Consider the following 52,026-nt stretch of genomic DNA (forward strand, 5'->3'; position numbering starts at 1 on the left):
GATTACTTGTTGGTTATTACTGCATTGTCGGAACTAGAAGCACAAGCATTTCGCTACACTCGCATTAACATCTGCTAACCATGTGTATGTGACAAATAAAATTGGATTTGATTTGATATACTGTATTCTATACACATTTTCAATTAACATACGCACCATTCTCATACATGCAGTATATACACTGCTCAAAAAAATAAAGGGAACACTAAAATAACACATCCTAGATCTGAATGAATGAAATATTCTTATTAAATACTTTTTTCTTTACATAGTTGAATGTGCTGACATCAAAATCACACAAAAATGATCAATGGAAATCAAATGTATCAACCCATGGAGGTCTGGATTTGGAGTCACACTCAAAATTAAAGTGGAAAACCACACTACAGGCTGATCCAACTTTAATGTAATGTCCTTAAAACAAGTCAAAATGAGGCTCAGTAGTGTGTATGGCCTCCACGTGCCTGTATGACCTCCCTACAATGCCTGGGCATGCTCCTGATGAGGTGGCGGATGGTCTCCTGAGGGATCTCCTCTCAGACCTGGACTAAAGCATCCGCCAACTCCTGGACAGTCTGTGGTGCAACGTGGCGTTGGTGGATGGAGCGAGACATGATGTCCCATATGTGCTCAATTGGATTCAGGTCTGGGGAACGGGCGGGCCAGTCCATAGCATCAATGCCTTCCTCTTGCAGGAACTGCTGACCAGTATATTTTGCCATGAGGTTTTGCACTGTGTATTTAAATACTCTGTTCTTAACATAGCTCATTCTATCATTTCTACAATTGTACACTGCCTCGTAGTTACACTGTATATACACACCGCATGTTAATTTATATACTGGAGTCTTGACATAGCTCACTCTAATATAGCTACTGCTGTACATCATTCTTAGTATATATTGTGTAAATTAATCGGGTGTAGATACATATAGATAGCATTTAGAATACTGTTACATTGCTATTTGGGTTAATTGGATTCGTTCAGACATTTCGTTCATTGTTATTTTAAATATTTGTGTACCTGTTTGACATTTTACTGCATTGTTAGTAACTAGTAACAAACATTTCGCTTCACCCGCTATAACATCTGCTTAACTACGTGTGCGATCAATAAACTTTGATTCGATTTTGATAGCATGTCTCTCCAGGGAACACGCAGTACTCAACATTCCAACCACCTGCTTTATTCTGCTTTTTATTTGACTTCTCCTTTATTTAACCAGGTAGGCCAGTTGAGAACACCTTTATTTAACCAGGTAGGCCAGTTGAGAACACCTTTATTTAACCAGGTAGGCCAGTTGAGAACACCTTTATTTAACCAGGTAGGCCAGTTGAGAACACCTTTATTTAACCAGGTAGGCCAGTTGAGAACACCTTTATTTAACCAGGTAGGCCAGTTGAGAACAAGTTCTCATTTACAGCTGCGACCTGGGCCCTCCCACTGAATTTTAACATACTCCATCTCCCACACAGTGGGATGCTCAGACTCCCTCAAGGTAATTCATAGTTTGGTCTAGATCCTAAGTGATGTTTTGGCTCCGATAATTATCACAACAATCATTATGGGTACTCCAGCATCCCATGAGGTCATTAATGAGCCATTAGGTGATCTCTGTTTCAGGAGACCTGATTGGCCATCAGGCATTTGATGATATGACCTTTTCAATCTCAATCTAAACTGGCATACAAGGAGGACAGGAAACACCCTGAAGCCACACCTCTCCATCTGCTATGCCTCTTCCCTTCTCAGTCAGCACCTTAATCCCCCTCTTCTCACAGACAAAGGAAAGGCATCAGGGAGAAGACGGTGACTGTTGAGATACACTCGCAATGGCTAGGCCAGGGTTCAGGGGTTGATACTGAATTTGATGGGGCTTCCCTTACTGTTTATGTAATTGGGTAACATGTCCACGTCAACATTTATGACAAAAGAAAAGCTATTTTGGATATGTTGAATATGACCATTTATTAGAAAATATAGCATCCTGAGAAAAGCTACAAATCAGTCAACCCAGTTTCTATTAAACCAAGAAAAACAAAACCATTCATTTGTTCAGTTACCAACTCACTGCTAAAACCACTGAACAAGTAGAAGTTGATTAAAATAGCAATAAATACAAATTACCAAACATTTGTAAAAAAGTTGCCATTTCAGTGTTACTGGTAAAGCAGGAAAGCCTGGAGTCTGTAAGGGAGGAAGAGGGCTGATGTTCTGTCCAGACGAGTCTGTCCCAAACTCCTCCGAATGCAGAACCGACACAGCTGAGAAAGAGTGCAGGGACCTGGGGAGAAAGAGGTGAGGCAGTAAGGAGGTAGAACAAAGGGGAAGGAGATATGTCAGACATGGAAAATATGTTGATAGCCTTCCATCAGTAGACATGCACTAATAGCCCACTGGGCACAGATGTAAATTCAACGTCTATTCCATGTTGGTTCAAGTTAACTTCATTGAAATGAAGTGGGAACAACGTTGATTAAAACATTGTGTTCCCAGGGGGACGTTTGGGTAGAGTCATGTATGCGTGGATGTGCGTGTGAATGCATTAATAAAACAAGCATTTTCACCTCTTTTCTGTATTGTAGTTCTGACTGTACTGTCGCAAGCTGCCAGCTCTAGAGGAGTCTTCCCGTCTGAATTCCTACAACTCCCATCAGCCCCGTAGTCCATCAGAAGCTCCACCACCCTGACTTCTCCCCCTACAACTGCAGCATGTAATGGTGTGTCATGACCACACCCACCCTGGACATCAACACCTGATTGCAGCAGTCTCTCCACACAGTCGGTGGCCTGGGCCAGACAGGCTGTGTACAAAGGGGTTCCCACACCAGGCAGCTCCAGGTCTATGTGGAATCCATGGGACAGCAACACCTCTAGACACTCCCTGTGACCTGGGGAGGGAAACAACTTTTACTGAGTACAATGTTTACCATTATGCTGCATGAAATGGTCATTCTGAGTCACTGCACATAAAATAAATCCACATGCACACTTACCTCTCTTTGCAGCCTGGTGGATGGGTGATGCCAGGTGATGGACAGCATGAGTGTTGGGGCTGTACTGTAGAATCAGTCTGACACAGGCAACACTCCCACTGCTGCAGGCATTGAAGAGGGGTGTGGCTCCATCAGTCGATACCATCTCCACCTGCAGACACACAGAGAGCAATCACATGAAGCGGCTTTAGGTTAGACGCTACCTATATTGTTAAAAACAATCATTTATCACCTGTGATTATTCCTAGTTTGAGCGAGAGAAAAAACATGCTGTCCTTACATTGGCCCCATTCTCAAGTAGGAAAGTGGTGCAGGCGTAATGTCCTCCGAGGCAGGCCTCGTGGAGGGGAGAGACCCTGTCCATTGTCAGCATGTCCACAGGAAACCCCTGAGAGTGGAGAAGATGGAGGACTTCATGTCTATGTGATGTGTGTGTGTTTTGTTTAGTGTCAGTATGTCATTTTTATGGCAGCTTTATTACTGTAAGACATGGTTGGCTGTCTACCTGTGAGACCAGAGTCCTCAGGATCAGGAGTCTACCCTGGTAGGCGGCATCGTGAAGAGGAGTCCTGTCTGACCACAAGTCTGTGGAAACACACACACAAAATCATTCATACTGTAGCCTGTCCAAACACAGCACATCATTATCAGACAATCAACATCCTGGACCTCAGAGACACTGAAGCCCAGTTCCTGCCCCGGTATCACAGAAAACACTACCTGGGAGAACTAAACAACCACACTGACTTGCTCCCCCTCTCCCCCAAACTGGTTGTACTAACTGGCTCATCTCATCAACAGAAGTAAATGAATATGCATCAGACAAAGCTGTTGGAACAGCCAGGAGAGGTCATGTGCAAATGAGAGGCACTGTAAGGGAAATGTAGTCTCACATACTCAAGTACTACCAGTGGTGTAAATACTTAAGTACTTCAGGAGTTTTTTTGTGTGTGTGTGGGGGGGGGGGGTTATATAACATCACAAATATATCTTGTCAATTTCTACACCCCCTCATGCAAATAGGTTTGTCTCTCTGTGGGGGGAATGGTTAAACTGAAGATGGGAAATGGACTGAAATAAAAATGTGCACCGTGTGGTGCACATTAATGGTTTCAGAAGTGTGTGTATGTGTCTGTGGACGTGATTAACTATAACCCCCCCTCGATGATGTCACTACATGAGAAAAACAAGTTTCAAACGTTTCTAAAAACCTGTTTTTGCTTTGTCATTACGTGGTATTGTGTGTAGATTGACAAGGAACATTTGTAATTTAATAAATGTTCGAATAAGACTAATGTAACAAAATGTGAAAAAATTGAAGGGGTCTGAATACTTTCCAAATGCACTGTATCTTTACTTTTACTCAAGTATGGCAACTGGTTACTTTATCCATCACTGGGTATTACTAAACTAGACTTTGGTTCCCTTACTTTCACAAAAAAAATGATATGCAGTATATTTATTCAGGGCATACATCAGTCGGCTACCCACTGTGCACAGATATCAGTTTACTTTTCATTTACATTTGGTTGGATTTATCAACAGAAATATTTGACCATGTCATTGGATTGAAATGGTTTACTTTTGTTCTTCAAATCCAATCAGTTTTCCACGTTGATTCAACGTCATCACATTTATTTTTTGGGTTGAAATTACATGGAAACAACATTGAATCAACCAGTAGGTAGACAGTATTCTTCTAAAAACACACACCAATAAATCTTGACCTAACTGCTCTCTCTTTCCATTTTCTCTCTCTCATCGCCTCTACCAACTTTCTGAAATATCTGAACCAACTCTTGTTCTCAACTCTTAGGAAAACATACTGTATATATTTAGGACACCAACCTTCTCTGTTGAACAACACCAATACCACAGACAAAAGCACAGAACACACTGAAGATCTCTTGGCCTCTCTCAAATTGTAAGTGTAACTTTCTTGCTCTCACAGAACACAAACTTGCTAAACAGAATTTACTTTGACAAAGCAGCAGAAGAAAAAGAGAAAACCATACCAGCCATGAGTGAGTTGCATGCCAGTCCACCATAGATATGGAAGGGTCCCCTCCAAGGCCGACTGCACAGGGCAATCTCCGACTGCACACCAGCCATGGTCAAACAACAGCAGCCTCCTCCACAGTGAATGAACCAGCTATGGGTGGGATCCACAAACCTGTCCGTCCACTGCTGGCTTTCCCAGACCTCTTATCAGGCCCCAAGCTACCTCCTCCCCCAACCCTGAGGAAAGGAGTACCACCCCTACAACCCCCCTTTCCGTGGAATTGGGGAACCGTTGCATGACAATAGACATAAGCATAGGACGGATAGACACAGACACACAAATGGAACATCTGTGACTATTCTGATATCTAGGTGGTAAGGTGTGGTATTTCAACATGTGCAAAGGTCAACCTTATGGCGTAAGAAAAACAAAATTGGATAAGGTGTGATTGAATTTAAGAAATCTGTTTAGGGCTTTCTAAAAGCCAATTTTAAGAGGGGAGTTGTAAAGCTATCTCCATATCTGTGTCGTTACATCATTCAAGTCCGGTTCACTGTTTCCTTCAGGGACATCACTTCAAAACATGGTGCCTGTAGTACATCGACATTGGAAGGTGAATAGTTGGGTATTTTGAAAGTAAAAACTTGTTTTTACCAAACTGTGGTTCACTCTTCACAGTCTGAATGAGGGCTACATACATACAATATTGACTTTTCAGACTTGTTCTAAAACTGTTGAGCTAGATTAGTATGTTACATGTATAGGGGGGATGGGTGTGTCCAGCACCTCTGGAACCTTCCCTGCATACAGTACACTCTCTCCTGCATCTTTGAAACATTTGACCCTCATCAATACCCTTAACCACTTCAGGCAGAAAATGTTCCTATAGTGAGAACAATGATGCTATTTACCCAGACTTACAACCCTAATGATGTGTGAATGGTGCACTACCCTCAGCCTTGAAAAGATAGGAATGCCAATCCTACCTCCTCCCCTTTCATTGCTATGTGTTTAGTCTGGCAAGATGTTTACAGTGAAAACAGTGATGTTTTTATTCCAGGACGTACATGTTTGAGGCCCTAGCTATTGAAAATCCTTGATCAGAAAAAAGGGTGATAAAATAGGTCATCCTGAAACAGACTTTACTTTCCTTATTTCCATCATAGGTCAAGGTTCAGGAATCAGTGCATCATCAGGGTACACACAGCCTTAAGCATGAGCTCACAAACATTTGTAAAAAACAAACACAAAAAAAACCATTTCCATAGCAGAGGAACCACCCAACAAAGACATTGGCAAAGCATGATATAAGTAAAAAAGTTAAACAGCAGAGAACTACAAAAAATGAAATTCAACCATAAAAGGACAAGGAAGGGAACTTGGTTAGTGGGTGGGGTTGGAATACAAAACTATGCTATTACAGACTCCCCTTAACGTTTATACTGCCGTCTATGGCAACCAGTGGCATTCAATGTGGCATTTTTGTAATAACGGTGTACCCCCAACCTCCTTCCTTAATCAAATCATTCTCTATGAACCTATATCCTTCTTTATAAAATACAAAAACTATGAGTGGAACATTAATACAGGAGTACTTCAGTTTTGGGGTTCATTCCGGGGTTACAAAGAATAAAACGTACATCTATAACTGTCTTAACCTGAGCAAGAACACTCATCCTATTGTAAACATCAGGGTCCCCCTAAAAACATTCTGCAATGAGTGGTCAGTATCCACAGGTGATTAGGTAGTTGGGTCAGAGGTCAAGTTAAGATTTTTTTTAAGCAGTTATATTAAGGTTGAGGATAAGGAGTTGTGTTTGCTTGGAGTTATCATCATAGCTTGGTCTTTTGACCACCTGGCTCCTCCTTTGTCAACATGGCACTTTTAGAGTGAGTTCCTTTCCTATCGCCCAAGCCCTGCCTCCACAGCCCCTGGGGCCCCGTGGCATCCATGGCAACGTCTATGAGGCAGTCTGGGAGGAGCCAGCGGAGAAGGAGCAGGAAGAGGAAGTCGAGGACAGCGAAGAAGGAAAAGATAGAGCCTGCCACAGGGCCACAGTGGGTTCTCAGTCTGAGCAGCCGTCTGTCCAGAGGAAGAACCTTCTCCCCAGCCACACGGTCATACACCTGACAGAACAGAGAGCAGATACACACACACATAGTGTTAGTATCAATGAATTAAACCTCATCAATATCTCAGTCTGTGTCAATTAAAAGGTATCACAGTCTAGATTTAGGAAACATACAAAATATATTATGCATGTATGAGCCTACCTTCTCTGTCCTCTCTGCGACATTCCTCCAGGTGTAGAGGGTGCAGACGTGGGCGTGGATGGAAGCTGGGGAGGCGACGCTGCCCGATCGTTGTCTAGCAATGACACTGTCCAGGCCGGCACAAAGAGAACGCACGGTGGGCTCACACAGGGTGATCAGATCCTCAGGTAGAACCTCAGGGATCCCTCCAACACGCGTACTTACCACCTACACACACACACTTCCATGAACCTCATTAACCACACACACATACTCAATCCACCGATGTTAAGAATAACAAGCAGACACCCATCCAACCAGCCACATGCAGATACCAACCAGGGTTTCCGTTAGGAAAATGTGGTGCCGGACATTTGACAGGCAGAACTTAAATTTACTGGACATTTGAGAAAATTCCCAGACCCATATGCATTGGGTGCATAACCCGATTAGGGTGTCCACTCACGGAGCTTGTGGTAATATGGTAATTCATATTAAAAGTTAAAAGGTGCAACGATGTGCGGTCCTTTTTACTGAACTCTGATGTGCACTTTGAAGATGTTAGAATAACTGTCCACATTAACTTTTCCTCAGACAACAATACCAGTAACTAACAGCAAAATCACTAGCCTGTCAATCTACTATAGTATAAACGTTTCGTTCTGTAATGCAATTAGCGGGAAAACAGCATTGTCCAAAGCGCACCGCACATGAGTGACAGAGATGAAAATATCCATTAGAAATGTAGAAAGAGGGGAGATGTAATACGCAACAACTAACATGGGTTGCTAATAAGGATTGTGCTTTTGGCTAATGGACAATGAAAGAAAGTGGATTTTAAATAATTGCCTCTACGGATATGGTCTGATTTAAGCTACTTTGAAGCATGGTTAGACATGCCTCATAATATGTAGTAAAACATTCAGATTTCAAACAATAAAGTTTATGTTTTCAAAATGATACTGCCTCCAGCTCATTGCAAAGTGGTGTGTGTCACATTGATGTAGCCTGCCTTCCATTGCATATGCATTTGCTGATTGAGATATTTTAGCAGTAGCTCTTGCGCTGTCTGACAGATTTTCCGCTCAGACTCTGTATCTGTATATTCAGTCAGCAAACAGACCTGTAGTCCACAGCTGGCCCCCTCCACTATAGCCATGCAGAAGGCCTCGGTCAGGGAGGTGTTGAGGAAGATATGTCCCTGGACCAAGACCCCCCGCACATCCTTATGCTCAAGGGCCCCCAGGAGACGCACCCTGGGGAGAGAGAGAAGGAAATCAGACACACACCTACACCTGCAAATATATATCAACCCACACACATCACTGTTTAATTCTACCTGTCGTGTAGCTGGTATTTCTCTCTCACTTCCTCCAACACGATTCTCTTTGGTCCCTCTCCACCAATCAGGAAATGTAGATCGGGATGTTTGAGGCACAGCTCTGGGATGATCCCACTAAGAAGATCTATTCCTAAAAAAAGTGTATAAGCAGCAGTTGAGACTTCACATTCCTACAATCATATCTACAGGCTTTATTTATTGATAAACGACAAGCACACATAGTTCATCTTCTTGCTATGTGGGGTCTACATTTATCATTATATAGTCTCACCGCTCCTTACCTTTACGATAGACGAGGCGGCTGACCACTACGATGGTGATCCTGTCGTCACAGCGCTGGGAAGGGTCGGGGGTGAAGTCTGTGGGGTCGACAGCGTTGGGGATGACAGAAACAATCTCGGGGTCAAGTGCTGCCCTAAGCACGGTGTTCTCCTTACTGGTGTACGACACGCACACAATGTGATTGGTGTCGCACAAAGACACCGTCAGCAGCTTATTGGTCAGTACCGAGCTAACATCAGCAAAACCAAAGAGGGAGTGGTCAGTAAACACCTGTAAAAAGACAACAACTTTTAGATATTTATACTAAATGGACACACAAAAACTATTTTAAGAACTTTATATGCTCTCATCTTGCTCTAGGATGCGCCTGCAATGGCATCATCTTCCCTAAAGTGCACCACTTTCGGTCAAAATTGGCTTAGTTTCACCGCACACAACTCTGTTAGACTGCTACCCACAACTCTGTTAGACTGCTACCCACAACTCTGTTAGACTGCTACCCACAACTCTGTTAGACTGCTACCCACAACTCTGATTAGACTGCTACCCACAACTCTGATTAGACTGCTACCCACAACTCTGATTAGACTGCTACCCACAACTCTGATTAGACTGCTACCCACAACTCTGATTAGACTGCTACCCACAACTCTGATTAGACTGCTACCCACAACTCTGATTAGACTGCTACCCACAACTCTGATTAGACTGCTACCCACAACTCTGATTAGACTGCTACCCACAACTCTGATTAGACTGCTACCCACAACTCTGATTAGACTGCTACCCACAACTCTGATTAGACTGCTACCCACAACTCTGATTAGACTGCTACCCACAACTCTGATTAGACTGCTACCCACAACCCTGATTAGACTGCTACCCACAACTCTGATTAGACTGCTACCCACAACTCTGATTAGACTGCTACCCACAACTCTGATTAGACTGCTACCCACAACTCTGTTAGACTGCTACCCACCGTGTTGAGGCCCATGGTCTTGGCGTGGAACAATGCATCGTGGCCCATGGCGGAGAAGGAGCTGTGGGCGTGCACCACGGTGATACGCTCCCTGACAAACACGCAGCGCAGCAGCGGCAGGCTGTGGAAGCAGGTGGTAGCTGTGGACTGGTTGTACATCACCTGCAGGGGCAGGTAGTAGACCTTGAGCCCATTGGTCAGGTACCGGACCCCCTTCCTGCAGCCATAGGCGTGGGTGGCGATCACCACCTTGTGACCCTTCTCTATCAGACACTGAGACAGCTGGTAGATGTGGCTCTCCACCCCTCCCATGTTGGGGTAAAAAAAGTCTGACACCATGCAGATGTTGTGCTTCCTGGCAGGGGCATGGGGAGCCACTGTGAGCCCATCAGGGTGTCTGTTGGCTGGGGGAGCGTGGAAAGCTGCCCCCCTCCTTCGCTGGCCCATGGTGGTGTGCGTCACTCATACAGGCGTCTTACATTTAGAGGAACCATGCACCTGAGTAAACAATGAAATAAACATGTCAATGGATAGCTACAACTACACAATCTGCTCAGATTAACCTATGACTTGATCTAACTACAACATAACCTTTCCATAAGCGTCATTACCAAAGTGTATCTATGAATAAGCAGTTGCAAGTAAGCTAGCAAGTCGAGGAATTACCTTTGTAGTGGCTTGGACAACGATTCCCATAGATAACCGATTCATTTGTGGCTTGGAGGTAGCATGCTAACGTAGCTAGCAAGTTAGAAATGAGGCTAGGTAAGCCAGCTAGTATGTTGGCTGTAATGCTGCCGAGAACATTTAGATGACTGGGACTTGAGAGACTACGACCTTACCTTCAAAACAAAGCGAAATAGTTTTTTGTTTGATATAAACCTACATTTTGTCTGAGTCCCATCTTCATTCAAATTTCTGTCAATCAAAACAACCTCGTCGCTTCCTGGTCTGCTTCAGATTGTCTTCTTCATTTTCTTCTTCTTCTAGAATCTGGTGTTATTGCTGCCTCCTGCTGTAGTAGTCAGGAATAGCCTCACTGCGTCTTGTGCGTTCAACACCTGGGATGCGGTCCAAACACTTAAAAGACACACCCTCGTCCGCTTACCTTCGCCTTATGCTCTTGGGGGAATCCCCGTCGCCATCTTGGAGGGTGGTTCAAATGATCAGCCAAGCAAGAGAAGTTTGCAATGTAAGCCCCTCAGCCCTAGTTTTTAGTCGGCTTTGCAAGTGTACAATTATGTTCACTATGGCCTGAAACTCCCCATAATTCAATTCAAGATTGTACATCCTGCTAAGAAAAGTCCGTAAAATTTTAAAACAACATCAATGGAGAAGTCAACATACAAGTAAAAACTAATGCAAATAAGGTAGACATTTTGCTACTACATAAAAAGTAAATATGTTTTTGTTTGGTTATCTTTTGGAAATTGTATAAATAAAACATTTTCCTTCTTCAGAAGTTCCAGCTTGGCAGGCTAATGTTAGTTAGCTAATTAATTTGCTAACTATCATACAGTAGGCGTATTTTAATAATGATATTTTTAATATAAGTAGACATGCACTCATAATTCACTGTAGCGCATATAAAGCACCCACAAGCTACCAGTGGCTGAAAACAAAATCATTGCAGGATGAACTAGTGAAGAATTTCCGGCCAAGGGTGGTCAATTTAAAAATCATTCCTTCCTCCCTCGCCCCTTGCCCTGCAAGTGTATACTCGTCAGACATCATGATACGTCATCAGAAGTGTCCACTTAATTTTAGGTCTGAAGGGATAGGGTGTGTCTTTTAAGTGTATGGACCGCAGGGTATGGACCCTTGTTTTAATGTCTTCAATTCAACAAGGCGCAACATTGCAAGTCTTCCTGGAACGCTTGCGAAGCAGACCAAGCTGACCAGGCCGGCGTTTGGAGTTTGAGAAGTCAATTAGAGAAGTGAAGAATTCTACTTTAGATGTTCATTTTCTCGAAATCTAAAGGCACAACCTAGATTCGAGCCAATATCTTAAGTAGGTGAACATGTTATTACTCCTGCCTTGTAAACGAGACAAACTGACACATTTACATTTTTGTCAAAAACAACTTTATATCGTAGGAGTGTCTTTGATTTGATGGCCTAGACATGGGCAGTTCGGTGCGAGATGACCATTGGACCCGAAGATCAATCTTGGAGGCGATGTCATGGCGATGTCATACAGATAAACATGTTTTAAGTTCCTCTGCGTACACATCACTGACAAACTGAAATGGTCCACCCACACAAATGGTGTTGTGAAGAAGGCACAACAGTGCCTCTTCAACCTTAGGAGGCTGAAGAAATTTGACTTGTCACCCAAAACCCTGACAAACGTTTACAGATGCACAATCGAGAGAATCCTGTTGGGCTGTATCACAGCCTGGTACGGCAACTGCACTGCCCTCAACCGCAGGGCTCTCCAGAGGGTGGTGCGGTCTACACAACGCATCACCGCGGGCAAACTACCTGCCCTCCATGACACCTACAGCACCCGATGTCACAGGAAGGCCAAAAAGATAATCAAGGACTGTTCATACCGCTACCATCTAGAAGGCGAGGTCAATACAGGTGCATCAAAGCTGGGACGAGAGATTGAAAAACAGCTTCTATCTCAAGGCCATCAGACTGCTAAACAGCCACCACTAACTCAGATAGGCTGCTGCTGTATTTCATATAATCTATTACACCTTGCCTATCCTGCTCGGCCATCGCTCATCTATATACTTACATGTGCATATTCTCATTCACCCCTTTAGATTTGTGTGTATTAGGTAGTTGTTGGGGAATTGTTAGATTACTTGTTAGATATTACTGCACTGTCGGAACTAGAAGCACAAGCGTTTCGCTACACTTGCATTAACATCTGCTAACCCTGTGTATGTGACAAATAACATTTGATTTGTCTGTTTCCAATAATGTTTGTTCCATGTATTCTGCTGCTGTCATGTTGTGTTGCTACCATGTGGTTGTCATGTGGTGTTGCTGCCATGCTATGTTGTTGTCTTAGGTCTCTCTTTATGTAGTGGTGTGGTGTCTTTCATGTGGTGATGTTTGTTTTGTCATATATTCTTATTTTTAATCCCAGCCCCCATCCCCGTAGGAGGCCTTTTGGTAGGCCGTTATTGTAAATAAGAATTTGTTCTTAACTGACTTGTGTCGTGTAAGTTCTAAAGAATCAACGCTCATGAATATTACCAGTCACAAAATTCAGACATTAGCTGCTCCCCCTCTTCCTCCTCATGAGTCATTGTCAACCCATCTGCTTCACATGTTATCTTAGTGATTTATAGGACAGTGATCAGAAAAGAGGAATTGATGCTGGTAATCTTTGTCACACAATTTTACTGGTAGGGGCATGGAGAGATATTCTCTCATGCGAATACCTGATTCCCCCACCGTATTTACTGATTCACCAGACATGGGAAGTTTTTCCATAGCCTTACAGCTAATTACAGACATTGCAGCCCCAGTATCAAAAATAAAAATGATTGACTCCACAGTAGGTTCCTTTTTTACTGTAGTTGACTGTTTTTAAGAAAAATTGACTCTGGTCCCTCAGCTACTTCCTCTTTCCAATTGTGTCAACTTCCCCTTTGTCTGCCCCTGTCTCTACCTCACATCCGTCTTGATAGTCTCGATTGTACAGTGTCGTCTGTGGAGGTGGTCTTGTCATCCAGGGCGTTCCTTCTCCTCCTACTCCCAGGGCCCCCCTTGGGGTTCCTCTAACCCTCTGTCCTCCCCTGCCTCTCCATGGTTAGCCCGTACCTTGTTGAGCAGTGCCCCGATCACAGTTGTTTGCATAATGTCCCAGTTTTCCGCATGTGAAGCAGATTCTGTCATTCTTGGCACCCCCTCTTCCTCTAGGGGCACCTCTGCTGACCACCACGTCCCTTCTCAGCCTGCCCTTGATAGAATGTCAGCTGGGCAGCCTGTAACTTCTGGCCTTTCACCTCCCTCTCCTTCTTTTTCTCCTTCTGCCTCTCACCCACCTGGCGTTCTGCATGCTTGCAGTGCTGGACCACTGTCGATTGGCTCCGTCTCCCAACTGATGCAGGTGGTTCTGACCATTTTCTGGATCTCTTCCTTCAGTCCTCGGACTAAGAAGTCTTTCATCAAATGTCTGTATGCATCTGTGCCAGAGACCATGCCACTGTTCAGACTGAAGCACATCTCCAGGCATTTTCGATAGTCCCCCAGGCAGTGATATTTCTTCTGAGTGCAATTGTTTTTTGCTGGCCAGTCAGTCCTGGCAAGATATAACAATTTCTGCCTATCCCTAAGGCTTGTCCACTGGGTCTGGTAGGCTCCTCCTGCGTCCCATTGGACGTTGAGGTCAAAGTCTCCCTCCACGTCTCGCCAACACAGGCCCATCTTCTTTCTGAAAATGTGAGCCAGTTCAGCAGCAGATGGCTTGTACTGCCTACATATTCGTCCATTGGACTGCCAGATGGTGAAGCGTGATTCATCACTCCAGAGAAAGCGTTTCCACTGCTCCAGAGTCTAATGACAGCGAGCTTTACACCACTCCAGTCAGCGCTTGGCATTGCGCTACATGCTTCTGCACTCTGTGGTCCCATTCTGTGAGCTTTGCGGCTGAGCCGTTGTTGCTCCTAAAGTTGACCGGGGCAGCTCTAGCAAGGCAGAAATTTGACAAATATGACAGTACCACACAGTACCACAAATATGACAGTACCACATTGAAAGTCACTGAGCTCTTCTGTAATGCCATTTCACTGCCAGTGTTTGTCTATGGAGATTGCATGGTTGTGTGCTCTATTTTATATGCTGGTCAGCAATGGGTGTCACTGAAATAGCCCAAACTACTCATTTGAAGGGGTGTCCACATATCAAATCAAATCAAATCAAATCATAATTTATAGTGTATGTTATAAATTCCAGTGTCCCGGGTTTACCTTTACTATGTTACGTGTAGTCTATGAGAAGCTGTCCGGGTTGTAAATTTGGGTACCAGGTATATCCATAGTCTTTCCCAAGGGAGAGGGATAACTGGGCCCACAATCTGTCTTCTCCAGCAGGTGGCATCTTTTAGTTTTTTTCACTCACCAGGAGAGGAGTTTTTGTATGGAGGTCAATGAGAGAGGGTCAAATTGAATGGCTTATTTTCTAGGTGTGGCTTATTTGATCGAACAGAACTTCCGTAATGCTTAGGTTCTTACGTAATGCTTAGGTTCTTACGAGGGTACTGATATATATAGGACAGGTGACGTCCCGGTATATCTCAGTTGTGCCTGTTGTTCCACCCACCAACAAATTTCTGGCTATGCAACTGATCTGGTCAATATAATGGATAATCTGTAGCTTTACCAACCTGAACCATTTAGCCTCCTTATACACATGGCTTGGGCTAAATCAGGATAAATTACATTAAATGACAATGAGGAAAGGGTTATCATAAGTCCATATAAATAGGATTCACTGAAATACTCAGCCCTGGAAGATGAACGAGACAATGGTATGTGTGATCTGTAGGCTACAGTGCACTTTACCTCTCCAGTGCAAAAACAGGATTAAGAGGACCGTCATGGATATGTTTCATATCTTACACAAAAGTATGTGTCTTGTGTCTTGTTAAGCTTCACTGCTCATCTTTGCTCCCTCTCATCTGCTCTTCCTGTTTCCACTTCAGTTCCTCCCCTATTCAGAAACTCAAGTATAGCTAAGTTTGCGTGGAATATGCAGAAAAATGCACCAAATTCTTTGTTAATCTTCAACATATAAATGCTACCAACAATAATTTACTGCAACTTGTCACCCATGATTCAGCAAACAATATTTTGAAAGAGGAAGTAAAGTACTTTAAGAATATGTTTTCATTTAAATTTCCACTAACCAAAGTTAATTGTAAGGATTTTCTTTCCTATGAATAAAGTAAAACTAACAGCTGTACTCACTCATGTGAAGGCCAAATTACAGAGGAGCAACTTCTTGATGCAATTAAAGCCTTTAAGTCCATGAAAATCCCTGGGCTGGATGACATACCAGTTGAGGTATATCAAACCTTTTTCCTGATGTACTCAGAGGACCGTTATCAGCATGTTTGGTAACACTTCACTTGAGACCTAGAGTCATAACACATTATGACACGGTCATAACCATGTCATAATATGTCATAACAGCTGACATAACTTGTCATAACCTGTCATAATATGGTCAGTACACTGTCAAACACATTTACACCTGTTGTGACATATATTGAGTTTTTTATGGCTGGTTATGACACCTACATAAGTCTCAAAACCCACATTTATTCAAATGTGTTTTTTCTCTGCCAAGAAGTTTCCTTTCATTTGTTTCTTAAATCCTTTGTTGTAATTAATTATTTGCAGTCATGTTTTTTTCCATCATATTTTATAACTTGTTGAAAATATAGTTTATGACCCTGTCAAGAAGCATTATGACCATCCTGTGTCACTTTACTTGGACTAAGAAAATACACTTTGACGCTCTTGTAGTGACACAACTTGTAGACTTGTTTACGTGTTGCTGTGCATTTTGTTGCTAACCTTACTTTGCTACCTGCCAACTTTACGGTTTTTACTTTTTAATTATTGTTTATATATTTAGTGTTTCCCTCGCTCAACTTTTTTTCATTCAACTTGTTCACTCCGGACGCTTTACCTGGACGTGGTTTGTCAGGACCTCCACCAGCCGAAGCTAATTAGTAACTTTAACATGATGCCTTCTAATTGCAGTCGCCCTAGTCACTAAACCCTAGTCATTGGCGAATCCATTACCTGCAGTATTAGACTTAAAACGAATCATCCAGCGATCATACACTGTTTACCAGGGGACAGGGCTACCAACGTTAAGGCTAATCTGAAGATGGTGCTGGCTTAAGCTAAAACTGGCGAGTGTAGAGAGTATAGGGATATTGTTATCCACGTCGGCACCAACGATGTTAGGATGAAACAGTCAGAGATCACCAAGCGCAACATAGCTTCAGTGTGTAAATCAGCTAGAAAGATGTCAGTATCGAGAAATTGTCTCTGGCCCCCTCCCAGTTAGGGGGATTGATGAGCTCTACAGCAGAGTCTCACAACTCAATCGCTGGTTGAAAAATATTTTCTGCCCCTCCCAAAAGATAGAATTTGTAGATAATTGGCCCTCTTTCTGGGACGCGCCCACAAACAGGACCAAGCCTGGCCTGTTGAGGAGTGATGGACTCCATCCTAGTTGGAGGGGTGCTCTCATCTCTCATCTCTCATCTTACAAACATAGACAGGGCTCTAACTCCCCTAGCTCCACAATGAGATAGGGTGCAGGCCAGGCAGCGGGCTGTTAGCCAGCCTGCCAGCTTAGTGGATTCTGCCACTAGCACGGTGTAATCAGCTCAGCTATCCCCATTGAGACCGTGTCTGTGCCTCGACCTAGGTTGGGCAAAACTAAGCATGGCAATGTTCGCCTTAGCAATCTCACTGGAATAATACCACCTCCATTCCTGCCATTATTGAAAGAGATTGTGATACCTCACATCTCAAAATAGGGCTATTTAATGTTAGATCCCTCACTTCCAAGGCCGTTATAGTCAATGAACTAATCACGGATAATAATATTGATGTGATTGGCCTGACTGAAACATGGCTTAAGCCTGATGAATTGACTGTGTGAGGCCTCACCTCCTGGTAACACTAGTGACCATATCCCTCGAGCATCCCGCAAATGCGGAGGTGTGATAGCAAATTTCAATTTACAAAAAAAAACCAGATGTTTTCGTCTTTTGAGCTTCTAGTTATGAAATCTATGCAGCCTACTCAATCACTTTTTATAGCTACTGTTTACAGGCCTCCTGGGCCATATACAGCGTTCCTCACCGAGTTCCCTGAATTCCAATCGGACGCTGTAGTCATGGCAGATAATATTCTAATTTTTGGTGACTTTAATATTCACATGGTAAAGTCCACAGACCCACTCCAAAAGGCTTTCAGAGCCATCATCGACTCAGTGGGTTTTGTCCAATGTCTCTGGACCTACTCACTGCCACAGTCATACTCTGGACCTAGTTTTGTCCCGTGGAATAAATGATGTGGATCTTAATGTTTTTCCTCATAATCCTGGACTCTAGGACCACTATTTTGTTTTGTTTGCAATTGCAACAAATAATCTGCTCAGACCCCAACCAAGGATCATCAAAAGTGGTGTTATAAATTCTTGGACAACCCAAAGATTCCTAGATGGCCTTGCAGACACCCTCCGCCTACCCAAGGACGTCAGTGTACAAAAATCAGTTAACCACCTAACTGATGAACTCAATTTAACCTTGCACAATACCCTAGATGCAGTCGCACCCCTAAAAACATAAAACATTTGTCATAAGAAAATAGCTCCCTGGTATACAGAAAATACCCGAGCTCTGAAGCAAGCTTCCAGAAAATTGGAACGGAAATGGCACCACACCAAACTAGAAGTCTTCCGACTAGCTTGGAAAGACAGTACCGTGCAGTATCGAAGAGCCCTTACTGCTGCTCGATCATCCTATTTTTCCAACTTAATTGAGGGAAATAAGAACAATCCAAAATGTATTTTTGATACTATTGCAAAGCTAACTTAAAAGCAGCAGCATTCATTTCAGCAGTGATAAATTTATGAACTTCTTTGAGGAAAAGATCATGATCATTAGAAAGCAAATGACAGACTCCTCTTTAAATCTGCATATTCCTCCAAAGCTCAGTTGTCCTGAGTCTGCACAACTCTGCCAGGACCTAGGATCAGAGGAGACACTCGAGTCTTTTAGTTCTATATCTCTTGACACATTGATGAAAATAATCATGGCCTCTAAATCTTCAAGCTGCATACTGGACTCTATTCAAACTAAACTACTGAAAGAGCTGCTTTCTGTGCTTGGCCCTCCTATGTTGAACATAATACACAGCTCTCTATCCACCGGATGTGTACCAAATTCACTAAAAGTGACAGTAATTGAGCCTCTCTTGAAAAAGCCAAACCTTGACGCAGAAAATAAATAAAAATATTGGGCTATATTGAATCTCCCATTCCACTCAAAAAAAATGAAAAAGCTGTTGCCTTCCTGAAGACAAACAATGTATACGAAACGCTTCAGTCTGGTTTATGATCCCATCATAGCACTGAGACCGCATTTCTAAAGGTGGTAAATGACATTTTAATGGCAGCAGACCATAGCTCTGCATCTGTCCTCGTGCTCCTAGACCTTAGTGCTGCTTTTGATACCATCGATCACCACATTCTTTTGGAGAGATTGGAAACCCAAATTGGTCTACACAGACAAGTTCTGGCCTGGTTTAGATCTTATCTGTCAGAAATATATCAGTTTGTCTCTGTGGATGGATTTGTCCTCTGACAAATCAACTGTAAATTTCGGTGTTCCTCAAGGTTACGTTTTAGGACCACTATTGTTTTCATTATATTTTACCTCTTGGTGATGTCATTCGGAAACATAATGTTAACTTTCACTGCTATGCGGATGACACACAGCTGTAAGTTTCGATGAAACATGGTGAAGCCCCAAAATTGCCCTCGCTAGAAGCATGTGTTTCAGACATAAGGAAGTGGATGGCTGCAAATGTTCTACTTTTAAACTCGGACAAAACAGAGATGCTTGTTCTAGGTACCAAGAAACAAAGAGATCTTCTGTTGAATCTGACAATTAATCTTAATGGTTGTACAGTCGTCTCAAATAAAACTGTGAAGGGTACTCTGTACCCTGTACCCTGATCTCTCTTTTGACGAACATATCAAGACTGTTCAAAGGACAGCTTGCTTTCTTTCTCTCTCTCTCTCTCTCTCTCTTGCTTGTCCTGCTCCTGAAATCTGCTCATGCATTCATCCCGGTCATCAGCAACAGAGCTTTGGAGTAGGTGCATATCTGACATCAATGTGTGCACAATTACAATGATAATTTAATAAGGTCAATTTCAGAAAATGCTATATAACATAAAAATACTGTTGACAAGTAATCTAGGGTGTAATGGAATGTTTTGCCTTGTGTTGTGGGTTTTGATACTCTTATGTCAGTGTCATAACCAGCCACAACCAGTCTAAATATGTCATGACAGTGTTATGACCATATTATGACAGTGTTATGACACGTTATTACATTATGACATGGTTATGACTGTGTCATAATGTGTTATGACGCTAGATGTCATGTAAAGTGTTACCGCATGTTTGGACCACTCCTATAAAAATGGTTGACTATCCGATACTCAACAAGAAGGTCTGATGTCACTATTACTGAAACAGTAACCATGTGGTAAATATAATGACGAGTCCATTTAAAAAATTGGAGTCCCCTTACACTCCCCTCACATTTCAGTGTTGTGATGAAATTCTAGCAACATGTATAGCACATTGAATTTAAAAGGTATTGCTGAATATTATTCATCCTAATCAGACAGGTTTTTTCATGGACAATACATTGGAGATAATATAAGACACTGGAAACAACAGAACACTATGAAAACCAGGCCAGGTGTTCACAGCTGACTTTGAAAAGGCTTTTGATAAAGTACGACTAGAATTTCTATACACAGTGCATTCGGAAAGTCTTCAGACCCCTTGACTTTCTTCCACATTTTGTAACATTACAGCTTTATTCTTCAATGGATTAAAATGTTTTTTTTTCCCCCCTCATCTATCTATAACCAATACCCCATAATGACAAAGTGAAAACAGGTTTTTAGACTCAATTGAGCTCAGGTGCCCATTGATCATCCTTGAGATGTTTCTAAAACTTGATTGGATGGCGCAGTGGCCACCAGAGACTCTGGGTTCACGCCCAGGCTCTGTTGTAACCGGCTGTGACCGGGAGGTCCGTGGGGCGACGCACAATTGGCCTAGCGTCGTCCGGGTTTAGGAGGGTTTGGCCGGTAGGGATATCCTTGTCTCATCGTTCACCAGCGACTCTTGTGGCGGGCCGGGCGCAGTATGCGCTAACCAAGGTTGCCAGGTGCACAGTGTTTCCTCCGACACATTGGTGCGGCTGGCTTCTGGGTTGGATGCGTGCTGTGTTAAGAAACAGTGCGGCTGGTTGGGTTGTGTATCGGAGGACGCATGACTCCCGTACGGGAGTTGTAGCGATGAGACAAGATAGTAGCTACTAACAATTGGATACCATGAAATTGGGGAGAAAAAGGGGGTAAAATAAAATAAAAATATATTAACTTGATTGGAGTCCACCTGTGGTAAATTCAACTGATTGGAAAGGCACACACCTGTCTATATAAGGTCCCATAGTGGACAGGGCATGTCAGAGCAAAAACAGAGCCATGAGGTCAAAGGAATTGTCTGTAGAGCTTTGAGACAGGATTGTGTCGAGAAACAGATCAGGGGAAGGGTACCAAAACATTTCTGCAGCATTGAAGGACCCCAAGAACACAGTGGCCTCCATCATTCTAAAATGGAAGAAGTTTGGAAGCAGTGTTTTACTTTTAATATATTTGCAAAATTTTAAAGAAAAAAATAACATTTTTGCTTTGTCATTATGAAGTATTGTGTGTAGATTGATGAGGGGGGAAAAATGACGTTATCAAGTTTAATAAGACTAACGTAGCAAAATGTGGAAAAAGTCAAGAGGTCTGAATACTTCCCGAATGCACTGTATGGGGGATACAACCATCCTAGCCCTGAAGACTTTGCTGCAAAGATACAGAATCATTAGATCACTTGTTTTGGGACTGTCCATATGTAGCTTGTTTTTGGTCGAGGGTTAAGGAATGGCTGAAGAATTGCAACATTTACCTGGAGCTAACTCTGCAAAGAGCACTGCTGGGTGGTTTGAAAAGCCATAGTCAATTGATAAATAATATAATAATACTCTTCGCAAAAAATGTCTTTAATTTACAATCTGTAGAAACTATCAGAATAAAAACATTCTTAACTTTTGTGAAACATCACAGCACAGTTGAATGATATATATAAAATCAAAACTGGATGGTGTTTAGGGATAGATGGGAGGGGTTGGGTGGAGTTGAAGGTTTGGACTAGAAATAACAAAAAGGCATGATGACTAATGTACAGTATACTCTGTCCGTAAAATGTGTATTGTATGTATAAGCTGGAAGTAGAAGCCTTTTTGTATTTTGCACATCAGGTCACTCTAATTAGGGTTAGGGTTAGGGTGTGGGGGGGGGGATTGGAAATAATACAGATAATTACATTTATAAAAAACACACTATTAAAGCTGATCAACCCCCTGCAGTAACAATCAAAACCACAAGAACATTTCATCTTAGATTACACAAACTGTAGGAATACAAATCAGGTATATACAATATACCTTACAGTGAAATGCTTACCTACAAGGCCTTAACCAACAATGCAGTGTTAAGAAAATACATTACAAAAGTAAGAGATAAGAGCAGCAGTAAATAACAATAGCGAGGCTATATACAGTGGGTACAAACGCCTGTAGGTACCATGTTCATCTGTACAAACAATAGTACGCAAGTATAAACACCATGGGACCATGCAGCCGTCATACCGCTTAGGAGGGAGACGCGTTCTGTCTCCTAGAAATGAACGTACTTTGGTGCGAAACGTACAAATCAATCCCAGAACAACAGGAAAGGACCTTGTGAATATGATGGACGAAACAAAAGTATCTATGTCCACAGTAAAACTAGTCCTATATCGACATAACCTGAAAGGCCGCTCATCAAGGAAGAAATCACTGCTCAAAAAACGCCATAAAGCCAGACTACGGTTTGCAACTACACATGGGGACAAAGATCGTACTTTTTTGGAGAAATGTCCTCTGGTCTGATGAAACAAAAATAGAACTGTTTGGCCATAATGACCATCGTTATGTTTGGAGGAAAAAGGGGGAGGCTTGCAACCCGAAGAATACCATCCCAACCATGAAGCACGGGGGTGATAGCATCATGTTGTGGGGGTGCTTTGCTGCAGGAGGGACTGGTGCACTTCACAAAATAGATGGCATCATGTGGAAGGAAGATTATGTGGATGTATTGAAGCAACATCTCAAGACATCAGTCAGGAAGTTAAAGCTGGGTCGCAAATGGGTCTTCCAAATGGACAATGACCCCAAGCATACTTCCAAGGTTGTGGCAAAATGGCTTAAGGACAACAAAGTCAAGGTATTGGAGTGGCCATCACAAAGCCCTGACCTCAATCCTATAGAACATTTATGGGCAGAAATGAAAAAGCGCGTGCGAGCAAGGAGGCCTACAATCCTGACTCAGTTACACCAGCTCTGTCAGGAGGAATGGGCCAAAATTCACCCAACTTATTGTGGGAAGTTTGTGGAAGGCTACCCGAAAACGTTTGACCCAAGTTAAACAATTTAAAGGCAATGCTACCAAATACTAATTGAGTGTATGTAAACTTCTGACCAACTGGGAATGTGATAAAAGAAATAAAATCTGAAAGAAATAATTATCTCTAATATTATTCTGACATTTCACATTCTTAAAATAAAGTGGTGATCCTAACTGACCAGATGAAGCCATTTGGAAATTGCTCCCAAGAATGAACCAGACATGTGGAGGTCTACAAAAAATATCTGAGGTCTTGGCTGATTTCTTTTGATTTTCCCATGATGTCAAGAAAAGAGGCACTGAGTTTGAAGGTAGGTCTTGAAATGCATCCACAGGTACACCTCCAATAGACTAAAATATTGTCAACTAGCCTATCAGAAGCTTCTAAAGCCATAATTATATGGAATTTTCCAAGCTGTTTAAAGGCACAGTCAACTTAGTGTATGTTAACTTCTGACCCACTGGAATTGTGATACAGTGAATTATAAGTGAAATAATCTGTCTGTAAACAATTGTTGGAAAAATTACTTGTGTCATGCACAAAGTAGATGTCCTAACAGACTTGCCAAAACTATAGTTTGTTAACAAGAAATTTGTGGAGTGGTTGAAAAACGGGTTTTAATGACTCCAACCTAAGTGTATGTAAACTTCCAACTTCAACTGTATACTGTATATACACTGATTGTACAAAACATTTAAGGACAGCTGCTCTTTCCATGACATAGACTGACCAGATGAAAGCTATAATCCCTTATTGATGTCACTTGTTAACATCACTTCAATCAGTGTAGATGAACAGGAGGAGACAGGTTAAAGAAAGATTTTTAAGTCTTGTTATAATTGAGACACGGATTGTGTATGTGTGCCATTCAGAGGGTGAATGGGCAAGACAAAAGATTTAAGTGCTTTTGAACGAGGTATGTTAGTAGGTGCCAGCCGTACCGGTTGTGTAGAGAAGTGCAACGCTACAGGGTTTTTCATGCTCAACAGTTTCCTGTGCATATCAAGAATGGTTTTCCAGCCAACTTGACACAACGTTGGGAAGCAGTGATTACCCTTGATTACTAAATGTTAAGCCAAAGTTGTCCTCTGAGGATTTCACAAACAGGCTTGTCGAGACAGAGGCAGAGGGAGTTTCATGTTCTAACAACAGTTATCTCAACGAAACTGGACACGTCACTGCTACAACAGACTATGATCAAACTAGGCAAACCAGGAAGTAGCTAACACTCTCATATCCACTCTTCACCACAGGAACTAGGGGAGAAGGGCTCATAATAATGCCTGGAACAGAGCAAATGGAATGGCATCATGGGTGGGATGTATTTGATACTATTCTGCTCCAGCCATTACCACTAGCCTGCTCTCCCCAATTAAGGTGCCACCAACCTCCTGTGCTCTTGACCTTTCAGATTTTATTCTTTGATATTATCTTGAACAAAGATCATTGTATCTCGAGAGAACATTATCTTGATCATGAAACTTCCAGGACACGTACAAAGACATCTGTCAAGGATGTATATATTTTAACTTATTATTAGTCGAATATTGACATTCAAAGTACATAGTAGGTGGATAGTAGGTAATACCATCTGTTAGTCGTATTAGAAGAGAAACCAGTGAAGGTGGAGGTTGACATACTCCTGTGATTACTGTAACACGCGTATACACTATTATGAGAATGGGTGTGCCCTGTGTAAACTATATAGCTACATCGTTTAATATCTATTATAAAACTAGAGATTAAAACGAAAACTTCTGATTAAGGTTATAGTAATTTTGCAGATGTTGAAGACTAGTATAGCTTAACTTCTGATTAAGGTTATAGTAATTTTGCAGATGTTGAAGACTAGTATAGCTTAACTTGAAATGTTTATCTTTTACATGAACAAGACTACAATATACCCGTCCTCTCTAGTTGAAATCAGGTCAAGGCTGATTTATGATGATGAGTAAGCTGAGGTATTGCATTCAATTGTTGAATTACTTGACTTACCTTACCTGATGGCATGCCATAGTTAAGTCAACAATTTAATGAGGTTTTAATTGGTCTCGGAAATATAGTGTTGAAACTGAATTGACTCTTGCAAAGAGCAACTCCTTAAAGTCAATGTGGCAGAGGACATCTCAGACAGAGGGACGATTAGAATATAGCATTTAATATTGTGTTTATTTTGACATTTAATCAAATCAAGCTTTTTTATACAGAACATTTCAGACATGGACTGCAATGCAATGTGCATTACAGAACTCACAGGCAGCCAGTACAGAGACCTTAAAACCTATGAAACGTGTGCTCTCTGTCTGATCTTGGTCAGTACCCGTGCTGCAGCATTCTGTATGTTCTGCAGTTGACCAATGGCTTTCTTGGGTAGACCAGACAGGAGAGCAATACAGTAGTCAAACCTGAATGTAATAAAAGCATGAATGAGTCTCTCTGTATCAGCCTGAGAGAGAAACATCCACACCTCAAAATTCCTGGTAAAAAGCCATTTTGGTCGCATTCCTAATGTGTGATTCGAAATTTACTTCAGAATGTAAAAATAACACTTAGGTTTATTTACCTGGTGTTTTATCTTTATTGCCTGTGAATTAAAATATGCTGCTAGATTCTCACGCTGTGCTTTGGCTCCAACAATAAGTACCTAGGTTTTTGTCTTGATTTAGCTGGAGGAAGTTATTTAACTCACTAAAACAGTCTAATAATGTATCCGTGGAGCTAGAATCCTCTGGTGACACAGAAATGTGAGGCTGTGTATCATCTGCGTAGCAGTGACAATCAATGCTGTGCTTTAATATAGGGTTTATTATGGCATTTAATATAGGGTTTATTATGGCATTTAATATAGGGTTTATTATGGCATTTAATACAGGGTTTATTATGGCATTTAATACAGGGTTTATTATGGCATTTAATACAGGGTTTATTATGGCATTTAATATAGGGTTTATTATGGCATTTAATATAGGGTTTATTATGGCATTTAATATAGGGTTTATTATGGCATTTAATATAGGGTTTATTATTGCATTTAATATAGGGTTTATTATTACATTTAATATATGGTTTATTATGGCATTTAATATAGGGTTTATCTCATTTCATATTCACAGTACATAGTTTATTTGAAAAAGAAACACCAAGAGTGAAGAGGACAGAGAATTTCAGCTACTTTCCAACAGTACAAACTGAACAATACTTTCACACACAGAAAAACAGCCAGTATTGTCACTTACAGCATAAAATATAAGTGGTATAAAAGTATTAAAACAGATTGTTCTCCTTTTGGCAATCTGTCTTCATCATTATCAAGCATTTTATCTAAACCAATCCCTTGTCTTGCCAATCTCTTACTGCTTAATGATGACTAACTTCACTGTACCTAACACCCAGGCAACCAAGTATCAACATATGGACCCCGACAATTAACGGTTTAAAATCACTACTTTGACATTTGTACTCAAATAAGCAGGTCATGTGGGTGGAAAGGGGAGAGGTGGGTGGATAATGTATTTGTATAATGTCTGTAGTTTTTTTCTCTCACAAAATAAATATGAACACAGATGTGAAACTTGTATTAGTCCCTCGGGACAAGACCTATAAAAAGTCATTTTATTTCCCTGATTTCCAACCAGCTCTTCCTGTGTTGTAAGCTTAACCAATATGGTTAATAATACAACAAAACGGACCCTGGACCAAAGTGTTACTAATCTTTTGATTTAGTCATTCCATGACACGCTTGTTTCACAGCAAGCTACATAATAATAATAAGCAGCAATGAAAACAATGATCATGTCAAATTCTTCACATTATTCAGATAATTAAATTCATATTTAAATGGTGAAATGACTGCTGTACATGAAAGCGAATTATCAACATGAATTATCAACCTGAATTATGAACATGATTCAAATGGGTAACACCAGGAACATGCGGTAGATGTATGTAACAAGAGTTTCCATGATGGCTGTTAACTATAGTAGTCAGGTATCATCTGCTTCTCTTCTTAGAAATGTGAATGCACCTGTAGTTACTCAACTCTATAATATACAGGCTGCCTTAGGTCTACTTTATTTCTTGGGATTTCTCTGGACTTCATTTACTGAGTTCGGCTCATGTTCAGTCCATTGACCAGTCATTTCTCCCATCATGCTGTTCTCCACTTCTTTCACTTCCTGCCTCGTTGCATAATGGTCACAGAATATGGTTCAGACATGACATCACAATACATTGCTCAATGCTGCTCCACATTGCTACTATGAACACAGGCATTATTTTAAGTTTGTCTTGTTGCAAGTCACCATCCCTCCATTTTGTTGTCCGTCATTTGAGGAGAGATTGTTGTATCAGAGGGAGAAGATGCTCCACACACTCAGTGTTCATACATGTTCAACTGCTGGGTCACGCTTCTTTCCTCTGTGTCTCTCTGCTTCTTCCAGGGAAAACAAAACATGAATCAATCACACACAAGGACTGAAACTGCTCTATTCAATCACTATTTAGGTGCATCAATATCAGATTGAATGTGCAAGTTCGGTATGAGGTTTGTTAGAATTACAAATAAAAAAGACTAATAAGACTAACACCTTTGCAGTTTGCGCTCTGATTTGTGCCCAGATGCTGGCATTTTTTCTAGATCCAAGCAGCATTAACACTCGGACTGATATCACAATGGTATAATAAGGACAAGGGCTCACCGTTGACGTTTCACGCCGGTGAAATCTAGTCAGTAAGAAGATCACCAGCAGGACTCCCGCAACAAGCATCACAACCACGCTGACAGACACACCTGCTGCTACTGCTACTTTATCAGGACTCTCCAATAGACTCTCTCTAATGTATACTGGAAAGCAGAGAGGAAACAGAAAACATAGAAATAGTTCAAACAAACTATGAAATGCTCCAAAAACGTGTTTTAGATGAGAGACAGAGAAGCCAAAAAGCTGAGGAATTTGAAAAGGCAGACCTCTTAGGGTAACTTGACCAAGTGGTGAGAAGAATTTCCAAATGAAACTCTAACTTCCTCCCTATTTGTCACAGCAGTGTAACTTTCTTTGTCTACTACTCTTTAACACATCACTGTGTATTCCAGTTTCTTCCTTTTTATCCAAACATTTGTGTTCAGTCAGAGGAAACACTACATCATTGGTAATGCTAATAGTTTAGTCCCAAAGATAACGCTGTTGTTTCTCTGTAGTTTCACTCTAGCTTAGAGTTTTTTACCTTTCCTGTGTTTATGCCTGTGCTTGCCCCTAGATTCCCCCACCCTCATGCACTTTCACACACATACGCATGCACCCACTCCGAGCTTTTCATTCTCATGCATTCCTATGCAGATGTTTTGGGATTTTTGGGTACAAGCTGAGACTCTAACCAACATTCTTCAATGAAATCACTATGGGGCTGAAACTCCTGACCCTGACTACAGTACCGTGATTTACTGCTGCTGTGTTATGGCTACTGGTGTCACTAGTCTCGTGTACTCACCAGGCTTTTCCTTGCAGGTGGAGTTGAGTTTAGAAGCCTGGTCTGTGTTCTCCACCATACACTGCAGTTTTTCACCCTGACTCCGATCCATGGTCAGGATGCTGGTCAGACTGTATAGTCCTGTAGCGTTATCCAGGTGGGTCTCATCCCTCCTGGAGGTGTTCACCAGAGGATGTCCACCCATCTTCCAGTGAATCTGGCCCTTTGGGTATCCCCCGTTGGCTTTACACTGGTACACCACGAACCTCTCTCCCCATCCGGAACCCATCGAAGCCTGGTCTAGTACCTGGTACATACAGACACTGTAGCTGGCTGGAGAGCAGAGAGGAGATAAATCAACTGCAGCATGCCTGAAATGGAGTCATTTATGAAGCAGAAAAGGGGGCGGGAGAAAACAAATAAATCAACCAATAGCAGAATGACAATGAACAACAACAACAACAAAAAACAAGCAAAACAAATGTCTTACCAATCACATGCAGAGTGATGTGAATGTAGACCAAAGTCTCGGTTTGAAAGAAGCATTTGTACATCCCATTGTCTGCGACAGTGATGCCTGAGAGGAGCAGGGAACAGTTGTCCTTATCTTCATTCTGAAAGAGACTGACCCTGTTTTGATATCCCTCCCCGATGTTTGTGGTGTTATGACTTCCACTGTGGTGAAGCACGGTGGTATGGTCTTCTAACTGCCATTTCATGTCCATTCTCTCGTTTCTCTTCTTGCAGGGGCATTGCAGGAGGACGTTTTGTCCCACAATAGCTTGGAGCGGCTCCAAATGGGCTAGAATATCAGTTGAGCAGGTTCAAGGTTAATTTCAATAATGTTTTAGGGAAGTTGCATTGGTCTTTAACAAGATAAGAAAAAACATTGAAATGGCAACAACAACAAAATCTCCCATTTGTACAGAGGAGTACAGTAAACAAGAAGAACCAGACTTTAAAAAGGAGGTATGTGGTTTCTCTCAAAACGGTTATTGTGCAATATCACAACACATTGTTTGCCAATAAACATGATACCGCACATTATTGGAACTACACACACACACACACACACACACACACACACGAGCACACACTTTTTATATCTCAATGAAGACTGTTTATCAAGCAGAATCTTAAATCTGACTTAGTCAATTGTATCTATACATTTGTATCACACCCACACAAACTTCCACACTTCCTCAGTTCTCCTTTCTATTCCTCCTCCTGCGTGTGTGTGTGTGTGTGTGTTTACAGTGAAATCCCAGTCATCCATCTATGGATGTGTTTAACTATACTTGTGGGTATATGCCACACACGAATAGTAAACTAACAAACACATTTTTGTTAGTCCCTACAAGCTCAAATGCTATTTCTAGGGGGTGAAGGTAGAATTAGTGTTAGGGATATAATTAGGTTTAGGAGTTAGGGTTAAGGTTAGATTTTGGGGTTAGCGTTACGGTCAGGTTTAGGGAAAATAGGATTTTGAATGTTTACCGTGACTTCGGAAAGTATTCAGACCCCATTACTTTTCCCACACTTTGTTAGGTATTTTTATTGTAAAATGTATTAAATAGTTTTTCCCCCTCATCAATCTACAGACAATACCCCATAATGACAAAGCAAAAACAGGTTTAAAAAAATACATAATATTACATATATATATAAGTATTCAGACCCTTTACTCAGTACTTTGTTGAAGCACCTTTGGCGGCGATTACAGCCTCGAGTCTTCTTGGGTATGACGCTACAAGCTTGGCACACCTGTATTTGGGGAGTTTCTCCCGTTCTTCTCTGCAGATCTTCTCAAGCTCTGTCTGGTTGGATGGGGAGAGTTACTGCACAGCCATTTTCAGGTCTGACCAGAGATGTTTGATCCGGTTCAAGTCCAGGCTCTGGCTGGGCCACTCAAAGACATGTCCCAAAGCCACTACTGCGTTGTCTTTGCTGTGTGCTTAGGGTCGTTGTCCTGTTGGAAGGTGAACCTTCGCCCCAGTCTGAGGTCCTGAGCACTCTGGAGCAGGTTTTCATCAGGATCTCTCTGTACTTTTCTCCATTCAGCTTTGCCTCGATCCTGACTGTGTCCCAGTTCCTGCCATTGAAAAACACCCCCACAGCATGATGCTGCCACCACCATGCTTCACCATAAGGATGGTGCAAGGTTTCCTCCAGACATGACACTTGGCATTGAGGCCAAAGATTTCAACCTTGGTTTCATCCACCAGAGACTCTGGTTTCTCATGGTCTGGGAGTCTTTAGGTACCTAATGGTCTGGGAGTCTTTAGGTACCTAATGGTCTGGGAGTCTTTAGGTACCTAATGGTCTGGAAGTCTTTAGGTACCTAATGGTCTGGAAGTCTTTAGGTACCTAATGGTCTGGAAGTCTTTAGGTACCTAATGGTCTGGGAGTCTTTAGGTACCTAATGGTCTGGGAGTCTTTAGGTACCTAATGGTCTGAGAGTCTTTAGGTACCTAATGGTCTGAGAGTCTTTAGGTACCTAATGGTCTGAGAGTCTTTAGGTACCTAATGGTCTGGAAGTCTTTAGGTACCTAATGGTCTGGAAGTCTTTAGGTACCTAATGGTCTGGAAGTCTTTAGGTACCTAATGGTCTGGGAGTCTTTAGGTACCTAATGGTCTGGGAGTCTTTAGGTACCTAATGGTCTGAGAGTCTTTAGGTACCTAATGGTCTGAGAGTCTTTAGGTACCTAATGGTCTGAGAGTCTTTAGGTACCTAATGGTCTGAGAGTCTTTAGGTACCTTTTGGAAAACTCCAAGCGGGCTGTCACGTGCTTTTTACTGAGGAGTGGCTTCCGTCTGGCCACTCTACCATAAACTGGTGGAGTGTTGCAGAGATGGGTTCTTGGTAACCTCCCTGACCAAGGCCCTTCTCCCCCGATTGCTCAGTTTGGTCAAGGGGTCTGAATACTTTCCGAATGCAGTGTACATTGAGTGTCCCCACAAGGTAAGTTAAACAAGACGGCGATTGTGTGTGTTTCCAGTAACATCCCAATAACAAAACAGCTTCTGTCTCAAGGTCATCAGACTGTTAAACAGCCATCACTAACAGAGTGGCTGCTGCCAACATACAGACTCAAATCTCTGGCCACTTTAATAAATGTCATAAATAGATTTAATAAAGGTATCACTAGTCACTTTAAATAACACCACTTTAATCATGTCCTCATTTCCTACATTACTCATCTCATATGTACATACTGTATTCTATACAATCTACTGCATCTTGTCTATGCCACATGGCCATCGCTCATCAATATATTGATATGTACATATTCTTATTCACCCCTTTACATTTGTGTGTATAAGGTAGTTGTTGTGAATTTGTTAGATTACTTGTTAGATATTACTGCACTGTCGGAACTAGAAGCACACACATTTCACTACACTCACCTTAACATCTGCTAACCCTGTGTATGTGACCAATAACATCTGCTAACCCTGTGTATATGACCAATAACATCTGCTAACCATGTGTATATGACCAATAACATCTGCTAACCATGTGTATATGACCAATAACATCTGCTAACCATGTGTATATGACCAATAACATCTGCTAACCATGTGTATATGACCAATAACATCTGCTAACCATGTGTATATGACCAATAACATCTGCTAACCATGTGTATATGACCAATAACATCTGCTAACCATGTGTATATGACCAATAACATCTGCTAACCATGTGTATGTGACCAATAACATCTGCTAACCATGTGTATGTGACCAATAACATCTGCTAACCCTGTGTATATGACCAATAACATCTGCTAACCATGTGTATATGACCAATAACATCTGCTAACCATGTGTATATGACCAATAACATCTGCTAACCATGTGTATATGACCAATAACATCTGCTAACCATGTGTATATGACCAATAACATCTGCTAACCATGTGTATATGACCAATAACATCTGCTAACCATGTGTATATGACCAATAACATCTGCTAACCATGTGTATATGACCAATAACATCTGCTAACCATGTGTATATGACCAATAACATCTGCTAACCATGTGTATGTGACCAATAACATCTGCTAACCATGTGTATGTGACCAATAACATCTGCTAACCATGTGTATATGACCAATAACATCTGCTAACCATGTGTATGTGACCAATAACATCTGCTAACCATGTGTATATGACCAATAACATCTGCTAACCATGTGTATATGACCAATAACATCTGCTAACCATGTGTATATGACCAATAACATCTGCTAACCATGTGTATATGACCAATAACATCTGCTAACCATGTGTATATGACCAATAACATCTGCTAACCATGTGTATATGACCAATAACATCTGCTAACCATGTGTATATGACCAATAACATCTGCTAACCATGTGTATATGACCAATAACATCTGCTAACCATGTGTATATGACCAATAACATCTGCTAACCATGTGTATGTGACCAATAACATCTGCTAACCATGTGTATATGACCAATAACATCTGCTAACCATGTGTATATGACCAATAACATCTGCTAACCATGTGTATATGACCAATAACATCTGCTAACCATGTGTATATGACCAATAACATCTGCTAACCATGTGTATATGACCAATAACATCTGCTAACCATGTGTATGTGACCAATAACATCTGCTAACCATGTGTATATGACCAATAACATCTGCTAACCATGTGTATATGACCAATAACATCTGCTAACCATGTGTATATGACCAATAACATCTGCTAACCATGTGTATGTGACCAATAACATTTGCTAACCATGTGTATGTGACCAATAACATTTGCTAACCATGTGTATGTGACCAATAACATCTGCTAACCATGTGTATGTGACCAATAACATCTGCTAACCATGTGTATGTGACCAATAACATCTGCTAACCCTGTGTATGTGACCAATAACATCTGCTAACCCTGTGTATGTGACCAATAACATCTGCTAACCATGTGTATATGACCAATAACATTTGATTTATTTATATTTATGAGACTATTTCTGCCCCTTCCTCCTAAAGAAACCAACACTCCCATGTTAGCAAACACAGCCTCTCTCACCTCACTAGAACCTCCCTTGTTAAGTCGTGAAAAACGACACTGAACAAAAATATAAACGCAACATGTAGAGTGTTGGTCCCATGTTTCATGAGCTTAAATAAAATAGCCCAGAAATCCCAGAAATTCTATACGCACAAAAATATGACTTCTCTCAGGATTTTGTGCACAAATGTGTTTTTCATCCCTGTTAATGAACATTTCTCTTTTGCTAAAATAATCCATAAAATGGTCAGGAACAGGGGCAGGGGAAAATATACAGTACATACCAGCCGTATGCACTCAAATAGCGAATGGACGCCTCTTTCTCAGAGCAAGAGCAGTTGAGAAATAAATAATAAATATAGTAGCAGCTGGGATACTCGTCTTTTTAGTGGCAACCACTAAAACTCGGCTTTCACACAGGATTACATAGAAATGTCTGGGCTTATGAAACAACTTATTTCACTCCATGCATCAACCACTCTTTGAGGAGGTTGCTCTCACTGCATGTGATACTCCGCCCAAACTCTGTATGCCATGGGCTCTCCAAGACTGTTCCTGGAGATACCCATTGCTTCATTTGGGAAACCAAGGGAAATCTGGTTGGAACATCGATAGTAAAATGTTTTCACAACTTAACATGTTTGTTGACAGCCCCTCTCTCTGCGTACTCGAGAAAGGAATGAATGATTGATGAGGAGATGGAAATGCACAGTGGTGAAATATTTTGTATAGCTAAAGGTAATGTGTCAGCCTATTAATTATGAAAATATAAAATACTGCCCTATAACTGTAATCGTCAGCTTAGAAAGTGCACTCCATTTCATTGTTTGGCTTTGAAACACATCCACAACGACCATGTTTTCCATTCAGGCTCAACCTGTTGTTGAACTTCTTTCTTCAAATTGATCATCACAGTGATTTGAGTTTCAAAAGCATGATACTATTTATGTGATTTTCGATGGTATTTTCATTAATGTCAGAGTGGCTAGAGCGACAATAGAGTGCTGAGTACCAGGCCATTAGGACCTGATGGAGGGACAATAGAGTGCTGAGTACCAGGCCATTAGCGACCGGATGGTCGTTAGTGAGTTGGGTACGATCAACGCATGTTCAGAGTGCACAAGAAGAGATTACCATGACTCAGCGATCACGTGAAATGCTACTGCCGTCATGACTCCAGACTACCGGTGTGGCAGTAATACAGTCACTGCAACAGCTTTATGGAGTACTTAGGTTAGCTAGGTAAACAAAGTGAGGAATTTTGAATCAGTGGATTAACACAACCAGCCTTGGCAGTCTTTCATTGACCCAGACAGTTTGTAAGTGCCCATTTGTGATATTTAGCAGCGTTTAGCTAGCATTGGGCTCCTTGGATCAATAATGATTAGAAGTCATCATGGGGGCATGTGGTGCCGATCGTTTCAATTCATTTGGGACATATACCGAAACAAAAACATAAACGTGTTGGTCCCATAGTTCATGAGCTGAAATGAAAGATCCCAGAAATGTTCAAGATACACAAAAATCTTATTTCTCTCAAATTTTGTGCAAAAATGTGTTTACATCCTTGTGAGTGAGCACTTCTCCTTTGCCAAGATAATCCATCTACCTGACAGGTGTGGCATATCAAGAAACTGATTAAACAGAATAATACACAAGTGCATCTTGTGCTGGGGACAATAGAGGGCCAATCTAAAATGTGGAGTTTTGTCACAATGCCAAAGTTAACTCAAGTTGGGGGAGTGTGCAATTGGCATGCTGACTGCAGGAATGTCCACCAGAGCTGTTGCCAGATAATTTAGCATTAATTTCTCTACCATAAGCCACCTCCAAAGTCGTTTTAGAGAATTTGACAGTACATCCAATCGGTCTCACAACCGCAGACCATGTGTAACCACTCCAGCCCAGGACCTCCACACCCGGCTTCTTCACCTGCTATATCATCTAAGACCATCCACCCAGACACCTGATGAAACTGTGGGTTAACACAACCAAATAATATTTGAACAAACTGTCAGAAATCGTCTCAGGGAAGCTCATCTGGATGGTATTCTCAGGGTGATGAGAGGTGTTGGGTTTGTGCCAGACATAGCGTTTTCCTTGATAGCCAGTAAGCTCAATTTTTGTCTCATCTGACCAAAGTACCTCCTTCCATATGTTTGGGGAGTCTCCCACATGCTTTTTTGGCGAACACCAAACGTGTTTGCTTTTTTTAAGCAATGGATTTTTTTCTGGCCACTCTTCCATAAACCCGAGCTCTGTGGAGTGTACAGCTTAAAGTGGTCCTATGGACAGATACTCCAATCTCTGCAGGGGAGCTTTGCAGCTCCTTCAGGGTTATCTTTGGTCACTTTGTTGCCTGTCTGATTAATGCCCTCCTTGCCTGGTCAGTGTGTTTTGGTGGGTGGCCCTCTCTTGGCAGGTTTGTTGTGGTGCCATAGTCTTTCCATTTTTTAATAATGGATTTAATGGGGATGTTCAAAGTTTCTTATATTTTTTTATAACCCAACCCTGATCTGTACTTCTCCACAACTTTGTCCCAGACCTGTTTGGAGAGCTCCTTGGTCTTCATGGTGCCCCTTGCTTAGTGGTGTTGCAGACTCTGGGGCCTTTCAGAACAGAATATACTGAGATCATGTGACAGATTGCACACAGGTGGAATTTATTTAACTAATGATGTGACTTCTGAAGGCTATTGGTTGCACCAGATCTTATTGAGGGGCTTCATAGTAAAGGGGGTGAATGCATATGCACACACCACTTTTCTGTTTGATTTCTTTTTTTAAACAATTATTTTTTCCATTTCACTTCACCAAGTTGGACTATTTTGTGTATGTTCATTACATGAAATCCAAATAAAAATCTATTTAAATTACAGGTTGTAATGCAACAAAATAGGAAAAAAGCCAAGGGAATGAAGATTTTGCAAGGCAGTGTACGGCAGCTTATTCCAGCTCCCACCAATATCCAGAAACTTCGCACAGCCATTAAAGAGGAGCTGGACATCAGGCCACACTCAACAGCCTGATCAACTCTATGCAAAGAAGATGTGTCACGCTGCATGAGGCAAATGGTGGTCACACCAGATACTGACTGGTTTTCTGATCCACGCCCCTACCTTAAGGTATTTGTGACCAACAGATGCATAGCTGTATTCCCAGTCATGTAAAATCTATAGATTAGGGCCTAATTAATTTATTCCATTTGTATGAACTGTAACTCAGTAAAATCTTTTATTGTTACATGTTGCGTTTCTATTTTTGTTCAGTCAGTTAGCTGGCGGTGCAGGTGGTGTTTGAGATCATATTTGACATCTCATGTTTTGAGAGATTAGAAATGAGGACAGGTTATTACTTTAAACACATAACCTCATGACGTGGGCCTTCGATTAATTTCTTTCCAACTCTTTCCCCTCCGTGCCTCTTGACCTCACATTTTCCTAATCCCCTCAAACTCACAAGGCAGGCAATACGCTTGACCTCATCTTTAATAGAGGCTGCTCACCTACTAATCTCACAACCCCCCTCCAGGTCTCTGAACACTACTTTGTTTCCTTTTCTCTCTCTCACTACTGTTGTCCCCCAGGGCTCAGTTCTAGGCCCTCTCCTCTTTTCTCTATACGTCACACGGCTCCGTCATATCCTCACATGGTCTCTCCTATCATTGCTATGCAGATAACACTCCACTATTTCCCCCCTTCTGACACCCAGGTGGCAAAACACATCTCTGAAGGCCTGGCAGATATCTTAACTTGGATGTCGGCCCATCACCTTAAGCGCAACCTTGAAGTGCTCTTCCTCCCGGGTAGGGCCAGTCAACTCAAAGACCTCTCCATCACGGTTGACAACTCCACAGTGTCGACCCTCCCAGAGTGCAAAGAACCTTGAAACAACACCCTGTCGTTCTCTGTAAACATCAAAGCAGTGACCCGCTCCTCCAGGTTCATGCTCTACAACATCCGTAGAGTGCGACCCTACCTCACACAGGAAGCGGCGCAGGTTCTTATCCAGGCAGTTGTCCTCTCCCGTCTGGACTACTGCAACTCGCTGTTGGCTGGGCTCTCCTCTTATGCCATCAAACCCCCAGCAACTTGTCCAAAATGCTGCAGCCTGCCTGGTTTTCAACCTTCCCAAGTTCTCTCATGTCATCCAGCTCCCGCTCAGCTTAGTCCAAGCACCCCAAGGGTGGAACCAGCTTCCCCCTGAAGCTAGGACAGCAGAGTCCCTGCCCATCTTCCAAAAACAAACTCTATACCAGGTGGTGTCAGAGAAAGGCTCAAAAAAATGTCAAAGACTCCAGCCACCCTAGTCATAGACTGTTCTCTCTGCTACCGCACGGCAAGCGGTACAAGAGCGCCAAGTCTAGGTCCAAAAGGCTTCTTAACAGCTTCTACCCCCAAGCCAAAAGACTGCTGAACAGCTAATCAAATGGCTACCCGGACTATTTGCATTGCCCCCCCCCTCTCCTCCCTTAACAGCAACATCCCTACTCTGATACACTAGGAACAGGACTTGGGTATATCTCTCACAGCAGCACAGTGGGATGCAATATGGAAAAACACAACATCCATCCATATCCAACTGTCTAAGGTATACAATTATTAAAATTAAGGACTTCACCGGGATTATATCACACTTCACAGGTTGAAAACATGGATCAAAGCCTTTCAGATTTGTGTTGGCATGGCTGCGGTGAGGTTGGTACACCAATGAATCTGTTTTGGAAATGTCCAGTCGTTAAAAGATTTGACTGATGTAGATTGTATGTTGACTGGAATTTTGAGTGTATGTATCCCACTTTGTCTGGTGGTATGCCTGTTAGGAAGTAGGGTGGACAATATCCAACCTAGAACCACGCAACATATCATTGCATTGGCCTTCATAACAGTCAAATGGACAATACTTATGAATTGGAAAGAGTGTAAACCTCAGTGCTTAGTGTAACCGATGTGAAATGGCTAGCTAGTTAGTGGTGGTGCGCGCTAGTGGTTGTTTCAATCGATGGCGTCACTTGCTCTGAGACCTTGAAGTAGTGGTTCCCCTTGCTCTGCAAGGGCTGCGGCTTTTGTGGCGCGATGGGTAACGATGCTTCATGGGTGTCAGTTGTTGATGTGTGCAGAGGGTCCCTGGTTTGAGCCCGGGTATGGGCGAGGGGACGGACTAAAGTTATACTGTTACATTAGCATGGACATTTGGTTAAGGGAATTCATGGATTTATTGACTATAAAACGAGCGGCATCGGCCCTCCAGGACTATGACAATGGCCTAGAGCCTAGAGCAACTGGCATGCCGCCCCCCTTCTGTAGGCCCGCGGACCAGTTTCACACACAGGAACTCAGTCTGGGTCTCAACTTACTGTTGAGAGTTAGAATAATAGAATATACAAGGTGCAATTTCAGAATTTGGTTGTGCATCAACAGTTACTCAATTAGCCCCTGTCAGCTAAATGTTTTTAGATTGGTAAATTAGTCTAGTGGACAGCTTTCTAAACTTGTAGTAAATCAAGCCCCTCCACCCAGGCTTGACTTCAGCTGTGTTACACAGGATGCCTGTGGCAGGGCTCGCTGTGTGTCCTGGCAAGACCCAGGCTGAATCTGTCCAATATAAACATGTTGTTTTTTTTTACAAAATGTTTCCGATTCTGAGTAAACAACTTTTTGCTGATCAGGTCTCTTGTCCTGAAGCTGCCAAGCAGCAATAGCAAAAGTGATATCTTTCTCTCTCAAAGGACAACAGAGGGTATGTGTGTGGGCCTGCTTGATATACAAAGAGAAGTATATACGTGCATGTGAAAATAATAATAGTATTGTAGATGGATGACTGGGACAAACTCGTAGATGGATGACTGGGATTTTACTGTAAACAAACTCGTAGATGGATGACTGAGATGTTACTGTAAACGCACACAAACTCCTCGACTAACCTGTACCCCCGCACATTGACTCGATACTGGTACCCCTGTGTATATAGCCTCATTATTGTTATTTTAAACTGAATTATTGGTTAAGGGCTGGTAAGTAAGCATTTCACGGTAAGGTCTATCTATACCTGTTGTATTCGGCGCATGTGACAAATAACATTAGATTGGATTTGACATACTCAGATGGATGAATGGGATGTTACTGTAAACACACACAGGAGGGGGAGCAGAAAGGAGAACTGAGGATGTGTGACATGTGGGAGGATATTTGGAGCATGTGACAAATAAAATTAGATTGGATTTGACGCACACATACAGTGAGGGAAAAAAGTATTTGATCCCCTGCTGATTTTGTACGTTTGCCCACTGACAAATGATCAAGTGGCCTAGCCAGTCTCCAGACCTTAATCCCATAGAAAATCTGTGGAGGGAGCTGAAGGTTCGAGTTGCCAAACGTCAGCCTCGAAACCTTAATGACTTGGAGAAGATCTGCAAAGAGGAGTGGGACAAAATCCCTCCTAAGATGTGTGCAAACCTGCTGGCCAACTACAAGAAACGTCTGACCTCTGTGATTGCCAAGTACTAAGTCATGTTTTGCAGAGGGGTCAAATACTTATTTCCCTCATTAAAATGCAAATCAGTTTATAACATTTTTGACATGTTTTTCTGGATTTTTTTTGTTATTCTGTCTCTCACTGTTCAAATAAACCTACCATTAATATTATAGACTGATCATTTCTTTGTCAGTGGGCAAATGTACAAAATCAGTAGGGGATCAATACTTTTTTCCCCTCACTGTAGATGGATGGAATGTTACTTTAAACACACACACACACACACACACACACACACACACACACACACACACACACACACACACACACACACACACACACACACACACACACACACACACACACACACACACACACACACACGGGGGAGTAGAAAGGAGAACTGAGGATGTGTGGGAGAATGTGTGGGTGTGACAAAAAGGTTTGAGGAGAGACAACTGCAATTATTAAGATTCTGCTTGATAAACAGTCTTCATTGAGGAAACCAGAAACAACAACCTTCACCTCAGAACCATGTCTCAGTTGAAGATATACTGAATATCCACAGAGGTTGAGGATGTGTTACAACAAGAGACATGAGTTTAAGACAACATAACACTATAAGCAATTGAGATGTATTGCTGACCATTACCACCCCTCCTAAACTTAGCATCTACACCATCTCTCTATTGAGGCAATGAGAATAACTTACCTGAGGCACACAGGAAGACTTCTACTAACCACAGGACAGTCCACATGACAATGTGTGTTCTGAAGGTGAAAATGGATACATATGTCAGAGGCTTGCTGATCAACATGAAGAACCATAATAGAATCACAAATTGCATTGCAGGATAGGTGGTGGGTTGATATTGTATGATTGGTGGATTGCTTTAGATTTAGGATATTGTTTAGAACATAAATGTAAAAAGGAGACACTAGCTAGGTTTCCATTCAATTGGCGACAGATTTTCACACAAATATTCTAAAATCTGTATTAAAACCATATGCAAATGTCCTTCCGCATTTTCCATCAAATTGCCTTGTTACTGGTAAAAAGCATATAAAAATGACTTCTGCGGTTAAATTCCCATGTACCGAATAGAAAATACAAGTTAATTGGATTTCCATCACACGTGCGTTCTAGCCAACAGCTCGCAGATACAGTGCGGGTATTGTGAAAAAGGCCAGCCCTCTCAATCCGATTGGCCTTCACTTCACACCTCTGTTCATACACCAAGTTAGTGTGTTCACCTGCCGTCTTGAGAAAGATGGCAGGTGACATGTTGTTTCCTCACTAAAGTGTTGTGTGCGTCCATTGGCATGTAAGTTTGGGGATATTCCGTATTTGTGTGCATCCCATGCATGCTACCTCGGGTTAGTGTGGTTAGCCGGTTTATATTGTTTGTATGTTATCGCTGCAATGTATAGCCTTAGATGATACTGCTGTATGAAAGGGCAACATGGCAGAGTTTCTAGAGGTTCTAGAATGGCCAAATCCTATCTGCATGTGCACTTTGATTTACGGCGTAGCAGCCTAGTAACAGTGCCTTTTTAGATCGGATAAGATCTGTCGTCAGGCCTAAGAGAGGGACATAAATATTTATTTTTTGTTGTTATTTTTTATTAGAGTATTTTTAAAATATTTTAGTATTAATATTATTTATTTTCTTTTTATTTGTACCCTTTTGCACCCCAATTTGTAGTTATATTCTTGTCCCATGCGTCCTCCAAAACAGAGCCGTGCGTCCTTCGAAATCCGAAACACGATGCCGCCAAACCGCACTGCTTCTTGACACAATGCTCGCTTAACCCGGAAGCCAGCCGCACCGGAGGAAACACCGTATACCTGGCGACGGTGTCAGCGTGCATTGCGCCCGGCCCACTACAGGAGTCGCTAGATTGCGATGGGACAAGGACAATCCGTCCGGCGAAACCCTCCCCTAACCCGGACGACGCTGGGCCAATTGTGCACCGCCTCATGGGTCTCCCAGTCGCGGCCGGCTGCAACACAGCCTGGGATTGAACCAGGATCTGTAGTGATGCAGTGCCTTAGACCGCTGCACCACTCGGGAGGCTTGAAGGCCATACATCTTAAGTGCCTAGGCCTTCTATTTCTCTCTCTGGCTACATACTGTATATATTCCTGCTGTGTGAATATCCAAGTGTTTGCATGTTATACTATAGCATTCATTGTTAGAACAGCATGCCATATACCGAAGAAAAATATAAACACCACATATAAAGTGTTGGTCCTGTTTCATGAGCTGCACAAAAAGGTTATTTCGACCGACGTCCTGTTAGGTCCTCCCAACCCAACAGATCACCAGGTCTGCTGTCCAGGGCGGCCCAGCTCCCCATCAGATAAAGGCAACTCCAGAGTGCACAGTCCACGACACCTATGTCTGCACCCCCCCTGAGCCAGCTTCTCGACTAGCCACAGTTGAGTAGACTCCTGCTCCAGTCGTGGAGCCACAGCCAGCCGCTGCATTGGGGCATGTTCTTGCTGCAGTTGCAGAATTGTGCTCTCCTCCCAGTGGGGGCCCCCTGCTCACCGAGACAGACACTCTGGTGCTCGAGGTTTGACTGTCTGCTACCCTGGAACCTTCAGCCACAAAGATTCCACCTGCTCTCCCTCAGGAGCCCCTCCCTGCTCCAGGCCCAAGCCCGCAGTGGATTCTTCGCCCGCTCCTAGAATAGTGCCACAGCCTGCAGCTACTGCAGATGTCAAGTGCAGCCAGGAAGCTGGGGCCTCTCCAGCCCCGCCTGCCAACACCATGCTAGTTCCAGCACCAAGGGTCCTTCTACCTCCAGACCTTGCCTCAGGGGACCCGCCAGACATCACTGCAGGTGACCCATCAGAAGTCACCCCTGATGTCCCCCTGAGCTAGTTGTCCAGTTCCCTGCCTCCCCCGGGGGGGTCAGAGTTCCCTTCCATCCCGGTAGGGTCAGTGAAAGGAACTCTCCCTCCTGGGAGAGTCAGGTTTAGAGTTCCCTACTTCTCTTGTAGGGTTTAAGTTTCCTGCCTCTCAAGTAAGTCTAGAGCTCCATACCTTCCCGGTAGGTCCAGCCTATCCTGCTCCCTTGGTAAGTTCTCAGTTTCTGCCAGTACCCGGCCTTCAGTTTCTGGCCCTAGTTGCAGGTTCACATTGTTCTGACTTAGGTTCCCGGACTCATGCCATAGTGCTAGACCCCAGTCCTCTGCCGTTTCTAGGTTTATAGTTCCCTGCACTAGTAGCCCCTACGTTTGTTGCTCTGCCAGGCCCTAAGTATCCTACCCTGCATGGACAGCAGACCCCTCCTTATAGGGTATGCAGCATCCTAGTCCACCAGGCGTAAAGCCCCCTGCCATGCTAGGCCCTAAGTTATCTGCCCCATCTTCAGGTCTGCAGTCTCCTGCCCTGCTCAGATTGCAGCCCCCTGCATTAGTTGGCAGGCAGTTGCCTATCCTACCAGGTTTAAAGCCTCCTGCCTTACTAGGCCCCAAGTTCACTGCACTAGCCTCGCTGTCTCCAGAAACAGTCAGTCCACAGACACCTAGACTGTGAGGCTTACAGCCTTATGCCCTGTTGAACCACAAGTTACCTGTGTTGGGTTCTCAGTCCTCAGTCCCTAGCACTAGGTCCTCAGTCTCCAGCTGCATTAGGCCAGCTATCTCTAGCATTAGTCGGACCTCAGTCCCTAGCCCAGGTTGGTTATCAGGCTCCTGACCCGCTAGGTTCAAAGGTACGAGTTTCTCCAGCTCTACTAGCCCTCAGTCGTTGACCATGTCAGGTCCAGAGTCAGTTTCCCTGTCAGGCCCAGCGCTATCAGCACTAGGCTCCCAGCCTTCAGCCGTTCTAGTTTTGCTGTCTCCAGCTCTAGTCGGCCTTCAGTCCACTGCTCCGCTAGGCAATAGGTTCTCTGACCTCAGTTGGTCTGCAGCCTCACTCAGCAAGCAGTCAGCTCCCTCAGTGCTACACGCCAAACCATCTGCCCTTGTTCTAGGCCATGGGTTTCCTGTTCCGCTGGGTTCAGAGTTATCTGCTTCTCTAGATATGCAGTCTGTCCCTAGCCAGTTCGTAGCCCCCAACCTCAGCCGGCACCCATTCACTTACACTAGCGCTAGACTAAAAGTTCCCTGCCCAGCTAGGCTCGCAGCTTCCCTCCATCCCTGGGTTGCAGTCCTCAGTCTCATTAGTTGGTTCCAAGTCCCCTGCCCTATCAGGCCCTGATTTTCCTAACCTGCTAGGCCCTCAGCCCCCTGACTTGGACGACCCTCAGCCCTTGCCACACGAGACCCCACCTGACCTCGTCTCTGGGGCCCAGACGTTACCTGCCTCCAGATCCCTCATAAGCCTCGCCCAGGTGTACTCACCTGTTCCACCATGGAAGCCATCGTATTCAGCAGTGGGGAGAGAGTCACCAACCAGTGAGCTGCAAAAGACAGCTGTGGCAGAAATGCCAAATTTCGTCAAGGCAGTAGGCGAGCTACCTCCTCCAGCTGTAGCCAGCCTCCAGCACTGTACTCAGCGCTCACGGATGGGCCCCAGCTGCCCTGCACCAGCTGAGTCAGAAGATCCTCCGCCATACCAGTGGCATTCCATGGGGTGGCACAGGACTGTCCTTGCGTCTCCGTGCACCTTCTTCACGGGGCGGCCCCTTAAGACCCTTATGCACACCGGAGCCAGTACCCTACTGGCCCGCATGGCCCTCTAAAGTGATCAGCTGCCCTTCTAGTTCGGCCAGATGCACACTAGGACTGGACCCGGCCTTTTCTGGTCCTTTCGCTGTTCTGCCCCTCTGCCCTGCTGGATAGAACTAGGCCCTTTCAGGACTAAGTCCCGCATTGAGGCCTTTTAAGATGTGTGGATTTCCACCAGAAATCCAGGGGCGGCTGTAAAAAGAAAAAAGCTCAACCTGAATGGCCTTCAGACCCTTCACGCCTCAGTTCATCCAACCAATCAGGGCATTGGATGCACTCCAGGGCTCCGCCCAAGTTAGAGCGTTGTCGCCTGCAGCCTTGAGAAAGAATCAAGTGTTTGATGCTGACGGACCTTTATCATGCTGTTTCCTTACTAGAGTGTTGTGTGCGTCCATTGGCATGTAAATATGGGGATATTTGGAGTGATGATTGTTGTTTATAGCTGCCCTGTGCTAGATATTTGTAGATAAGTAATGTTATTTTGATAGCTACCAGCTAATGATAGCATTGTTTGTGTGTATCCCGTGCATGCTACCTCGGTTTAGTGTGGTTATCATTACTGAATTTATAATAAGTGTTGTGGTCATTATCATTGCTGAATACTCAGTATGTTTATCAGCAAGGTTTATATTGTTTGAATGTTACCGCTGCAATGTACAGAGGGGCAAAAAAGTATTTAGTCAGCCACCAATTGTGCAAGTTCTCCCACTTAAAAAGATGAGAGAGGCCTGTAATTTTCATCATAGGTACACTTCAACTATGACAGACAAAATGAGAAGAAAATAAATCCAGAAAAATCACATTGTAGGATTTCTAATGAATTTATTTGCAAATTATGGTGGAAAACCAATATTTGGTCACCTACAAACAAGCAAGATTTCTGGCTCTCACAGACCTGTAACTTCTTCTTTAAGAGGCTCTTCTGTCCTCCACTCATTACCTGTATTAATGGCACCTGTTTGAACTTGTTATCAGTATAAAAGACACCTGTCCACAACCTCAAACAGTCACACTCCAAACTCCACTATGGCCAAGACCAAAGAGCTGTCAAAGGACACCAGAAACAAAATTGTAGACCTGCACCAGGCTGGGAAGACTGAATCTGCAAAAGGTAAGCAGCTTGGTTTGAAGAAATCAACTGTGTGAGCAATTATTAGGAAATGGAAGACATACAAGACCACTGATAATCTCCCTCGATCTGGGGCTCCACGCAAGATCTCACCCCGTGGGGTCAAAATGATCACAAGAACGGTGAGCAAAAATCCCAGAACCACACGGCGGGACCTAGTGAATGACCTGCAGAGCGCTGGGACCAAAGTAACAAAGCCTACCATCAGTAACACACTACGCCGCCAGGGTCTCAAATCCTGCAGTACCAGACATGTCCCCCTGCTTAAGCCAGTACATGTCCAGGCCTGTCTGAAGTTTGCTAGAGAGCATTTGGATGATCCAGAAGAAGATTGGGAGAATGTCATATGGTCAGATGAAACCAAAATATAACTTTTTGGTAAAAACTCAACTCATCGTGTTTGGAGGACAAAGAATGCTGAGTTGCATCCAAAGAACACCATCCCTACTGTGAAGCATGGGGGTGGAAACATCATGCTTTGGGGCTGTTTTTCTGCAAAGGGACCAGGACGACTGATCCGTGTAAAGGAAAGAATGAATGGGGCCATGTATCGTGAGATTTTGAGTGAAAACCTCCTTCCATCAGCAAGGGCATTGAAGATGAAACGTGGCTGGGTCATTCAGCATGACAATGATCCCAAACACACCGCCCGGGCAACGAAGGAGTGGCTTCGTAAGAAGCATTTCAAGGTCCTGGAGTGACCTAGCCAGTATGAACCCCATAGAAAATCTTTGGAGGGAGTTGAAAGTCCGTGTTGCCCAGCAACAGCCCCAAAACATCACTGCTCTAGAGGAGATCTGAATGGAGGAATGGGCCAAAATACCAGCAACAGTGTGTGAAAACCTTGTGAAGACTTACAGAACATGTTTGACCTCTGTCATTGCCAACAAAGGGTATATAACAAAGTATTGAGATAAACTTTTGTTATTGACTAAATACTCATTTTCCACCATAATTTGCAAATAAATTCATTAAAAATCCTACAATGTGAATTTCAGGATTTTATTTTATTTTTTTCTCATTTTGTCTGTCATAGTTCAAGTGTACCTATGATGAAAATTACAGGCCTCTCTCATCTTTTTAAGTGGGAGAACTTGCACAATTGGTGGCTGACTAAATACTTTTTTTGCCCCACTGTATGGCCTAGAGATGATACTGCTGTATCAGAGGGCAACATTGCAGAGTTTCTAGAGGTTCCAGAAGGGACAAATACCATTTGCATGTGCACTTTGGTTAACAACCTAGGAGCCTAGTAACAGTGCCTTCTAAGATCAGATAAGATCTGTAGACAGGCCTGAGAGAGGGACATAAATCTTAAGTGCCTAGGCCTTCTATTTCTTTCTCTGGGTACTTCTATATTCCTGCTGTGTGAATATCCAAGTGTTTGCATGTTATTCTATAACATCCACTGTTAGAACAGCATGCCATATATATATCACGTCATCTCTTTACTATTGTATGTATATTTCATTAGCCTCTTGTATATGGATCCTAATGATAGTTTATTCTGCCTTTCCTTAGAACCACACAAAAATCACTTCTATGTGTGTGTGTGTGCTGATGTGTCGTGGTGAACTGGAGAATAAAACTCTGAATATGGACACATCTGCCTGGTTCTTGCTGGAAAGCCTGTAGCAGGGTCAGACCAAAGTAAAGTCAGCATTATGTCATTAGCGGGTGAGGGCATCTACATTGCAATTGGAATGTCTACAGACCCCTTCCCCTTTTTGTTACGCTACAGCCTTATTTTAAATTCTTAAATGAATTGTTTCCCCCATCAAGCTACACAATATCCCATAATGACAAAGCGAAAACAGGTTTTTAGAGATGTTAGCAAATATATAAAAAAATATACATTATTTACATAAATATTCCGAACCTTTGCTATGACACTCAAAATAAAGCTCAGGTGCATCCTGTTTCCATCGATCATCCTTGAGATGTTTCTACAACTTGATTGGAGTCCACCTGGGGTAAATTCAATTGATTGGACATGATTTGGAAAGGCGCACACACTAGTCTATATAAGGTCCCACAGTTGACAGTGCATGTCAGAGCAAAAACCAGGCCATGAGGTCGAAGGAATTGTCCACAGAGCTACGAGACAGGACTGTGTTGAGGCCCAGATCTGGGGAAGGTTACCAGAAAATGTCCGAAGCATTGAAGGTCCTCAAGAACACAGTGGCCTCCATCATTCTTAAATGGAAGAAGTTTGGAACCACCAAGAGTCTTCCTAGAACTGGCTGGTCGCCCGGCCAAACTGAGCAATCTGGGGAGAAGGGCCTTGGTGAGGGAAGTGACCAAGAACCAGATGGCCACTCTGACAGAGCTCCTGAGTTCCTCTGTGAAGATGGAAGAACCTTCCAGAAGGACAACCATCTGTGCAGCACTCCACCAATCAAGCCATTATGGTAGAGTAGCCAGACGGAAGCCACTCCTCAGTAAAAGGCACATGACAGCCCGCTTGGTTTCCTAAAAGGCATCTAAAGGACTCAGACCATGAGAAACCAGATTCTATGGTCTGATGAAACCAAAATTGAACTCTTTGGCCTGAATGCCAAGCGTCACATCTGGAGGAAACCTGGCACCATCCCTATGGTGAAGCATGGGGGTGGCGGCATCATGCTGTGAAGATGTTTTCGGTGGCAGGGACTGGGAGACAAGTCAGGATCAAAGGAAAGATGAACAGAGCAAAGTACTGAGAGATCCTTGATGAAAACCTGCTTTGAGGACCACAGACTGGGGCGAAGGTTCACCTTCCAGCAAGACAACACCCCTAAGCACACATCTAGGACAACTCAGGAGTGGCTTCGGGACAAGTCTCTCCTTGAGTGGCCCAGTCAGAGCCTGGACATGAGCCCGATTGAACATCTCTGGAGAAACTTGAAAAAAGCTGCACACCCAAGAAGGCTCAAGGCTGTAATCACTGTCAAAGGTACTTCAAAGTACTGAGTAAATGGTCTGAATACTTATGTAAATGTGATATTTCATAGTTTTGCTTTTTTTCTTAAAAAATGTCTAAAAACCTGTTTTTGCTTTGTCATTATGGGGTATTGTGTGTAGATTGATGAGGGGAAAAAAAAGCAATTTTATCCCATTTATAATAAGGCTGTAACATAACAACCAAGTTAACCCACATGGTACACTTTTTTGGGGCTTGTGCTAGCAAGGACTTTGAAGAGATTTTGAAGAGTGCGCATTCACTGGTAGGTAATTAGAGCCTATTGAGCCTCCAACCCTTGCAATATTGGACACCCAGTGTATCTGTCCACATGATATTAAAAGCTTGTGACAGTTATTAATTAATCGGATGCAGTTATGAAACTAAACACTAAATCGGTGAATTTGTGACTAGCATGGTAACAATCATTTGTTGTTAAAACCCCTGTAATTACACACTGCAATTACCACCAGTTAGTTACAAGTTGTAATGACAATTAACTACAAGACGTGTATTCACACTGTAAAAGACACCTTAAAAATAAGTGAATAATGTTTGGTGAAATATGAATCAGAGCTTAATTCCCCCCGCACACACACAATACATTCAATTCACTTCCATTTCTGGCAACCGTTGTAGTCAAAGTATATTGCATGAACATATTATCATGACCTTACCTATAGGTTTCCATTTTCTGCCGAAATTATAATCAATGTAAGCAGGAGATCAAAGTTTGTCGTGAATCCGGTTTGGACGGCAAACGTGGAAAGAGTGAAAGTCAGTAGTGTCACCTGTCGATTTTTTTTATTTTGACGTCACGGTTCCAGAAATTGGGCAATAAGCTTGTGTATTTTCTGTCTGTTTCAGTTTCCTGTCTGCGTTGTTCGTGTTTCTTATTTTGTATTACGTTTCATTTATTAAAACACTCCCCGAACTTGCTCCCCGAACTTGCTTCCTGACTCTCAGCGCACATCGTTACAAGCAGCCTTGGCTACTCAACTACAATACATAGCAAAGGATGGACAAATATTAATTGTCGCTTTTGTTTTAATATATGAAAATGCTATATACAGCATCCTACGTACATACACTGAACAATATAAACGGAACAATTTAACATATTTTACTGAGTTAGTTCAGGAAATCAGTCAATTGAAAGAAAGAAATTAGCCCACAATCTGAGTATCACATGACTAGGAATTCAGATATGCATATGTTGGTCACAGTTACCTTAAACAAATGTCAGTATCTGGAGGGCCCACCATTTGCCCAATGCAGCGTGACATCTCCTTTTCATAGAGTTGATCAGGCTGTTGATTGTGGAATGTTGTCCGACTCCTCTTCAATAGCTGTGCGAAGATGCTGGCGGGACCTGCAACACGCTGTCGTACACGTCGATCAAGAGCATCCCAAACAATGGGTGATATGTAGGCCATGGAAGAACTGGGACATTTTCAGCTTCCAGGAATTGTGTACAGCGATGGGGCTGTGCATTATCATGCTGAAACGTGAGGTGAGCGAATGGCAAGACAATTTGATGTATTTAACTAGGCAAGTCAGTTAAGAACAAATACTTATTTTCAATGATGGCCTAGGAACAGTGGGTTAACTGCCTTGTTCAGGGGCAGAACGACAGATGTGTACCTTGTCAGCTGGGGGATTCAAACTTGCAACCTTTCAGTTACTAGACCAATGCTCTAAACACTAGGCTAACCTGCCGCCCCAACGGGCCTCCGGATCTCGTCACCGTATCTCTAAGCATTCAAATTGCCATCGATAAAATGCAATTGTGTTGTTGTCCGTACCGTATGCCTGCCCATACCAAAACCCCACTGCCACCATGGGGCACTCTGTTCACACTGAGGTCAAAACAGATTCATGTTGGATATTCGCCTGTAGTTTTCCTTACGTCCACCAACAGCAGTTAGGGACCATCAACATAGTGACAAATCAAAAGCGTGTGCAATATAGAAGGGTAGTCAGTGGACATTCTGAACCTTGAGTCCAGTATGTCACATGACCAAGGAGCTATTGAAATTAGAAACATTGAAAATGTATGTAAAATTGTGTGAGATAAATGGACAAACTAAAGGGTGTGCAATGTGTAGGCCCACTGAGTGCACATTCTGAACCTTGTTTGAAGTCAGTAGGTCACATGACCAAGGAGCTATTGAAATTTTAAAAATTAATGTAAAATCGTGTGAGATGAAAAGGGACAAACTAAAGGGTGTGCAATATAGAAGGGTAGTCAGTGGACATTCTGAACCTTGTTTGAGTCCAGTAGGTTACATGACCAAGGAGCTATTGAAAGAGACATTGAAAAACTAATTAATGTAAAATTGTGAGAAATTATAAAACAAAACACTATATTTTCCTTGAAAACCAAACAAATTTAAATTAAATGACAAATAAAGTTGTATTATACCTAATTAAGTTGATATTGACTATTATATTCCTCCTGTCAAGTGGGTCATATATTCTTGTTAACTTTTTTTTATTTTAAATGGACAAACTAAAGGGTGTGCAATGTGTAGGCCCCTTGAGTGTACATTCTAAAACTTGTTTGAAGTCAGCAGGTCACATGACCCCTTGGCTATTGAAATTGAAAGGTAAAAAAAGTTTGTACACATTTCCACGTTTTATTAGTTTTACAAAATGAAATAATGTCCAAATCGTGAAATTAAGACCTGTGCAATGTTGTGGACAATTTTTCCAACATCATGACACTTATTTGGAGTCTGTGGCTCAAGTAGTTTGAAAGTACGAATATCCGTTGAATATCCAACCTGAAACTATTTTTACCTAGGTTCTGTTCACAACATTGACATCAGCAAACCGCTCACCCACACGTTGTCATACACGCTGTCTGCCATCTACCAGGTACAGTTGAAACTGGCAAAAAACCCTGGTGAGGACGACGAGCACGCAGATGAGCTTCCCTAAAACGGCTTCTGACATTTTGTACAGAGTTGATTCAGTTGGGCAAAACCACAGTTTCATCAGCTGTGCAGTTGGCTGGTCTCAGATGATCCTGCAGGTGAAAAATCCGGATGTGGAGGTCCTGGGCTGTCGTAGTTACACGTGGTCTGCGGTTGTGAGGCTGTTGGAAGTACTG

General features: G+C 42.7%; 3 protein-coding genes across 9 annotated transcripts; all 3 read right to left on the minus strand.

Moving 5' to 3' along the window:
* Window positions 1–1,950: 1,950 nt before the first annotated feature.
* On the minus strand, window positions 1,951–5,995 carry LOC109870116 (ankyrin repeat and SOCS box protein 11). The gene is made up of 6 exons (XM_020460471.2): window positions 5,013–5,995; window positions 3,503–3,582; window positions 3,278–3,385; window positions 2,998–3,148; window positions 2,569–2,892; window positions 1,951–2,285 (listed from the first exon to the last, which is right to left on the minus strand). Exons 1-6 carry the CDS (start codon window positions 5,107–5,109, stop codon window positions 2,161–2,163), a joined length of 885 nt encoding a protein of 294 aa, XP_020316060.1. The 5' UTR covers window positions 5,110–5,995; the 3' UTR covers window positions 1,951–2,160.
* A 125-nt stretch (window positions 5,996–6,120) lies between these two features.
* Window positions 6,121–10,996, minus strand: LOC109870025 (phosphatidylinositol N-acetylglucosaminyltransferase subunit A). Of its 2 annotated transcripts, none has more exons than XM_020460348.2 (7): window positions 10,745–10,996; window positions 9,859–10,356; window positions 8,876–9,146; window positions 8,592–8,724; window positions 8,376–8,508; window positions 7,274–7,480; window positions 6,121–7,126 (listed from the first exon to the last, which is right to left on the minus strand). In XM_020460348.2, the coding sequence occupies exons 2-7, from the start codon at window positions 10,303–10,305 to the stop codon at window positions 6,833–6,835; spliced, it is 1,485 nt and encodes a 494-aa protein (XP_020315937.1). In that variant the 5' UTR covers window positions 10,306–10,356; window positions 10,745–10,996; the 3' UTR covers window positions 6,121–6,832. The 2 variants fall into 2 exon arrangements, with proteins under 2 accessions (XP_020315937.1, XP_020315931.1); XM_020460342.2 differs by having other exon boundaries at window positions 10,525–10,938.
* A 14,305-nt stretch (window positions 10,997–25,301) lies between these two features.
* LOC109870093 (ICOS ligand) lies at window positions 25,302–50,806 on the minus strand. 6 transcript variants are annotated; one of them, XM_020460445.2, is made up of 6 exons: window positions 50,142–50,806; window positions 40,870–40,928; window positions 29,108–29,419; window positions 28,639–28,950; window positions 27,849–27,994; window positions 25,302–27,580 (listed from the first exon to the last, which is right to left on the minus strand). In XM_020460445.2, the coding sequence occupies exons 1-6, from the start codon at window positions 50,345–50,347 to the stop codon at window positions 27,524–27,526; spliced, it is 1,092 nt and encodes a 363-aa protein (XP_020316034.2). In that variant the 5' UTR covers window positions 50,348–50,806; the 3' UTR covers window positions 25,302–27,523. The 6 variants fall into 6 exon arrangements, with proteins under 6 accessions (XP_020316034.2, XP_020316026.2, XP_020316042.2 ...); XM_020460437.2 differs by having other exon boundaries at window positions 25,302–27,583; window positions 50,142–50,553; XM_020460453.2 differs by having other exon boundaries at window positions 25,302–27,577; window positions 50,142–50,548.
* Window positions 50,807–52,026: the final 1,220 nt, after the last annotated feature.

The sequence above is a fragment of the Oncorhynchus kisutch genome, linkage group LG2, assembly GCF_002021735.2.
Source record: "Oncorhynchus kisutch isolate 150728-3 linkage group LG2, Okis_V2, whole genome shotgun sequence".
Classification (NCBI taxonomy): Eukaryota; Metazoa; Chordata; class Actinopteri; order Salmoniformes; family Salmonidae; genus Oncorhynchus; species Oncorhynchus kisutch.

Bases quoted from the DNA above. Each gene is read 5' to 3' on its own strand.
- LOC109870116 (XM_020460471.2), bottom strand. From the start codon at position 5,109: ATGGCTGGTGTGCAGTCGGAGATTGCCCTGTGCAGTCGGCCTTGGAGG. The intron at 3,583-5,012 runs GTATGGTTTTCT...GTGTTTCCACAG, and splicing joins ATGCAACTCACTCATGGCTG to ACTTGTGGTCAGACAGGACT. The intron at 3,149-3,277 runs GTAAGGACAGCA...GTGTGTCTGCAG, and splicing joins TACTTGAGAATGGGGCCAAT to GTGGAGATGGTATCGACTGA.
- LOC109870025 (XM_020460348.2), bottom strand. From the start codon at position 10,305: ATGGGCCAGCGAAGGAGGGGGGCAGCTTTCCACGCTCCCCCAGCCAAC. The intron at 9,147-9,858 runs GTGGGTAGCAGT...GTCTTTTTACAG, and splicing joins AGACCATGGGCCTCAACACG to GTGTTTACTGACCACTCCCT. The intron at 8,725-8,875 runs GTAAGGAGCGGT...CACTTTTTTTAG, and splicing joins CCGCCTCGTCTATCGTAAAG to GAATAGATCTTCTTAGTGGG.
- LOC109870093 (XM_020460437.2), bottom strand. From the start codon at position 50,347: ATGGCCTACATATCACCCATTGTTTGGGATGCTCTTGATCGACGTGTA. The intron at 40,929-50,141 runs GTAACTGTGACC...TTTCACCTTCAG, and splicing joins GATACTGACATTTGTTTAAG to AACACACATTGTCATGTGGA. The intron at 27,584-27,848 runs GTGAGCCCTTGT...TTTCCCTGGAAG, and splicing joins ACCGGCGTGAAACGTCAACG to AAGCAGAGAGACACAGAGGA.